Source organism: Microchirus variegatus, assembly GCF_963457635.1.
Source record: "Microchirus variegatus genome assembly, chromosome: 15".
Classification (NCBI taxonomy): Eukaryota; Metazoa; Chordata; class Actinopteri; order Pleuronectiformes; family Soleidae; genus Microchirus; species Microchirus variegatus.
The window spans coordinates 21,390,243-21,462,331 of NC_139816.1; the positions used below are offsets into that span (position 1 = coordinate 21,390,243).

The window sequence follows — 72,089 nt, forward strand, 5'->3', positions numbered from 1 at the left end:
TGATCTGTGATGTGAGTTGAATTAAACCATAAACTTGGATATGAACCTTATTATATTTTCCTTTTCGAGTCACTCGGTTTGCTCAATTTCTGGCACAGTGGTGTACCGTACCAGGTTTTTTATTGAAGTGCAGTTGTATGAGATCAGTGCCTGGTCAGTGCTGACCTGAGAACCAGCATAATATGAGCATTCTTGTTGTTACCCGCTTAGCAAAAGGCTTACCTAATGAACTACTCCTGCCTTAGGCTGTGATATTTTAAGTATATATCCACCTCTAACCTCTACGTTAGAAACCCTTTTTGCGACCAGAAACTGTAGTTTGTGACAAGTTCATCTTTAATCGGTCACTCCTTCTCACCGAGGTCCACAGATACAACTAGCAGTTTTACATTAAGAGACACAAAAGTTGTTGATCCACCACTGCCATGAGTAATTTTAGATATGTTGTTTTGTGACATTCATATTTGAAATCCTTCATTTGGATCCATGTTACTGACACAAACTTACTAAAAGATGCAGCAGTTGACCTTTGCTGTGTTGTTGGCTAAAAACTCTGGTAAAAGTAGAGTGAGCACATTAAAGGTTTCAGTTTACTTAAGTGGGAAAACGGCAGGATAAAGTAGCAGACATATTGTTATGATACTGAAATCTGAGGCTGGTGTAGATTTTATTCAGTGAGCCCATATTTTCAGTGAAAGTGGACATGCCTGTTTAATGCTTGTTCTTGGCCCAGGGGCCCAGCAGGGGGCGTCCACAGCTCAGGCAGCACTGCTTTATTGTGTCAGAACCTCATACAGCTACATTTTAATAGAACTGAATGATCACTTAAGGCTATTTTGAGTTGTATCCCTGTTCTTCAGACTACCTTCAGAGAGAGTTTTCACTGGGCCATACACTACTTCCAAGCTGAAGGTAAAATCTTCACAATCACAGCAAAAATGCTTGTATTTGACTTTGTTTTGCCAGAATATTTCACTAAAGGTGAGAATGGTGGCTCACAGTCGCCACCCTCCCTTTCCGAGTGTCGCAAACAACTAAGCCACAAATGTCTAGAATTGACTTTTGCTTGTTGATACAAATTGTATCTATACCTTGAATGTAAAAAAAAAAAATGTAATGTAAAATATGAAAATAGTTTTATTTATATGAAGGGGAAAACAATCAATGGCATAATGTTTGTGACACTGTGTGTCACTGGGAATAGCCCATTGGTATGTACTAATTCTTACCGGGTACAGTAGTTAAATAATAGGGACACTTGGCTGCTTGCTGGAAACACAGATACCCTGTGTACAGCAGCAAGCATCATGTCCTCCCTGTACATAGTCATGAAAGTGTGTGTGTGGGTGTTGGTGTGTGTGTGTGTATACATATTTAGGAGAAATGTAATTTCTGTATTGTAACCTGTGCACCTTGTTAAAGTGCATCTATTTTCTCTCAGCTGGTGCATTTCCTTAATGCTATTTTAATCAAAATGTCAATATTTTTGGATATATTTTGCCTAACAAAACATGCCAAAGGTTTTTCTTGGGTGGCTTTTGTCATCTTTGATATCAACATGTGGGTTTGTTGTGCTATGAATTCTATATTTGGGAGGATTTCTTTGAAGAGTAAGAGAAGAGGAAATAAACACCAAACACAAATCTGTCTTGTCTGTTGGGCTGCGACTGACGATTATATTCATAATCGATTAATCTGTAATTATCTGATCCAAAAAAATGTTGATCAGTGTGTGTAGAAACCTCAAAACGATGTTCTTAAATGTCTTGTTTGGTCCACAAACCAAAACGATTCAGTATTAATGATTTCTTTGTTAATATGATGCAAAAAAATAACACCCAGAAAATATGAATATTTAAGAAGCTGAAGCATCTGAGAAGAAAACATTAAAACTGATTAATCAATTATAATGCAAGGAAACGTATACATACTTCAATCAGCAGGCTATGATGCTAAGTCCAGTGTCAGTTTTCACTCAGATTTGTGTTTGATGTCACACGTCCTTTTCAAACCGAGTTTGGCAGTTGATTTAATGGCTGACTCTGCGTGTTGACAAAGCATGTGTTAAATTGTGATTTTCTGAAATATTAAATTATTCAGTTGTAATTTAAAGTTGACTCTGGTGTATAATGAAGTGGTAGTTCATAATGTATGGAATTGTGGCTGTATTGCGGTGCCGACACAGTCGGTGCTAACAGTGGTGCGTTGACCCTGCACCGAGAACCAGCTTGAAAACATGGCTGTCGGAGGAAACAAGGAAAAACAGACTGTACCGACTTTATAAAAAGGCTAACCCTAGAATATCTTCATAATTTGCCACATTATCTAACTATTTGACATACTTTTCCAACCTGAAAGTGAAGTTTATAAAGTGCTCACTTTCCCATACCAAAGTCCATAGAAAAACTCACAATTTTTATTTAATTTTCTTGCGAGATTTCGAAATGAAGGATTTCACATGATTGAGAACTTTTTCCTCTGTCTCTCAAGCACCAAAATGATTTTTGATGTTATGGTAATTGGATTAAACACAGAATAAAACATGAGCAGTGCAGATTCAACTACAATAAAATCTAAAATTGACATTGTGTACTTTGACAACAGTCACAAACCCATTTGACACTGGCTGTATATATATATAGTACACACACACACACACTGTACTTCTCAGGTTAAGCCACACCCATTTAAATTCACATACTGGGTTTGTTTTCTACAGAGAGGTCACATTTCAGAGACGGTTTAAATAGACCCTCGTGTTTGCAATGTAAAAGAAGGGAAATGTTTTAAAAACATATATATATATATATATTCATTTGTTTGTTTATATTGTGTTGTGATCTGCAGTATTGTAATCCACACTAACTGAAATAAGTTCCTTTTATAGGCCAAAATGTATAAAAGTAGAATATTTGGGTCTGTGGGCTCAAACAAAATGTAAGTCTTAATGACGAAATGTGTTTCTCTTGATTAATAAAGAACATTTCTGTTTGTACTGTATGTGTGTGTGTGTCTGTATTCATTAATATTTTTTAATGCATACATTGGTTTAATATAAGAGAACACTAACATGTTTTCTTTGTATTGTTAATTGTTTTGTATGTTGACAAAGACTGAAGTGAAGAAAGGTAAACAAATAAACATGCATAACAAAGTCAATGTTTTCTCAATTTTACAATGGTGAGTGCTAACCACTACACTAACCGTGTGGTCCGGTGTTATGTGTTTACTGTAATATTTACTTCTATATACTTATGTAACTTCAATAAATCAGGTTACAAATATGATGCATTATAGATGTACCCTGGTCCGCGATGGTGAATTCTTGACAAACTAACAGTTTTAAAAGTCTGTATCTGGTCAGGGCAGACCTGCTCACACACCTTCTGCATGCACTGCTTCAAAAACGCACCCTCAGAAAAAGACTCTGAAGCACGGGTGATTTCTTCAGCTACAATAAAGCTCGCTTTCACTGCCACATCGTTTTTGGTTGTGGCTTTTGTGAACACATTCTGCTGCGATCACAGTCTCAATCTCAATAAATGTAGTTTATGGTCAATGCACGCCTTAAAGCAGCATAGACCTATTTTAACACAGATTTTTAAGACCAATTAATCACTCACGGGTTACATGAAATGACGTGGCGGGCCACATCTGGGCCCTGGGCCTTGAGTTTGACACGTGGTTTAGGGGAAGGATACAGAAAGCTATCTCAGAGATTTAAGCTCTCAATTTCAACTGTGAGGAACATTGTGAGGAATTGGAAGACCACAGACACAGTTCTAGTTAAGGCCTGAAGTGGCAGACCAAGAAAAATCTCAGATAAGCAGAGGTGAAGGCTGGTGAGAACAGTCACAGTCAACCCACAGACCAGCTCCAAAGACCTACAACATCATCTTGCTGCAGATGGTGTCACTGTGCATCGTTCAACTATTCAGCACACTTCACACAAGAAGATGCTGTATGGAAGAGTAATGCAGAAAAAGCCTTTTCTCTGCACCCACCACAAACGGAGTCGCTTGAGGTATGCTAAAGCACATTTGGACAAGCCAGTTTCATTTTGGAATAAGGTGCTGTGGACAGATGAGTTATTCGGGCAAAACATAGCATTCCAAGAAAAACACTTGCTACCTACAGTAAAATTTGGTGGTGGTTCCATCATGCTGTGGGGCTGTGTGGCCAGTGCAGGGACTGAGAATCTTGTTAAAGTTGGGTTTGCATTGGATTCCACTCAATATCAGCTAATTCTGGAGAACAATGTCCAGGAATCAGTGACAAAGTTGAAGTTGTACCGGTCCTGGATCTTTCAACAAGACAACGACCCTAAACACTGCTCAAAATCTACTGTTATTTCTGCAAAAGGAGGATGCACAAAATGTTTCTTTTGTGGTGCCTAAACGTATGCACATGCCTAATTTTGTTTAAATAATACTTGCACTTTCTGTAAATCATATAAACTTTATTTCACTTCTCAAATATCACTGTGTTTGTCTCCTATATGATATATTTAACTGAAATGTCTTATTCAAACAACCAATGATTTATAAAGGAAAATCATGAACATTTACAGGGGTGCCCAAACTTTTGCATACCACTGTAGTTATGCCTTTGATGATCATGGAGTACATTTGAATCCATCTTGAAGTCTTTCTTCAGCCCACTGTCACTGCAGCACCACCTGCTGGTTAATAGTCAAAAGGACACAGGGGAAACACTAAAGGGTGTGGCAACAACAGACTAAGTTAAAAATATATTTTTTCTAGATAAGTGTCTGGAGTGGCTTTGACATCCATCCTCTGAGGTCTGCCTCTGTGAGTTTGAGTGTGGGTTTTTCCCAACAAGACGTCATTTTCAACCACTTACTCAATGTCCACGTCGTTATCCTCCACATGAGGGCCATAGGGTCACTGAAGCCAATCCCAGCTGACACAGATAGTGCTTTCAGACAGTCACAGTTTTGGTTCTGGCCCTGGTGCCGTTCTGGAGCCTCAGAACCTTGCTGTTTTCTGTTGAACCACCTCATGTTCACACCAGTTTAAGAGGAACCAAAGTGGGAGGACCCTAAAACACAACACCGACATAATCTCAATACGTTCCTCTACTTTCCGCTCATCTTGACAATCCAGGATATATGCCCACTGGTCATGTCATGGTTCGCAGGGCAGAATTAGGCATTTCTGTCCCGAACATGTTATTTCTTTGGTCTGAATGCACCAGCTGGTTCCAATTGGGTTCGGGAACTGGAACCGACATGGAGCCCTGAAGGTGTTAAAGCCCTAATGGTGAAAGTCGGGGGTCAAACCCTGCAAGCAGCCAGTTTGTCACAGGGTAAATGTGGCGACATGGACAACCATTTCATATTCATCTTCACATTCAACTATGGTCAATTTAGAGAGTCCAATTAACCTCTGCATGATTTTGGTTCCACAGTTGGACTGTGGGATGCAGTGAGATCCAACGCTAAACCTGGATTCAGTAACCTTGCTTGAAGCAACAATGCTAGCCACAGTGTCACCTTAATCAATATTCAACTAAAGTGGGGGGAAAAGATCTCCATCACATCTTAAACTGACGGATGAAGACAGGGTCACAAATATTATTGCAAGGCTTTCACAACTCCATAGACTGAAAAGATCTTTTAAAACCTGTGTTGTTTGAGCCACAGTTGCGAGAAAATTAATTTGCTCAAACGAATTTGCTGAATTTTCCGAACCTTTTATTTGACGTGTATGTGTATATATTTTCAATAATACAATCTTACTACAACCAGAACAAGTACGGCGGGAACAGCTCGAGCGCCTTTATGAAGTTTTTGATTTTTCACCCTACTTAGTAGGTTGTACATGGAGAAAGCAGTTACAGCTTAAAGAGATGAAAATAAGGTTAACCTATAACAAAAAGTGCTTTGATGACAAACTGCGCTTTGATGGCAACTGTGCTTTGTCTATGAACTGCGCATCATGCCTCATACACAGACTGGAGGTCAACCTAATCATAACATCTATCACATATAATAATATACAGATTAATAGTTTCTGGAACTGCTGGAAAGTTCTACAGCCATGCATAAAATAAAGAAAGGAGTAACATCTCTTGGGAATGATATCAGATATTACACATCAGAGGGGGCCGGTCTATAAAAACTGGGGGTAAAACAACTTCAGTAGGTGGTGGGCATCATGACCTTAAAATGTTAACGATATTCCATCATGATATTATATATTATAATATTGAATATTGAATTTACATATAGTTGGCAACAAAAAGAAAACCTAACCTGTTTCAGTATTTTATACAAATACAATGACAATGTTTTGTTTTTCGCATGACTAGAAACAAAAACGAATCCAAAAAAAAGACAAAAGAAAGACATAGCTTGCATATTCACTGCAGCTTATATAATATATTTCTTATTATGTATTTCTTATTAGTATTTTTAGTTATTTTTGTGGCATCGACCTGAAACCAGAAGTTCCATATAGAGCCGATACAGGTGATGCAGATTGTGTGTATTCATGACTGAGCCACCCTCATATTTGTGTATCTACTTTGAAAATACTGTATTTATGACTGCAAAAAATGCTGCTTTTGAATTGAGTTTACAGCCCACAGTTGAAAATGTAACCAGTGAATAAAATGGCTGCACCATCTTTCATTCTTTTTTTCCCCAATACATTTCTTACATACTGTGCATTTAATTTCAAGAAAAGGTAAAAATGATGAGTAGCGTTTTCAGTGAAGCAGCGGCCATGATGATGAGGCGACAGAAGGGGCGGAGCCTGTGTTCTCCTCCTCCTCTCCTCCCCCTCCTCTCCTCTCTCTTCTCCCTCTCTCTCTCAGTCTCTCTCTGTCTTCCTGCTGCTGTCCTGTCATCGGCCTGGGTGTGGTTTTGGTTTTCAGTCTGGTACCGTTAGCAGGAAACCGAGCTCCAGTCATTTTCTTTTTTACTGCGAAACAAAGCGGGGGGAGAAAAGCCATTTTGAAGAGTATAAACGCTCACAGATAGCCCTCCGTGCTTCAGCGAACTGCAGCTTTCGCTTCCTCGAGACAGGAAGTGGTTTGTTTGGCGCCGTTGTGCTGATGGGAAAAAGTTTTTTTTGTTGCTCTTGTTTAGCAGTCGTTTGATTTAATAACTTGCTTACAACAACATTGTTCATACAAAAAAACAATCAAATTCGAACGTAAACGCGACGGAGAAGAACGTAAAGATGCCGAAAACGGTAAGACTGAACATTATTTTAACATTTTCATTTATCAACTGTGTCGTATACATAACTCTGTATGAATGTATAACCCTGTCACTTAATGTTGACTTTGTAGTTACACAAATGACATGCTTCGTTGCTACATACACTCGTATAACGGTGTTGTAAAATGAGTACATCCTTTCAACTCTCACACTGGGGTACTTTCCGTTAGTTGGGTGTGCGCGTGCGCGCTCCCGCCAGTGTGTCCATTAAAATGAGGGCCTTAAATCAGGCCATTCACTCACGTAGGCCTTACAGGGTGTGAGTGTGTTACACTGCGAATTCAACAGCTGCTGAACACCCCGAGCTCACATTTATTTTGTGAGGTGGGGCTGTGTACGCGTGCATGTGTGTGTGTGTGTGTGAGGCCTATGCTAGTCTTCCAGGTCTTAACAGGGAGGGATTTGAGCTGTCACCCAGTGCTAGCTGTGCTGCTAGCTTGTGGAGGCCAATTTAAAAGAGGGAGTCGACAAACCAGGATGCACTTATTTCTACTGATAGTAGTTAGATTTGGGAGAAAAAAAAAAACGTCATCACTATTTACACCCTTTTTTTTTATTTTTTTTTTTACATTATATATATCTGGATATGTTTAGTCTATATCCCAATATAGGAGATATATATGGATATAAAGCTGCACACAGGTTGTTTCTCTGGATGCATGGAAAGTTTTCTTTTGAGATGTGCTCTGTGCTCCTCAAATGAGAGTGACAATACACTGTAAATACACTCTCAAATAAAATATCTACTGTGTATGATCTGTATTACATGATCTTAAAATACACTTGTTATTATTCTTCTATATCATAGAGTCAAGCAGGCACACAATGTATTAGGTCAACCTTTTATTAAGTGGCTTAAGTCCTTTTTTCCTTGTGTCTACTGGCAGCCATGTTTCAGTGAGAGTAAGCATGTTTCAACAGCTGATCTGTGCTGGTCAAGTTCTGAACAAATTAGACAAGCGGGCATAGCAGCACACAGATTTACTCACTGATTTATTCCAATGAAATTAGCAAACAGCAGTGAACGTTTTTTTAGACTAATCTCTCCCGTTCTTCCCTGAAGACTGAGGCTGTGACTGAGTGTGAGGGTTTTTGAAATAAAAGGGTAATATCCAAAGTGTTGAGGAGCATGAGTATTCAATATTTCGCTTGATTAAAAGAAAGTTGCTTGGTCACTGAGACATCAAAAATATACAAAACAAATGTTTTATCAATAATTGTATTTATTAAAACAAATCTTTGTATTGTTGTGGTGCATCTATTACCAGAAGGTGGCAGCAAGCTGAAGCTTCTCCTTTAAGCTCATGCTGTAGATCCCACAGAAATTATAAAATTTCCCAGGGTCTTCGAATGCATCTCGTTAACTACCCTTCTTAGCTCAACATGCTATGAACCCTGCATTACTTTCACTGCCTCTCATGCACTGGCAATTAACACCACAGTGTGTTCAATATTTAATAATTAATATACATTTTAACACTAAACACTGCATATAAATTTGGGGTATATTCAGTTACTGCTGTGTATCATGGTTTGACTTTGTATCTGCTTCTTGCATCTGTGTGACTGAATGAAAACACTTCACAAACAGAAAAATAAATTGTATTCGGGGTTGTACCTGGTCTCTTCCTGTAGTATTGTTTCTGCTCGTACTCTACTTCCCCCACATTTTTTCCAGCCGTCAGCCAGACTAATCTTAGAGCATCCTGGCATTTAAAGACTTAATACACTCATCCTCCCTGAAAGGAATTCCTCTAATCATATCAGCATCCTCAAATATAGTATTACAATACTGACTTTATATTAAAGGTCCCCTATTGTGCAAAATCAACTTTTTAATCTTTTAGTTCTTATATTTGGGACTCAGTGGGCCATACCAGTCCCCAAAATGTGAAAAAACAAGACTCAGTCATGTTTTAGTGGTTCCACTTTGTGTAAGTATAGGCGATAAAACGTGCGATGTTTACACCTCCCGACCAAGTGACGACAGTGCGTACATTTCACCGTGAATATTGGCACCCTGCCAGGCAGAGTACTTCACAGCTCCACCATAGCTCCCCCTTGTCCCTGTGAAATACGAGAGTGCAGGCGAGGGAGGAAGAGTGGCTGCACAGCGGAGCACAGTGTTTTACACAAACTTCTAGCCTCAGAGGACTTGTGTGTCCAGTGGATATATTTTATTTATAAAAAAAAATTTCACAAGCCTCACAAGCCCTTTGTTGTTGATCGTGTGTGTAAATTCCTATGCTGGAGGGACACCTTGAACGCACCAGTTACGTCCCTGCAGTTAGCGAGTGACGTGTGGATCGGTGATATGAGGAGCACGCGTTTGAAAGCACTGCAGAAAGATGTAGATGTTGTCCTACATTTCTTCTCAACCAAAGGCTTCCTTTCTGTCGTGTTTGCACGTTCTCTCCTCGTGTTGTTGATCCACACACGTCACTTTCAGTCGCAGTTACACTGGTGCGTTCAGGGTCTTTTTCTAGCATGGGAATTTACATACACGCCGCACGGCGCATTAATCGTTTTTCTTCGATTTTAATGTTTTTATGATCGCGAGAAGCCAAAATCGTGGTCACTCACTATGCATTAAGCCCAATTTATACTCCTGCGTAAAGTGCTCTGCGTAGCTACGCAGAGTCCTCTGCGTCGACGCAGAACCTGTCGAAGAGCCTCTGCGTCGTCTCCGGGTGCACGGAATATTTTTTAAGTGTCCGTCACTCCGTCAAGGGACTACGGAGACGGCAAGAGCTGCGATTGGTCCTCAGGACAGGCCGAGCTAAGCTGCTCTGTGCCGGCTCTCAGTGCGCTCCGGGCGTCCTGACAGAGGCGGAGCTGATCCCCGCCGATAACGCCGCTGCCGAACTATAAATACGTCATATCTTAACACACACAGCACATGTTTAGACTCTAAATGGCCAATTTCTCGCCTCAAATTATCTTAAAACTGCGTTCCGTGACACAGAAAAGTGAGAAACGGCCACTTTTTCAACAACAACAGTCTTTCTCTCTCTTTCTTTCTCGGACGCCATTGCTCACTGTAGCCAGAAGCACAACAACCTTGCGCAGCGACCCCTACTGATCGGGCGGGAAATTGCAGCGAGTGTCCGTCACCACGACGCAGAAGTATAAATGCTCGAGGCGTCTCCGTGGTGACGCAGACGGATAACGCATACGCAGTCGGAGAAGTATAATGTGGCCTTTACGGTGAAACGCAGTAACAACGGGTAAACGGACATTACTATGGGGTATATGGAGCGGGGGTTGTGACGACGTGCATGACAATAGGTGATAAGTGGCGACACTCCCTTGGAAGCAGTGGATGTGTGTTTACCTGGGTCTCATTCACATGTAAATGCCCAGGCACAAAACCGAGCGTTTTGAAAAAGGCTGTTTTGGCAGAGTTATTGAACTGCTATTGTGCTTCATCCTTATGATATTTTGACTAAAGCATGACACAGACATGTTCATTATGGCACCAGGACCTAGTTTAACTTGGGTTAATAGGGTATAATATGGGACCTTTAACATGATCTGCTAAGCACTAAATGTTTCCATATTGAGGTAGTTAATTAAATATTAATATGTATGTATTACATTAAATGTTGCTCAGAATTTTTAATACAATCTTTAGAACAAGGCAATGAAAATACCATAGTACTTAAACTAGATTTGAACAGTGATACATTATTGATCAGAGTATGTGTTCTGAACTGCACTGATGTTGTTACACATACTGTGATACTGATAAGTATATTTAGTCCTCCACTTAGTGTCAGCCTTTGCACCGAATCTCAGACACTGTTAGCCTCAACAAGAGCAGGGTAGAAGGCAGTAGTACTTAAAGGTACAATGTTTAAAATGTACTCTTTTTTGTTGTAATGTTCTATCTGAATATCCCTCACCTCACCCTTCCAAGCATGTTGGAGAACCTATGCAGTTGGCATTCAAACTCAATTGTCCATTTTGCTATTGTAAAAACATGGTAGTCTATTGTTAAATTGTTATAGCGGCTTCTATATAGCAGACCCTGCTCCTGATATAAAAGCCTCATAATGGGTTAATGGAAAAATGAACCCATTATGGTTAATTTGGGTTAAGTTTACACACATAATCTTATGTGTGTAAACTTACACATAAGTTTACACACTGGGGAGAGTTCAGTTCTTTTGGCATGTGGTCGTATGAGGCACTGAGTCAGTGCTCTGTTGGCTTGTGAGACAAGAATGCTTGCTCACTGAGACCATGGCTGTCAGTGGGGAGTCTGGAGACCCTAGAAAAAAACAGATAATAGCCGCTCATGATGCTAACTTCAGAGTATCTTTTCTATTATGCAATTTACTCAACATTTTTCATAATTTGCCAATTCATCTCATGTTTATGCAGCCTTTTTTTTCCGATTGGAAAGTGAGGTTTGTGTTGCTTTCATTCTCCTGTACCAAAGTCAAGTCAAGTCCATTTTATTTATATAGTCCAACATCACAAACACAATTTGCCTCGTAGGGTTTACAGTCAGTATAGCAAGTGACACCCTCCTTAGACACCGAGTTAGAAAAAACAAAAAAACCCTATAAAGGCTATAGAGAAAATCAGCTTCTTCTCATAGGAGTTATTTAGCCATCAATAACTGCCTCCATCAATAAGTATCTGTTAATTATTTGACTTCGGTGTTTGAAATCGTTTGTTTGCATTTATCTAAGTAACACAAACTTACCAAAGGAGGTGCAGTAAACCAGCCGTTCCTGTGTCGCTGTGAGCTTGAATGCTGATTTATCTATGGACCTTTGCAGTTTGCAGCTGGGTTTGAAAAGGATATCATAGATTTAAGCAGATAATGATTCTATAAAGTAAGCCTTTTGTGAAGTGACAATCAGTTTCTCTTTGTGTCTGTGCTGGAAGCCATATTTTTAGTGACAGCACAGTCAAACTGTCAGTATCTCATAAAACTACTGAACTATACACCACTCTTGCCTTTGCAGCAAGAAGGCCTGAGTTCCTGGGTTCAAACCCCGGTTGGAACAACTTCGAGCCCCAGTTGGAACAAGAGCCTTTCTGCAAGGAGTTTGCAGTCTACCCGTGTATGTGTGGGTTTTCTCCGGGTTCTCCGGCTTCCTCCCACAGTTCAAAAAAACATGTAGCTTACCACCACCAGTGAGAATGTGTTAATTAATAATGGCCAATTTGTAAAGCGCTTTGGGTGTCTAGAAAAGTGCTCTAGAAATGTAATGAATAATAACAACTATACATTTAATGAGCTGCAGCTGCAGCTACTGCAGTGACCTCAAAGTAAGTGGTTTCACAGTTATGATCAGTTCACAAGCTCAGGTGCTCTGCACTGTAAGTACAGTTCTTTTACAGAGACTTGATTACAGTACAGCACAGAACAGAAGAATAAGGAAGCAGGAAGCAGTAAAATGTTATCTAAATATAAAAAGAGTTTATGAATGATGACAAAATAGGATTGTGCGATATGTAAGATTCAGTAAGGATTATATTTAATGTGATGTGCTACTAGTGGTAAACCAGATGGTGATGAGATGCAGTTTTTTGTTCACTGTTTGTAGGTGCATTGAATCAAAAACACATGAGCCTAAAATAGGTTTTCTTCCAAAAATCTATACACCCGGTGGAGCTAGAATTGCAACACTCAGTGGTTTGTTTCCTTTAGTAAAGCTTGCTGCACCATGTGACAGTATGCAGTAAATTATACAAGGCATATGGAGGAAGCTCATCAAACATATTCAGCAAATAATCCAAAACTATTGGAATTGTTCCCTGGTTTATTTGTTCTGTGTTTCAGTTAAATATAAAAGCATTGACATTTTACAAAAGCAGCAATTATTGAGAAGCTCTGCCTTTGCTAGACTCCCTCTTGGCAGTGCTTTGGATTTCTCAGTGACTCAAGGTTTCTGCTCTTACATCAGTTCCTCTCTATGGTCATTTCCTCGCCTGCTGCCTTATATGGAATTCAACATCACGGTCTTGCTGTTCTCCTCCCTGTTCGCCTCAGCGTGGTCTTCAGCTGCCATGCTCCACTTTAGATAACATTACTGTTCTGCAACACATTCATGAGCTGCTGTATGCCTGTGCTTATCAGTGTCTGAGGAGTAATTTTATATCCCAGTGGAGCTACAGTTTAGATTGTTTAATCTGGAATAATTTTTTGTTGCTGGTTATTATTTGTTTTAGGGCTGCAAAAACGAATCCATTCTCAATCGATTACTAAATTATCTGCCAACTATTTAGGTTGGATTGTGTTCTATATATGATTAAATTTAGCTTTCTGATTTCTAAGATTAAGCAACTATTTTCTGGTTTATCTGTAATTATTAAAACTAAATAATTTTGGTTTGTGGACAAAGAAATCTTATGGGCCAAATTTGCTTTATGGATGAAGCTTACTAAATCATGAAACAAACACAAAACAATAGTCTTGTTGACCCCACCCATGTTACAAAAAAATATAATTTCAACAAACTATTTGTTCACTTATTTCCTAATTAGTGTTGGACTGATGGAGGCAGCAGTGGATGAACAACTTCTGTGTGCCGTGATTCAAAATTACTATTTTCTCTATGGACTTTGGTGCAAGGAGTGAGTGGTTTACAAAATGACACAAGCTTCGTTGTTCAGTCAGAAAAAAAACTTTTCTTGTTGGGAACATAATCTTTAAATAAAACACATGAGCTGGCATTGATTTGGTAGCTATGTTTTAAATGAAAGCAAATGTCCATGTAGGGCTGGGCGATATGGCCTAAAAATAAAATACCTAAAAAAGATTTTTGATTTAAATCGGTTTTCGGAGTTACGTAAACATGACGTCACGTGCGTCTTTTTCCGGTCAGTTGCCCTGGAAACACGTCATGCGCTAACGCCGTATAGTGCCCAGCACTATCTATCATAAATCATTCTTTATGATTTTTTTAGGTAACCAGTAGGGCTGCAGCGATGAATGAATCGATTTTAGAGAGGTTTTGTGTGTGTTGTTTTTTAACAATTAATACAAGCTTTGTGATTTTTCAGCTTCTTAAATGTGAATATTGTCTGGTTTCTTTGCTCCATTTGACAAAAAAATCATTTAAACTAGGTTCCAGGTTTGATAAACACTGATCAACATTTGAACTATATTTTATGGCCAAAAAAATATTAGATTAATCGAGAAAATAATTCTAAAACTAAACAGTATATTTCATTAAACACTGAAAAGACATCTCTAGCAGTGTTTCTTTGACAACCACTTTCACTTCAAGATGGAAATTGTGGCACTGAGGCCATCTCTGCCAAGATGAAAGTCTCTGTGAGTAGTGAAAGAGCATTTACATTTTTTTAAAACATGGTTTAACTCTCTTCCATCCTACTGCACTTTATTTACATTTTTGAAACAATACAATGCTGTTGCATCATGGTAGGTGCACCGGATATTTTCCTCTCTTTTTGTTCTTTGCCAATCACACACCTGATCCATACAGAATATCGCCCAGGCCTGTCCATGTCTTCAGCTGGTTCTTGACACAGGGGCACACGCAGTCACAGTGTTGACTGTATCACTAATATACAAATACAAAAGCAGATTATTTATATATATATATATGTTTTAAATATATAAATTAACATAACTTACCATTTTAGCCCATTATGTACATATGTACATGTAGTTTTCTACTTCTATTTATCATTTTGGCAGCGTCTCTATGGAGAAATGGTCAGAGGAAAGAACTGAGGCAGCGGTATGCCAGCAGAGGATTAAATCAGTCTGCCCAGTACATAGCAGAGGAGATTAACAGTGTACAGTTAGAAGTGGTGGACAAACTACAGGCAAAACTTCTGAGGAGTTTTATGTACAACACAAATTTTTATCTTTGAAGTTGTGAGAAAATCAAACTTTTGAAAGTAAGTAATTTGTTGTTATTGATTCATTAATCCATTGCTATTTGCTCATTCTGATTATGTTTATCTTAATGGCAGCAGGGGGTTAGATTGAAAGCAAATGTTTTAAAGTCTAAATCTAATTTGTATAAAGCATAACCTTCTAACCTTATGTGGTCAACAATGTTTCCTGTTCTGGATCTGACTATGATGCAGGCTCACTTCGCACAGACCATCGAGATCTGCCGCTGTACTCTGGAGTGTTTTAATTTTCAATTGTTCTGCTGATTATTTTCTCAATTAGTTGATAGGTTTTTTTTCAGTTTCAGTTCTGTAAATCAGTGTTTTCCCATACTTCTAAATGACAACATCGTCAAACCAAAGATACACATTTTAGCAGTTATAGCAATAGTTAAGCTATTCATTTTTGCAGCCCTACTTTTAATCTACTAGAAGGAGTACAAATCATACACGTCAAACAAACTTTTATTTGTTATTTGGTTGTTTTTTTTGGTTGCCTTACTACACTGTTAAGTGTATGTTGCTGGCCATACTTAACTGCACATTTATCACATAACTTCTGAACTTTAACTAATTAGATTATATATTTTTTTTGTGTTGTAATGTTTTTTTTATTTTGGCTTTCAGATAAGCTAGAGCTGTACTGTGTGTGTGTCTGTGTATTACCTGTCAGGGCTCCGGAGTGAGTGGGGGCGTGATAATCGAGTAACAACAAGCGCAAATTGCAGCAGTATTTCCAGTGGCAGCTTAGACTTGCATTCTGCGCGAGACGCATGCATTTCAAAAAGTTCACACACTCACTGACCGATTGGGCAATCTGAAAATAGTATTCACTGTTGCGAACTGTTGTGAACAGTGCTCTGGTTCACAGCTCCACAGCCTGCTTTCACACGGCTGCACAGCTGGAGTTGCGAGACAATGTTCTTTGGGGGTTCTTCTTGCACAGAAATACTCTGTAAATGTTGTAAACACAACAAACGGAGCAGTTTTTCTACCGACCGAATAAACACAAGCACTCTCTCGAGCACTCTTTCTGTGATGAAGTAAAGTGAAATACGACGTGGCGTCAACAAGGGAGCTTTTATTCTGAAAAGTAAACCGGAAGTTTATTTTCCTACTTCCTCTCCTGCTCATGATCAATTCCGTTGAATGTATGCAGCTCTGCAGCGGCATTTTTAACACAAAATACGTTTGAAAACTTTACACAAAATAACAAAAGTTGGACCTGGATCAGTGTATAATATTACTAGATAACCACACTAGTTTTAACCTGAAAAAAGTGGTTTAAGGGTTTAGTTACTCTTTAAACACAAACAACATAGCAAAACCAATAAACAAACACAAAACTCCTCACAGTTAAGCAGCACTGGTACAGCAGCTGTCAGTGTCTATCTTAACTCAAACTGTTGTTAGCGGTAGTGTGACTGTGATACTGTTAATGCTTCCCCACAGCAGTGCTGTGTCATTACTGCCACCCTGTCCTCCACTGGTCTGCATTTTTAAACCAATTTTTATTTGAGTTTGAACAGTTTCACTTCCTCTTCCTGGCAAGGAAACCAGAGGTGTGTGCTACGGATCACTTCTCCATCCTATAATATATTCCCATTGAATAGCCATGTTATTTTAAAACAAACTTGACCACTTCCTACAATTCTAGTCAGTGCTTTTAAGTGTCTCTCTCCATGGGGTTATTGGGGTCACACAGCTCTTACTGTATGTCTTCTGGTATTGTTTTCTTCTCTGCATCTTTATCACATCTTTTTGATGTTCATTTTTGGAAGACAGTAAATATTTATATGGTACGTTTCTAGACCACTTAAAGCTGCTTTAAACAACATGCTTCCAGGCTCATTTACAGCCAGTCCCTCACACATGCATACAGTGCTTCTTCAATCACACATACGCTACCCATTCATATGGCACAGAAATAAGGAGAATTGTCTTGCTTGTTGGCATGTAGACTGTAGACTAGATGTAGACTGGAAAATTGAACCCCCAACCTTCCTGTTGAAAGATGATCTGCCCTACCGTTCAGTCACCACTGTAGTGTAGGTCAGTCGGTTTGTTAAGTTCCTCCCTTTGGTCTAAGCTAAAATATTCTATTCACTGTAGTATTGGTTGGATTAAGTAAAAGTTTAATTCAATTTGGTCTGGTGTTTTGGTTTCAGGACTTATACTTAGTGTCAGGCTCCTTCTTCCTGGTAAAAACAAGTACAGAATTGTTTGAATGTCTGATTTTGTAATGTATGTATTTTAAGTACATTTATTTGTATATTTTAATATTTTTTACATATTTGTATTGCGTATGCTGTTTGTCTGTCTTGACCAGGACACTCTTGCAAAAGAGATTTCTGATCAACTCAATTTGTTTTATTTATGGTTATAGAAATGTTCAATTAAATGAGAAATTAAAAAAAAAAAGTGCAACTAGTAGCTGTTAAAACCCTCCAGAACTATTACTTTCCACAGTTTAACAGTCACAAAGCTGGTCTTTGGAGATGATGCAATATGAGGAAATTACATTTAGCATTGGTGTGAAAGTCATGGAAACAGACACCCTGTAATGAACATTTTGCTAATAACAGTTTTTTTTCTTAATTCTGTTATAAGGGAGACACCCTAACTAAGCAGAAAATGTATGAGGATAGTTCCTTTTTTAATGCAAGATTAACCGGTCTGATTCAGGAACTGAAACTGCTGAAACATTAGCAGGGTGGTGGCGACTGAACTCTTATCTACATAAATGGAAAAAGTTAATCCAAGGTTGGACCTGTTTTAAGGAAGAGTTGTTTGTCTAGACAACACTAGACATCTGCGTTCTTCAGTGTAGGCCTTGATTATGGGATTCACTCCAACTTAACCTGCTGGTGATGACAGGAAGTAACAGAGGGGCAAGTGTCATAAACAGTAAATTGGGTCCTGCTGACATGAATGGCAAAGAACATAACTCTAATCAGGCTCGCAACTGGAAGATAATGCATACCATTGTTGTTCAGCTCAGGCGTGGGCCTCAGCCTGTGCAGTTATTTCCCATCAGACATGCATGCTGCTGTTCTGTATGCTGAGAAAATGAGAAATGCTACACACTCAGTTCACTAACTACATAATCTGTCTATTCTCCTTATCAAAGGGAATGCTGAGGGTAAATAAATTGATTCAACCTTTTAACAGATCCATGAACAGTTCAATTTTCTTAAATAAGTAGTGCCTCACTGGCTGTAAAAACAGCTGTAGCAAAGAGTGTTAACCCGCTGACAAGGAAGCAACTTGTCTTCAACCTTTTCTGGTTAAATTCTGTCACCATAGATAGCTTAGCAGAAAGTTCACAGGTTGCTCTGTGCATGACAGGATGTAGGCGACTCTCAAGAGAGGTCTGTGTTTAGCAGCGGTGCCTCTCAAGCCCCAGCCACCAGAGGATGTGGTTACTTCCTGCTGATTATGTTCTATACTGAGACAAAGACATATTGACATGTATCACAAATGTGGAACCAAGCAACGCAATCCCTCTCCAAGTCTACTGATATAAAAATATACATTTTCATCAGACAATTATTCTTGTATTTGAACTGTGAAGTTACTGTGTTCTTCAACAGACATGCTCTATTGAGGGTAGTCTGGTCTGCCCTGTTTTTATTTAAAGTCATTTGATGTATAAAAAGCTACTGTACATTACAGCATTTTTTATTTCATGTTTATTACAGGGCTTGAAATGGGCTTGGTACCATCCAGTACACAGTACTGACATTACTTAATTTCACTATTTTGAGTCCCGTCACTTTTATATGTGAGATACCGGTTCTCTGTTTAGGTTATCGGTCCAATTTATTTATATGGCCAGAATAATTATTTCCAGGGGTGTACTACCTGAAATTCACCATTTTTATTTGTTATTTTAAAATATAATAAATGTTTTAAATAAATCAATGTTGTGAACACCACTGACATCTTCTAGTATCTTTTATTTACTTAAACTTTAAACTTTTTACTTAAAATGTTTAATTTAAGTAGTGTAGTGGCACCCTTTTCCCTCTTTACACACTGTCAATTACGAACAGTGATGAACCAGTTTAAATAAGACAAATGCCTTGTTACAGGAGCAAAGAGCGTTCAGAAAATTGCTGAAGACAAAAAATACAATTTATAACTGAATAAGTAAAATGAACCAGTTTTGTTGAGATGGAAGTGTCATTAGGAGTCAAATTAATATGCAAGATTTATTTTACTTCCATTATCTGAAAATGTCTCATTATTTGTTCTCTTTCAGATTAGTGTAAGAGTCACCACAATGGATGCTGAACTGGAGTTTGCCATTCAGCCCAATACTACAGGGAAGCAGCTCTTTGATCAGGTATGAGAAACTAACACGACGGAACCAGTCTTGGCTTTCAAACTACGCGAAGCAATGCACAGTGTAATTGTAATTGTGACATATGATGATTTTTTTTTTATATTTTTGTTACCCACAATAAGTTGATTCCATTATCTGGATAGCCATGTGTGGGAATTATCTTTAACATGCAATGTTAAGTGACTTGAACATGTTGTCTGCTTTGCCAGTAGTCCTAGTGATATATTTTAAAGTAATTTAAGTACCTCATGAATTCGAATGATCTGAAAATGTTTTATCGTTCCACTCTGCAATTTTAAAACCTTTTTTTCCATAAGACTGTGAAGTACAAGGTGTTTTATAGACATTTTAATATAAAATTGCTTTGTAGGTTTTCTATAGTACCTTTGAGTTGTCATCAAGACAAGAAAAGCACTGTATAAATACAGACCATTTACTCACTTGGGGGTCACGTATAGATTTCTTTTTGTAGTAGAATTACTTTTTATTTTAAGTAAAGTAATTACTAAAATATTAAAGTAAACTTTAAACTTTACTTTAATTATCTGTATTGAAATTGTACTATATACCACACAAGGCACCTATCTCACTCCTTTCAGTAACTGTCATCAGGCAGACACTATACAGTCCCACTGGCCCGTAAAAACATTTACAAAAGGTCCTTTATTCCCTCTGCAATATCCACCCTGAACAAAATCAAACAGCCATCACAGTGTACATGATGTTATCTGCTGTTGTTGTTCTTTTAACCGTGTTTCCTATTTTAATGTTTTGAAAGTTTGAAAGTGTCTTTAGATACTTCAATGTGTTGCATTTTATTATTTTGTTTTGAGAGTATTGAATGTGTTGTATTTTATAGTTGCAGTCGTGTCAAAGGACAATCATACTATATTATCCAACTATCTAACAAAAATGTTTCCGTTCAACATTGTATGTCAGTTTTGTGTCCCACATTCTTAGGAGACAAGAGTACTGATGTTGAAGAGAAAAGATATGTTATTTTTTAGTTCTGCTTTCATATTTTAGGTCGTGAAGACCATCGGGCTGCGGGAGGTTTGGTACTTTGGACTCCAATATCAGGACACAAAGGGGTTTTCTACATGGCTCAAGCTCAATAAGAAGGTGAGCTCTTCAGTATTTTCACTAACAGCTCTATACTTTTCACATTCCCCCCATTTGTCAAGACTGAATGATTATGTGTATGTGTATTTTTGAGATTTAAAGGCGCCATATGTAAGAACGTGGCCAAAAACTGTTACTTCACTCAAATTCAAAATACCGAGGTCTCTAAGTTTCGTTTTTTCGGCCATTGTAATAACTGGCAACCCGTGGTTGCTCGGCAGCTGAGACTGACTGCAATGATTGGTAGACGTTGGTAGGTGGCGCCACATGCCAAAACATGATTTCAAAACATAAACATGATTTGCAGTCTGCAAAATAATTTTTTTAATGCGAATATTTTGTCTGTACAGTTGTTGTTGGTGAGTTCATTATGTTATATGAATATTATTCCTGAGACTCTGTGACATTTTAGGAGGATTTTATGGCCAGTTGCCTTAGATTTATTACATAATGCACCTTTAACCTTAACCCCTCACGTTTTATTCTGACAGGTGACAGCCCAGGATGTGAGGAAGGAAAGCCCGCTGCTGTTTAAGTTCCGTGCCAAATTTTTCCCTGAGGATGTGTCTGAGGAGTTAATCCAGGATGCTACACAGCGGCTGTTCTTCCTGCAGGTGAAGGAGGGAATCTTAAATGATGACATTTACTGCCCTCCAGAGACGGCAGTCCTCCTGGCCTCCTATGCTGTCCAGGCCAAGTACGCTGACTACAATAAGGAAGTCCACGTACCAGGCTATCTGTCCAATGAACAACTACTCCCTCAAAGGTATAACATCTCCGCCTGACACAGATGTGACCTTTCTGTGACAGTGTTTGTGTGACATCATGTTTCTCTGCATGACTTTTGATGTTTGGATGTCTTGTGTTCTCAGAGTCTTGGACCAGCACAAACTCAACAAGGATCAGTGGGAGGAGAGGATTCAAGTGTGGCACGAGGAGCACAAGGGCATGATGAGGTACAAACACGCATGTGTACACTTGTGCCAGAAATAAGCAATTCACCTCAACTGCAGGGGTGTCTCCCCGCAGGTTGAACGTAAGCTCAAAATTAGGAATATAGAGTTTTTTTTATTTAAAACCTCATCATATCAGTAGATTACACTACTAGTGCTGGGCGGTATGGCCAAAAATTCATATCACTGTGTTAGGGTTATCAATATTTACGACGATAATCACCGTAATTTTGCCCATGTCTATATATTCGATAATAAAAAAAAAAGAAAAAAAAAGAGGAAATAAAAGTCGGTTTTGGCTGTGTGTGTAATAGGCAGGCTACCGGTATGTTCATGTCACTTTAAGATACTCGGACGTGTACAGTGTGTGTAGTCACATGACTCCATGCTCTGTAACAAGGGAAAAGAGACGGTGAGGAAAGCAGCTGCTGCGAACTTGCTGACTTTGTCGCTAAATCTGGCGCCTTTCCGACTCATCCTAGCAACTTTTTTTGGCAAAAGTGACTAGTGACAAATCCCCCCACTTTTTCTGGTGTTATTGGAGACTTTGGTGGTGTTTGGAAACTCTCACGTGAAAGCATGTATCCCTCTGAAGTTAATGTGCTCAACAAGCATCCCCACCTCCTCCCAAAGCACTCACAGGCAGTCAGTCAGAGCAATGAGGAGACCTCTGGTTTACAGAGCGCGATGTAAATGTAAATGTTTCGTCACTCAGTCTCACACAAAATAAATCACTGGTATCCTGACCTAGTATGATCTTTCATACTATTAGCGCAAATTACAGACTAAAATATGTGAATTTGAGACTGGGATATGTTTGTACGTCTGCCTTACTCTTTTTGTTCAGTGTTGGAGCTTTCAGCAATTTGTAGTTCACAATTTAACTCTACTACCTTAAGAATGTAAAACTTGAACTTTTATTGTATTGTTCTTGCCAAGGCAATTTTTATTTCAGCTCTACATTTCAGTGCTACCTGAAGCTCATTAGACTTGTAGTTATCAGGGTCAGCCAGCCTCAGTTGAAGACATTTAATTTCTATCCACAGAGAGGAATCCATGATGGAGTATCTGAAGATTGCTCAAGACCTCGAGATGTATGGAGTCAACTACTTCAACATCAAGAATAAAAAAGGCACAGAGCTGTGGTTGGGAGTGGATGCACTGGGTCTTAACATCTACGAACAGAATGACAAGTGAGTGATTCACAGTGTTGGTGTACGTTATGATCAGCAGTTCCTGTCTAGTATAAAGCAACTGACACACAGTTTTTTTGTTTTTGCTCTTCAACAGAATGACACCGAAAATTGGTTTTCCTTGGAGTGAAATAAGGAACATTTCCTTCAATGACAAGAAGTTTGTTATTAAACCAATTGACAAGAAAGCCCCAGTATGTTAAACCTTAATACAGTTGCAGTTACATAAATCTGTATTTAAAGTGAGTGCTATGACTTCTGATTTAAAAAATATATATAATGTTGCTGTTTTAGGACTTTGTATTTTATGCTCCAAGACTGCGCATCAACAAGCGAATTCTGGCTCTGTGCATGGGCAACCATGAGCTGTACATGCGTCGCCGCAAACCTGACACCATCGAAGTGCAGCAGATGAAGGCTCAGGCTCGGGAGGAGAAGAATCACAAGAAGATGGAGAGGTGAGAGTCACAAGTACAGATGTTCACTTTTTAAATGCAGGAAGTAACTTATAACTTGTAACTGGCAAGGCAAAATGACACCACTCACTGTCTTTTTAAATATGCAACAACTATAGAAAGTTAAAGGGATAGTTCAGGTTTTTGAAATGTGGTTGAATGAGGTACTAACTAGCGCGTGTAACATGGATGCTCACACTCACTGAAAACATTGCTGCTAGGAGTAACACAATAAAAAAATATTTATCCACTTAACCTCTTCTTCACGGTTGCCCCTGGTACCGGGGTCGTGTCACACGCAGTGACAAAATCGTCATAAAACCATATCTAACTTAAACAAACACAGACATGCTGCATACCCACAGAAAGGTTAGAAACTCAGCTAAAGTCTCATATAAACCATTCTTATGTTCACGAAACACAGTTAAAACACAGATGGATCAAACCAGCAGGAGCGAAAAAAAACGTTGAAAAGCGGCACCGGAGCGCCAGCGTGATTATGTAAACAAAAAACACGTGTGTGCTGGAAAACGGAGAATCCACAGATTCCAGCGGTACCATTTTTATCACTCTATGACCAAGATTCACGGATCCAGCCCCGAAATAAGAGCAAAACAACAACTGACTTTCAAGAAATACAAGCAGAAATGTTGTCTTACCTTTGCTGTTTATCAAAACAAATTATTTCCATCAGAACAAAACCGCTTCTAATGAAGAACTACACTTTCCAGCATGCTTTTGGGTCTAATCCCGGTCTGATTGAGCATTACAGAGCGACATTAAATCGTTCTGATGAGAGAAGGGCGAATGTCCGCACAAATGAGTCATATGCATTTATGTCCTTTTGACTCGCTAATGAAGTGATTCACATGCATTTGGAGACCGGGGTCTGATTCTACCTGTTTAGAGGTTTAAAACGAGCTGTCAATCACCCTAATTGACCAAGGTAAGCCAGAGCTATGGCGCTGCGTAACTGAAGACGCTGCAGAGTCAAAGACCTCCATGTGTTTTTAAGCTCCTACTGCATATTTTAAAGGTGATATTTGCTTTATAATGCAATATTTTTTAGGCGAGAGAAAAAAATCCTTCATTTATGCTGTGTTCCATGTGCGTTTACTCTGACACAGTGGCATCTACAGTGAAACTTACACCTCTGGTGGAATCTCACAAGTGTTATCTTTATTTTGATACCAAGATAATTCACATAGAGCTTGTAACTGCAGAGATTTACTCTATTTAGTTTGGGCATGTCATTTTTGAGCAGGGACTCCAAAAAGAGGGTCAGGGAAGATGAGGTTAACAAAGAGCTCACCTTATAAAACCTATGCCTACCTAAATCTATGATATTTTATGAATATTTTAGTCACTGCCTCTTGCTGTTAGACGGCCTTTTCTGACTGAGGTTTGTAAGCTGCTGCTCTCCTGCCCCATAGAGAACATCATTACAATTTTATTTCACTGCTGTCTCCATCACAGAGGTCTTAGTTTATAATAATGATGATAAAAATCCTTCTTTTAGGTTTAACTAACTGACACAAACTTACCAAATGGTAAGCAATAAACCTGCAGTTCCTATGTCCCAGGGAGATACTAACGCTTCATAAATTTGTGTTTCCACTCAGAAAGACTGTAGGTAAAGCAATAAAAACTAATTCTTAAGATATTGTTGACTTGAGCAGATACAAGATTTATAAAGTAAGCTTTTCTTTCCAGTCAGTTTTTTGTCCCTGCTGGCAGCTAGTGAGAGTGTGCATCCATGTCTTATCCTACTTCCCAGCACAGGGGGCATGCCCAGTTGATCTGTCACTACCTCATACAATCACTTTAAATTCTAGGACTAAACTTACTGTGTGAGATGGTTGTATGCGACAGCTGTACGGTGAGGGAGAGAGCCTCCTGATAACTGTGTGATGCATACTGTATTCTGTCTTCATCTCCATTAGAGCTCTGCTGGAGAATGAGAAGAGGAAAAGAGAAGTTGCAGAAAAAGAAAAGGAAAAGATTGAGAAGGAAAAGGAGGAGTTAATGGAGAGATTAAAGCAGATTGAAGAGCAGACCAGAAGAGCCCAACAAGGTGGGTGGCTCATCAGTTATTCTTGAAAAAGCTTGTCATACAATTATGAATGGTAGAAACGTGTTTTACTCATGACACTAACCTTCATTGCTTCTGTGGATGTATGTGTGTGTGTGTGTGTGTGAATGTCTCCACAGAGTTGGAGGAGCAAACACAAAAGGCTCTGGAGTTGGAGCAAGAGAGGAAGAGAGCGCATGAAGAAGCTGAACGCCTCGAGGGTGACCTGAAGAGTGCTGAGGATGCCAAGATGGCACTGCTGCAGCAGTCAGAGAACCAACTGAAGAACCAAGAACACCTGGTCAGTTATCAAAACACATTTTCATATTCCTTCTCTGATGCTTCAGACATCGATTTGAAGGCACTCATCCATTTGTTGTCTTCTTAGGCCACAGAGCTGGCTGATCTGACTTCAAAGATTTCCCTCCTGGAGGATGCCAAAAAGAAGAAGGAAGAGGAGGCGATGCAGTGGCAAAACAAGGTTTGGTTTGAATTGCTACCATCAGTACCCACTAGCATACCCACTAGGTACTTTTTTAGTACCTGCTCTGGCAAGTTTCTGAGTAGGTATTAGACTAGACTGCCGGCAACTGATTGGTCACAGGAAGAGACCTCCGACACAAAAATCAAGCCAAACGATGCCGAACTGTAGATCAGTTAAAAATACTTGTCCTAAAAACGTTGGTTAATCTCCAACAATTACTAGAGAAATGTCTCAAATCTTAATATTTAACAGAGGAGTCTCTCTCCAAGTACTGATTTGCATTATTAATTATTATTGAGCACCTCGACAAAATATAAGATAAAAAAAAGTCGAGTGTCACAAACACGTCAAGTTAACAACCAACGAGGTTAAAGAAGCTGTGCAAGAAAAGGTGACCAGGCTCCCTGCGCTCTCACATGATGGTGCGCACATTGTGGAGGACGAGTCACCGGCCCGTTTTTGTGAATGGAATAATAGGTGAGGGCGGGTCGGTAAGGTAACTATGGAGCTTCAGCCGCTGTCCGTGGTGCTCAAAGGCTGCTTTGTAGGATGAGTGTGTGGCAAGTCACCTGTAACGTTAGCCTACTTGATGATAACAGCTGTTCTCTCCAGTGGCTGCATTTCCATGCGTGTGTGCAGTGCAAACGAGCTTGCGCTGTTTAAGACGGGGGTGGGGGTCACAACAACAAGACGTCTTCAATCGTGTAGACATCTCACCCAGTCAAGATCCTGCCCTCTGGTGGACGCAACAAGCGTAGGTTCAAAAACCTGAGCCATCTGGCGACACACCAGTGCCAGCGGAGAGAAAACTCTCCGCTCCGCTTTTTTTTCTCTTCTTTTTTTTGACCCTCATTTTTATTATCGCTGCTTTGATGGTCAATAATGGACATTACAGCCATGTTTTTGAGCCGAAAACGAAGTGGTACTCTGTAGAATAGTTTCCACCCCCACATTGCAGCTGTTGTTGCTGTAAAAAAATATTAATAAATAACTAAATAAATCGACAAAAAATCGACACGTGGACCTCGACAATCGACTCTGAAAATGTCTGAAATTCCCATCCCTAGTTATGAACTGGAAAGAAAGTTTGTTTTTTTGCTTGTTTTTGAAAAAGCATTAAATGTGAAAACATAATGATATTATATATATATGTGATTTTCTGCTGATCTCAGAGCCCCTCCCTTGTGACACAATGAGGACAGACATTCCTGCAGTCCTGTTAAGTGTTTTTTTGGGGGAGGGGTGAACATTTGTAGCTCATGTCTTTTTTGGAAAAAAGACTGTGTGCCAGTTCACCCCTTCATGGTTTTAGGCAGTGTGACTCATACTGTTTGTGGTGTTGACTGCTCTCTTTGTGTGGAGGAAATCCTGTTCAACTCTTTTGGCCCATTATGAGGATGTGGATGAGTGTTGGTTTCAATCTTGGCAAATATCCAGTCTTGTTAAACTGGCTGTGTTTTTCTACCACCTTCTACAATCCTGACCCTGTATCTGTAAATGTATTTTATTTGGTTAATCTTTTAATTCCATTTTATTCTACCCTAATTGATGTTTATTTTTTTTGTAATTTAGTATGTCAATGCTGAGATATACACCAGAGGTAGTACTGGGCAGTATAGCCAAAAATGTATATCACAGTATTAAAAAAAAAAAAAAAAAAAAATCAATGGTTTCATGGCATACAACAGTATTTTTTCATGCATGAGCATGAATGAGTGCTCGGACGAAAGAGATGTGCAGCTGAATGTGTGAAGTAGCGAGGTAGTGGTTTTTCAAACCACATTAAATTAGTTTTGTTTAAATTTAAGGACAATTTATTTATGTAAAACCACACCTCCAAAAGCTGCTGCAATTCCACACCAGAACAGAAAATATTGGTGTCATCTGCAAATAACACACATTTTGATATATCTGATACTACTACGAATAATAATAATGATATACATAAATAAATACTTTTGTTCTGAAAACTGACCCTTGAGGTACCCCACGTGTTGTATTCATAGTGATTTATTTGTACAAATTGTTCCCAGTCAATAATGTAGCTCTTCAACCAGTCCAAAATAATACCTCGGTGTCAAAGGCTGTCTTAAGATCTAAAAACACTCCAAGTGCATACCTCTTTGTATCGATAAATTACATTATTTCCTCTACCAAAACAATCAGTGCCATGGCTGTTGATCTATTGTTTCTAATTCCATACTGGCTATTTGTCAGCAACTCATGTTTCTCAACAAACTGTTGCATGCATTATAGCAAAAACATCCGGTCTGAACGAGGGCCTTTTCGTGTCGAGTGAAAGTGAAAGTGAGAGTGTATGGTTGTTGATCTCTGTGTGTTGATCCTGTGGTGGACTTGCGACATTGCCTTTTGTGCTTTGTCAGCTCTAATTGGCTCCAGCGACCCCCATGACCCTGTGGAGGATTATGTGGTAGACAAAGTATTAATGAACTGTACACTAGTTCTATTATTCATACTGCTCAAAAGCAGTAGTATGAAAACAGGTGATACAATGACCATTCAGTATGCTGGATGAAGCAAAGGAGAGCTTGTTGTTGTCAGTTTTGTCTTTATACCTAACAATATGATCAGTGTTACAATATATATCTATAGTCAATAGTCTTTTTTTTTTTGTCCTTCAGGCTGTTTTGGTGCAGGAGGACCTGGAGAAGACCAAAGATGAGCTTAAGAATAAAGTGATGGCGTCTCACGTTCAGGAGCCCATCAACGCTGAGAACGAGCACGACGAGAATGACGAGAGCAGCGCCGAAGCCAGCGCCGAGTTCACGTCTGCCGTCACATACAAGGACCGCAGTGAAGAGGAGCGCATGACAGAGGCGGAGAAGAATGAACGTCTGCAGAAACATTTACTTGTAAGTTGCTCATATGCACACAGTATACGATGTCACATTCAGTCTGCCACAGCTTCACAACATACACTGAGCTGACACACAGAAAAACTTTGGTCACATCACTTTTCTGTTTGCTGATGAGCCTTATGCTTTGTAGTTGCATCGCTCCAACGGATCAGAACCACATGTATGGTTTTATCAAAATGAGCAACCTCTACTTTGTGTGTTGCGGATGCGTTTTCAATTTCAATGTTACTCTGTAAAGGTGAGATGTTCGTCTATTTTTGAGCTCAGGCATTTCGCCTATTTTTCATGCGTGAAGCATGCAGTTCCCAGCAAAAAATACCACTATGATTACATCAAACTCCTCACACTGTACTTCTACCAGTAGGGATGCACCGGTTGCCATTTTTGAGGCCGATTCCGATTTCTGATTTTTCAAGAAGTTTGACCTGCCGATACCGATTTTAGCCGATTCCGATTTCAATTTTTTTAAACCACTTTACAGCATACAGACAGATATATATTTTTGCATATTTTCTTTAATAGAACATTTTAACATAGAAATACAATCAGTTCAAATCCAACATCCAACTAAAAATACAAAAACGAATCACTACCAGTTTAAACATATTTCACAACATATTACCTACACACAAATAAGTAAATTAACTAATGACCAAGAGCGCAGATCTCTCTCTCTCGCACTCGCTCTGTCTCTCTCTCTCTCTCTCTCTCACGCCCTGTGCCTCGCGCTCTCGGCTCTCGCACAGGTTTAAATGACAAACAAACAAATGCTGATCAAAATTTTTGTGCAAGTGATTTAAGGTCCTGACTCTTGTCTTAATTATGACAGGCTTCGTTCAGTGATTGAAACAAATATATAAACATTAATGAAACATTTACATGCAGAGCGCTCATTCGCTAAGCAGACAACAGCGCCGCAGCTGCGCGGATGTTGTGTAATCAAATACACCGGTATGGTGGTATATTAAAAATTCATATCATGATGGAAAAAAAACGGTATTCGGAGTGAACCGGTATACCGCCCAGCCTACACTCTACTACATGTGCGTGTAGCCGCGTGCACGTGTGTTGCTGATGCTGCACGATGCGGGTGCATTTGACCAGCTTATTAAAATCGGAATATTTTGTCTGACTCCGATTGTGGCCGATCACGTGAAAATCGTCCGGTTCCGGTCACTGGCCGATTAATCGGTGCATCCCTATTTACCAGTATAACATAAATATTGTATCTATTGTATCTGTAACGATTTTAACTGCCGTGCAGATTCTTTTAAACCAAATCGTTTAGAGAGTGATGTTGTTCTGTCCGAGATAAATCTGAAAATGAAGTCATAAATATATTGGGGGTGTAGGGAGACGAAGTGCGAGTGAAACAGCAGACTTGCAGCCGGTGTAAACGCATACACGAGAGCGTGATGCAGCAAAGCCCCAATGCACTCACGATGCATCCAGTGTGAGCTGAGCAACTAAGCACAACATACACATTTATATTTACATACATACAATATATACGTATATAATTTACCACCACTGCAAGGTGCTAGAAAACCATTAAAATCACATTAAAATTGCTTGAATTCAACCTTGGAAAAGGTGAATGGACCATGTTGCAAAGATACTCACGTGTTGGAAAAGGTTTGAAATGCATTAACAGCGTGGTGTCTGTATTTGTAGGCTTTAAGCTCAGAGCTGGCAAACGCTCGGGATGAGAACAAGAAGACAGTGAATGACATCATCCACGCAGAGAACATGCGAGCTGGACGAGACAAGTACAAGACCCTCAGACAGATCCGGTCAGGAAACACCAAACAGCGCATCGATGAGTTTGAATGCATGTGATGTTTGCACTGGCCGATGCAAAAGCCCACACAGCTGCTGGGCCTTTCTGCCTGGACTGCAGTCCTGCCTCACCCAAGCTGTTTTCTCTGTGTGCAAATAAATCAGATCCATGACATGACGCGGCGACACAGGCATAGCACAATGTACCAAACATGGATCTGGAAAATTCCTTTTGTTATTATTTCTAACGTTTCATTTAGGCAAGTCACTGTTTGAAAAGGGACATACTGTACTTTATAGTTAATTCCTCACAAAGGGGGCTATGTAGCATTTTCGTAATATGGTTACACCATTTTTCTATCACAATTTTAGATTGAAGACTTTAGAGACAGATCCAAATTTCAGTTTGATGTTTCTGCTGTACATCTGACTTTTTCACACAGTAATATTCCCCCATGATGATGCTGCTGCCCTTAGTTTTATATGCATAACAAATTCACTGTTATCTACATTAGCCAACACATATGATATGTCTGGTTGGAGCATTCATAAAGCAGTATTATATTCTTACTTTCACTGTATTCACAACCTGCCAGCTGTTAACAGTATTACAATAGTTACACTCCAGTCACAGTGTAATATTTAAGATAAGTATTTGTCAGTTTGTTTTTTTCTGTTTCTACGTTTCTGAACAACTTCCAGTCAGTTCTGCTTTCAGTGTTAATTTTTACTGTTGAGGCTCAAAAAAAACGGAATTCCTTATTATATTTAAATTTGCTTAGAAGAAAAAATTAAAGCATTTTTTAGAGCGGGACAAAAAAATAGAAACCAACGCTTTTACACCTTGTGTATTTGCAATGTACAATTTTTTGAAACAATGCTGTATTTTGTAATGAACTTTGTACTAGCTACAATTTAAGTCCCTAAAATTATAACCGAAAGTTGCATTTCTGTTACAATGTACGTTATACAAATCTGACATCTGTAAAGCATTTGATATTTTAGCCTGAAGAACAGAGGTTTAAATTTTACCTGCAAAAAACACAATCTACTTTCTGTCTACAGATATGATTCAACTAGACCGATTTTATTGACACCACCAGCTCTGCATAGGGAATTACACTGTAACTGTCACGTGTCAAGATGGCTTCGCTGAGTTAACATATGCCATTTAAGTTTAAAGTAGAATTTGTAGCTGAACTGCTCTCTCTCAAGTAAATCCAGAGTCATCTTCGGTGAAGGTCTAATTGGCATCAGAACACGCTAATATTTTCTGTGTGATCCTTACTTTTAAAAATTGTAACAGTGCTCAATATTATAGTTCATTCATTGGAACATTGATTTCAAGAGAGACCGAAGTAAAAGATGCATCTCAGTGACAATGAAAACATTCTTTTTTGTTTGTTTTTCTAAATTCACACACAGGTTATACAGGGTTAAACACCACAAACAATGCCAATGGTGTTAATCACCTTTTTTAATAGCTCCACATGGGTCAAAAATATCCCAGGTGATGATTTTCATGAATGGCTGGAGCAACGGCGAAGCAGCGAAGCCTCACACCACATACTGTCCTCGAAGGGTAGTCATTTCCAATGTTTGTTTTGATATACTGTATTCAGTAACATATGTGTATTTTGTAATTGGGATTTCTTTTGGGAGATGATAAAATTATACAAGGTGCAAAAAGGACACTGATGATGATATTTTTGTATCATAAAAGTCTAGAAGAGTAGAGTATTTTGTTGTTAGATAAATGAATAGTGGTTGTAATGGTTGTAAGCCAATGTAACACCCAAAAGCCTGTGACAAAAAGAATGAAGGCCCAGATGTTTATGGTGTGTTTGTATGAAGAGGAACCAAAACATTCTGCAATTACATGTGCCATTAACATTGGTATTCAGCCATGTAACCAGTTTACTTGTTCACACAAGTGTTTAGATGTGTTTGAAAGATTTTCTTTTTGGACTATTTTGCAGGTTTAAAATAATGTATTTGAATGATACATATTTCTTTTTGTTTGATTTTGATCTTTTAATTGAAGTAACATTTGTCATTTGTAAAAGATGCAGTGTTTTAGTCCATTGTGACGTGTTAGTTCTTATTTCTGCAGCAAAAACAGAAAGATTGCAGCTTTGACAGTGTGTATGCTGCACTGAATGTTCTACAGGTGTTGACAGCCTACCTGTACGGATCCAGTGTCATTTCAACTGAAGTCAGTGTGTGAAAAAGAAACGTATTAAAGGCTGTTACTCAATAACTGGTCTCTAAACAAAAGGACTGAAACATGATCAATACTGTAAAATGATAAACAGTGCCTTGCCCTGGTTATTCTTCAGATCTTGCTGCTTAAACTCTTTCTCTCATTAATAAATAAAAGTCAAATTCAAATGCATATGGTCAGTTTCTGGCATTATCATTCACAAGGATACTTTATTTTGATTGATTATTTTTATTTTTTATTTTATTGTGTCATGCAATCTGCCAAATTCAAGTGAGTGTGGAAGGATTCCTCTTATTTTTTTTTTTTCAATACAAAAAAATGGTAGGTCAGTGATAGAGTGAGTCATTTCAACTCAAAGGCTGGAGGTTTGATTCACACACATTGGAGCTCCGCTACACGCTGGCTTGTCTTTGGGCAATGGCTGTGCCATTAATATTAATTTTCTCTAAAAATGCATATGCTTAAAGTAAAACTGCACAGCCTTGGCTGAGGCCTGCACAAATGCTGTGTACCATTTACATAAGAACAGGGAGTGATATCGCCCCCAAATTCACCATGATCCAGTTGAGTTGGGGAAAAAAACGTGGACGCCAATACAGTTAGGTCCATAAATATTTGGACATCGACACCGTTCTCTTTATTTTGGCTCTATACACCACTACAATGGATTTGAAATGAAACAAATAAGATGTGCTTTAACTGCACACTTTCAGCTTTAATTTGAGGGCATTTACATCCAAATCAAGTGAACGGTGTAGGAATTACAACACTTTCTATATGTGCCTCCCACTTTTTAGGGGACCATAAGTAATTGGACAATTGACTGAAAAGCTATTTCATGGACAATTGTGGGCTATTCCATCATTATTTCATCTTCAATGACACAGGTAAAAGTTCTGGAGTTGATTCCAGGAGTGACATTTGCATTTGGAATCTGTTGCTGTTAACTTTCTATATGAGATCCAAGGAGCTGTCACTGTCAGTGAAGAAGCCATCATTAGGCTGAAAAATCAAAACAAACCCATCAGAGAAATAGCAAAAACATTAGGTGTGGCCAAATCAACTGTTTGGAACATTCTTAAAAAGAAAGAACGCACCAGTGAGCTCAGCAACACCAAAGGACCTGGAAGACCACAGAAAACCACTGTGGTGGACGACAGAAGAATTCTTTCCCTGGTGAAGAAAAACCCCTTCACAACAGTTGGCCAGATCAAAAACACTCTCCAGGAGGTAGGTGTTTGTGTTTCAAAGTCAACATTCAAAAGAAGACTTCACCAGAGTGAATACAGAGGGTTCACCACAAAATGGAAACCATTGGTGAGCCTCAAAAACAGGAAGACGAGATTAGAATTTGCCAAACAACACCTAAAAAAGCTGTTATAATTCTGGAAGAACATCCTCTGGACAGATGAGACCAAGATCAACTTGTACCACAGTGATGGGAAGAGAAGAGTGTGGAGAAGGAAAGGAACTGCTCATGATCCACAACATACCACCTCATCAGTGAAGCATGATGGTGCTAGTGTCATGGTGTGGACATGTATAGCTGCTAATGGAACTGGTTCCCTTGTGTTTATTGATGATGTAACTGCTGACAAAAGCAGCAGGATGAATTCTGAAGTGTTTCGAGCAATATTATCTGCTCATATTCAGCCAAATGCTTCAGAGCTCATTGGCCGGAGCTTCACAGTGCAGATGGACAATGACCCAAAGCAAACTGCAAAAGCAACCAAAGAGTTTTTTAAGGCAAATATGGAATGTTATCAGTCAAACACCTGACCTGAATCTGATTGATAATGCATTTCACTTGCTGAAGACCAAACTGAAGGGAAAATGCCCCAAGAACAAGCAGGAAGTGAAGACCGTGTCAGTAGAGGCCTGACAGAGCATCACCAGGGATGAAACCCAGTGTCTGGTGATGTCTATGCCTTCAGACTTCAGGCTTGAATTGACTGCAAAGGATTTGTAACCAAGTATTAAACAATGAAAGTTTGATTTATGATTGTTTAGTTTGTCCAATTACTTTTGGTCCCTTAAAAAGTGGGAGGCACATATAGAAAGTGTTGTAATTCCTACACCGTTCACTTGATTTGAATGTAAATGCCCTCAAATTAAAGCTGAACGTGTGCAGTTAAAGCACATCTTGTTGGTTTCATTTCAAATCCATTGTAGTGGTGTATAGAGCCAAAATAAAGAGAACTGTGCCGATGTCCAAATATTTATGTGCCTAACTGTATATCTTGTGCTAGCCATCATTAGCAATACCAGTCAACATCACTTGACGTGGTGAACAGTGTATCAACCTGTCAATGGTTATAAATGAAACAGTACTACTGTATGTGTGCGACTGATTTACAAGACTTAGGTTATATTAATTAATGGTAAACGTAGAAGTGTTTGTGTGGTGGCAGGCATCTTGGAATCCTAACTCAGGGTTTATGAGTTTGTCCCAAGTTTCCGAGTTGAAAGTCTGAGTTTGGGGGGGGTTGGACATTCCTCATAAATTCCGGGTTCTGACTACAAATGGAATGCTGCACGATCTGCCACCGATCAAAGGCTGTCAAAATTCCTCCCATATTACCATGGTAACCCGGAACAAAGGCAGAGAGGGGAGGTGTATGTGTGCATTCATTTCCAATGGATACAGTTAGGTATTTAAAAAAAGATTAAATAACAAAATTTCAAAGTAGTGAACAAAAAATATTCAGATTTCTGAATAAGTGCAGTGCGACAGCCCAGTCAACACTGATTGCAGCTTAATTTTATTTTGCGTTAGCAGTGCAAAATCCACAACATGTAACACAATGGTACAGTTGGTGGACAGATTTAACAACAAAATGAACAGATACAATGCAGGCTGAATAAAATAAGCTACCATAGTAGCTCTGCAGCTGTAGAAAACTGAGCGACTGTAGTATAGAAAGCCCTCTTCTTACTTCTTCAGTTCTGAAAATCTGGTGCGGCAAAAACAGGCATTTTACCTGTGAGGCTGATACCTGTCTAGAGAGTCATTAAAGCCCAATTTATACTCCTGCGTAGGTTATGCAGAGCCTGTCGTAGAGCCTCTGCGTCGTCTCCGACTGCACAAAATATATTTTTTAATATTATTCAAGTGTCTGTCACTCCGTCAAGGGACAACGGAGACAGCAAGAGTTGCGATTGGTCCTCAGGACAGGCTGAGCTAAGCTGCTCTGTGCCGGCTCACAGTGCGCACAGAGCGTCCACAGAGGCGGAGCTGATCACCGCTGACAACGTCGCTGCCAAACTATAAATACGTCATATCTTAACACACACAGTACATGTTTAGACTCTAAATGGCCAATTTCTCGTCTCAAATTATCTTAAAACTGCGTTCCGTGACACAGAAAAGTGAGAAACGGCCACTGTTTCAACAACAACAGTCTTTTTCTTTCTCTCTCGGACGCCATTGCTCACTGTAGCCAGAAGCACAACAACCTTGCGCATCGACCCCTACTGATCGGGCGGGAAATTGCAGTGCGTATCCGTCACCACGACGCAGAAGTATGAAGGCTCAAGGGGTCTCCGTGGTGACGTAGTCAGATAACGCATTACGCAGTCGGAGAAGTACAATGTGGCCTTAAGTTGAATAACGCAGATCGATCACCCCTCCCATTTTCAGGTTGTTGGTTTCACCTGAGACAAGGTGTGAGCGGGTCGTTAGGTCACCTGAGAGACAGAGTCTGCTATTGTGTGGTTTTGGACTTCACTGTTGTGTTTGCTTGTTCATCCTTTTTGGAAGAGAGCTCAGTCAGCATTGTAGATGGCTGATAGTTGGTGTTTTAGTCCACCTCTTCTGTTGAGTGACGGTTTCTCCAGGTCAACATAGATGGCTTCCTTCACTCCTCTTTCAAACCATCTGTCCAGGGTCCCCTGTCCTTCAGATCTAGGTAGACAGCCGAGTCCTGTCCGATGAGCTGGGTCTTCTGTAATGTGACGTGTATATGCAGAGACTGTTTGGGTCCACCAATGTAGAGGTCAGGACACTCCTCACTACATTGCACTGCATAAACCACATTGCTCTCTTTGTGTCCATTGGACGAACCAGTTTCTGTCTTAAAGTGTTGCAGGGATTGAAATGTAGCGGGATGTGGTGTTAGTTGAAGATCCTCCTGAATTTCCTAGAGACTCCAGCAATATATGGACCAACAATGTCTTTCCCTCCTTGCCCGGTGGTGCAAGGTTCTGATGAAGCCAGGTTTGTGCTCCAGTGGGTGGTGGGAAACTAACAGCAAGTATTGGACTGTGTGGGTGGGTTTCCTGTATATTTTGATGTTGAGGTTTATGTTTAGGTCTTCTCCAAAGTGCACAAACAATCCAAGAAGGCCCGGGTGTTGTCTTTGACATCCACACATATCAGAACCAGTGGCTAGTTGCAGTCCCAGTGTACAAGGCCAAAGCTCTGCCGTCTACCTGTTCCATGTAGAGGTTGGCCACTAAGGGAGATACAGGTGACCTGGCTTCTGTGGTGGGAATGCATGTGAAGAGGGATCCAGGTCCAGTTTAACCCCCTTGGCTTTGGTTGCAAAGTCCTGGGAATTCTTGATGTGTTGTCAACCAGACGTGTTAAAGTTGTAGCTCGATGTTTTGCAATGTTACTGAGCTTATGCTGCTGAGTGTGTCATACCACTGTCATTGTCATAGCAAGTGGTGCTCCATCTTTGTGCACTTTGGGAGGTTCGTAGATGTAAGGAATGGAATCCCCAGGGCACAGCCAGTAGTAGAGCTGGCGGTCCATAGCTTCAAGTCCTTCCAACTGTTGTAGGCATTTCCCAACTTTTGTCTCGTGTCTGCTGGTGGGATCCAGCTTCAGCGTCTCATGGGTGGCTGTGTCACTGAGAAGACTAGTCACCTCGGCATGGTAGTCTGCAGTGTTGAGCACCACTGTGTATCTCCCCTTGTCGGCTGGTAAGATGTTATTTCCTGGTCTCTCTGTAGAGATCTGAGTTCTTCCTCTCTCCTGGAGTGAGCTTTGAGGGAGGTGCCTTGGTACTGGATAAGGTTGAATACTGAGTCTTAGTTGTATGTTGGTCAAGCAGAAAGTTCAGTTCTTTGGGAAAAATGTCCTTTTCAGGAAATTTTTACGAGTTGGGACACTGGAATTCAGACTGCCCAATGCTTAAAGCTAGGACGCCACATGATGGGCGGGTGAAACCCATTGCTCTTGCTACTCATGTATCTGATTGTAGGGAGTTGCATGGCAGCTGTCTGAAATCTGATGTAGTTAGCAGCATTGATTCTTTTCTTTTCTTCTTTTTGTCAGACATGGCTTTGTTTTCCCAGTTGTGATGTTCGTATATTGAGGGACACTGCTGCCTGTGATTCCTATAATCTGGGGTCAGTTTGGCCATTCTTTGAGAGTGATACTGGTGGTAAATTCCCATGCGTGGAATGGGGATGGATGTTGGCTGTTGGATGGATGTTGGCAGTGCATAAGATAAACTTAGAATCTGAGTTGGTTGAGGTGTGTATTGGTGTTCACCCAGCATTACCAGTTGATGGTATAGATATGATTTTAGGCAACAACTTATAGCTCCAGTGGTCACTGACCATCAGGCTGTCTTAGACCAGCCTGGTGAAGGTGTTGTCTGTTTACCTGATGTTTTTGTATTTGCACTTACTCTAGCAATTTGGGACTTGGAGGGACTGCCGTGATTGCTCTTGGCTGTGAGGGAAATTGTGCAGGAGATTACGGGATTTAGCCCAAATGTCTCGGTGTTTAAATATTTAGATTTTGAGCAAAGGAAAATATCAGCTTTAGTCACTCCATCTGGGCTGTTTTCCTATAAAGTGATGCCATTTGGGCTAAGGAATGTACCAGCCACATTCCAACGTCTGATGAATCATGTGATGGCTGTTTATTTAGATGATTTGGTGGTCTACAGTAACTAATGGTATTCTCAGATGCAGTGGGTCAGAGCGCTTCATTGACCCCTTAATTGATCTGGGCCCTGCAATATTTTGCCATCTATGTTGAGTCTGGAATGACCCCATTGGTGGTATATACGGACCACAACCCAAATCTGAAAATGAAGTCATAAATATATTGGGGGTGTAGGGAGACGAAGTGCGAGTGAAACAGCAGACTTGCAGCCGGTGTAAACGCATACACGAGAGCGTGATGCAGCAAAGCCCCAATGCACTCACGATGCATCCAGTGTGAGCTGAGCAACTAAGCACAACATACACATTTATATTTACATACATACAATATATACGTATATAATTTACCACCACTGCAAGGTGCTAGAAAACCATTAGAATCACATTAAAATTGCTTGAATTCAACCTTGGAAAAGGTGAATGGACCATGTTGCAATGATACTCACGTGTTGGAAAAGGTTTGAAATGCATTAACAGCGTGGTGTCTGTATTTGTAGGCTTTAAGCTCAGAGCTGGCAAACGCTCGGGATGAGAACAAGAAGACAGTGAATGACATCATCCACGCAGAGAACATGCGAGCTGGACGAGACAAGTACAAGACCCTCAGACAGATCCGGTCAGGAAACACCAAACAGCGCATCGATGAGTTTGAATGCATGTGATGTTTGCACTGGCCGATGCAAAAGCCCACACAGCTGCTGGGCCTTTCTGCCTGGACTGCAGTCCTGCCTCACCCAAGCTGTTTTCTCTGTGTGCAAATAAATCAGATCCATGACATGACGCGGCGACACAGGCATAGCACAATGTACCAAACATGGATCTGGAAAATTCCTTTTGTTATTATTTCTAACGTTTCATTTAGGCAAGTCACTGTTTGAAAAGGGACATACTGTACTTTATAGTTAATTCCTCACAAAGGGGGCTATGTAGCATTTTCGTAATATGGTTACACCATTTTTCTATCACAATTTTAGATTGAAGACTTTAGAGACAGATCCAAATTTCAGTTTGATGTTTCTGCTGTACATCTGACTTTTTCACACAGTAATATTCCCCCATGATGATGCTGCTGCCCTTAGTTTTATATGCATAACAAATTCACTGTTATCTACATTAGCCAACACATATGATATGTCTGGTTGGAGCATTCATAAAGCAGTATTATATTCTTACTTTCACTGTATTCACAACCTGCCAGCTGTTAACAGTATTACAATAGTTACACTCCAGTCACAGTGTAATATTTAAGATAAGTATTTGTCAGTTTGTTTTTTTCTGTTTCTACGTTTCTGAACAACTTCCAGTCAGTTCTGCTTTCAGTGTTAATTTTTACTGTTGAGGCTCAAAAAAACGGAATTCCTTATTATATTTAAATTTGCTTAGAAGAAAAAATTAAAGCATTTTTTAGAGCGGGACAAAAAAATAGAAACCAAAGCTTTTACACCTTGTGTATTTGCAATGTACAATTTTTTGAAACAATGCTGTATTTTGTAATGAACTTTGTACTAGCTACAATTTAAGTCCCTAAAATTATAACCGAAAGTTGCATTTCTGTTACAATGTACGTTATACAAATCTGACATCTGTAAAGCATTTGATATTTTAGCCTGAAGAACAGAGGTTTAAATTTTACCTGCAAAAAACACAATCTACTTTCTGTCTACAGATATGATTCAACTAGACCGATTTTATTGACACCACCAGCTCTGCATAGGGAATTACACTGTAACTGTCACGTGTCAAGATGGCTTCGCTGAGTTAACATATGCCATTTAAGTTTAAAGTAGAATTTGTAGCTGAACTGCTCTCTCTCAAGTAAATCCAGAGTCATCTTCGGTGAAGGTCTAATTGGCATCAGAACACGCTAATATTTTCTGTGTGATCCTTACTTTTAAAAATTGTAACAGTGCTCAATATTATAGTTCATTCATTGGAACATTGATTTCAAGAGAGACCGAAGCAAAAGATGCATCTCAGTGACAATGAAAACATTCTTTTTTGTTTGTTTTTCTTTTGTTTCTTGTCCTTGATGTCTAAATTCACACACAGGTTATACAGGGTTAAACACCACAAACAATGCCAATGGTGTTAATCACCTTTTTTAATAGCTCCACATGGGTCAAAAATATCCCAGGTGATGATTTTCATGAATGGCTGGAGCAACGGAGAAGCAGCGAAGCCTCACACCACATACTGTCCTCGAAGGATAGTAATTTCCAATGTTTGTTTTGTTATACTGTATTCAGTAACATATGTGTATTTTGTAATTGGGATTTCTTTTGGGAGATGATAAAATTATACAAGGTGCAAAAAGGACACTGATGATGATATTTTTGTATCATAAAAGTCTAGAAGAGTAGAGTATTTTGTTGTTAGATAAATGAATAGTGGTTGTAATGGTTGTAAGCCAATGTAACACCCAAAAGCCTGTGACAAAAAGAATGAAGGCCCAGATGTTTATGGTGTGTTTGTATGAAGAGGAACCAAAACATTCTGCAATTACATGTGCCATTAACATTGGTATTCAGCCATGTAACCAGTTCACTTGTTCACACAAGTGTTTAGATGTGTTTGAAAGATTTTCTTTTTGGACTATTTTGCAGGTTTAAAATAATGTATTTGAATGATACATATTTCTTTTTGTTTGATTTTGATCTTTTAATTGAAGTAACATTTGTCATTTGTAAAAGATGCAGTGTTTTAGTCCATTGTGACGTGTTAGTTCTTATTTCTGCAGCAAAAACAGAAAGATTGCAGCTTTGACAGTGTGTATGCTGCACTGAATGTTCTACAGGTGTTGACAGCCTACCTGTACGGATCCAGTGTCATTTCAACTGAAGTCAGTGTGTGAAAAAGAAACGTATTAAAGGCTGTTACTCAATAACTGGTCTCTAAACAAAAGGACTGAAACATGATCAATACTGTAAAATGATAAACAGTGCCTTGCCCTGGTTATTCTTCAGATCTTGCTGCTTAAACTCTTTCTCTCATTAATAAATAAAAGTCAAATTCAAATGCATATGGTCAGTTTCTGGCATTATCATTCACAAGGATACTTTATTTTGATTGATTATTTTTATTTTATTGTGTCATGCAATCTGCCAACTTCAAGTGAGTGGCGAAGGATTCCTCTTATTTTTTTTTTTTTCAATACAAAAAATGGTAGGTCAGTGATGGAGTGAGTCATTTCAACTCAAAGGCTGGAGGTTTGATTCACACGCAATGGCTGTGCCATTAATATTAATTTTCTCTAAAAATGCATACACTTAAAGTAAAACTGCACAAATGCTGTGTACCATTTACATAAGAACAGGGAGTGATATCGCCCCCAAATTCACCATGATCCAGTTGAGGAGTTGGGATCCATAAATATTTGGACATCGACACAGTTCTCTTTATTTTGGCTCTATACACCACTACAATGGATTTGAAATGAAACGAACAAGATGTGCTTTAACTGCACACGTTCAGCTTTAATTTGAGGGCATTTACATCCAAATCAAGTGAACAGTGTAGGAATTACAACACTTTCTATATGTGCCTCCCACTTTTTAGGGGACCATAAGTAATTGGACAATTGACTGAAAAGCTATTTCATGGACAATTGTGGGCTATTCCCTCATTATTTCATCTTCAATGACACAGGTAAAAGTTCTGGAGTTGATTCCAGGAGTGACATTTGCATTTGGAATCTGTTGCTGTTAACTTTCTATATGAGATCCAAGGAGCTGTCACTGTCAGTGAAGCAAGCCATCATTAGGCTGAAAAATCAAAACAAACCCATCAGAGAAATAGCAAAAACATTAGGTGTGGCCAAATCAACTGTTTGGAACATTCTTAAAACGAAAGAACGCACCAGTGAGCTCAGCAACACCAAAAGACCTGGAAGACCACAGAAAACCACTGTGGTGGACGACAGAAGAATTCTTTCCCTGGTGAAGAAAAACCCCTTCACAACAGTTGGCCAGATCAAAAACACTCTCCAGGAGGTAGATGTGTGTGTTTCAAAGTCAACATTCAAAAGAAGACTTCACCAGAGTGAATACAGAGGGTTCACCACAAAATGGAAACCATTGGTGAGCCTCAAAAACAGGAAGACGAGATTAGAATTTGCCAAACAACACCTAAAAAAGCTGTTATAATTCTGGAAGAACATCCTCTGGACAGATGAGACCAAGATCAACTTGTACCACAGTGATGGGAAGAGAAGAGTGTGGAGAAGGAAAGGAACTGCTCATGATCCACAACATACCACCTCATCAGTGAAGCATGATGGTGCTAGTGTCATGGTGTGGACATGTATGGCTGCTAATGGAACTGGTTCCCTTGTGTTTATTGATGATGTAACTGCTGACAAAAGCAGCAGGATGAATTCTGAAGTGTTTCGAGCAATATTATCTGCTCATATTCAGCCAAATGCTTCAGAGCTCATTGGCCGGAGCTTCACAGTGCAGATGGACAATGACCCAAAGCAAACTGCAAAAGCAACCAAAGAGTTTTTTAAGGCAAATATGGAATGTTATCAGTCAAACACCTGACCTGAATCTGATTGATAATGCATTTCACTTGCTGAAGACCAAACTGAAGGGAAAATGCCCCAAGAACAAGCAGGAAGTGAAGACCGTGTCAGTAGAGGCCTGACAGAGCATCACCAGGGATGAAACCCAGTGTCTGGTGATGTCTATGCCTTCAGACTTCAGGCTTGAATTGACTGCAAAGGATTTGTAACCAAGTATTAAACAATGAAAGTTTGATTTATGATTGTTTAGTTTGTCCAATTACTTTTGGTCCCCTAAAAAGTGGGAGGCACATATAGAAAGTGTTGTAATTCCTACACCGTTCACTTGATTTGAATGTAAATGCCCTCAAATTAAAGCTGAACGTGTGCAGTTAAAGCACATCTTGTTCGTTTAATTTCAAATCCATTGTAGTGGTGCATAGAGCCAAAATAAAGAGAACTGTGCCGATGTCCAAATATTTATGGGCCTAACTGTATATCTTGTGCTAGCCATCATTAGCAATACCAGTCAACATCACTTGACGTGGTGAACAGTGTATCAACCTGTCAATGGTTATAAATGAAACAGTACTACTGTATGTGTGCGACTGATTTACAAGACTTAGGTTATATTAATGGTAAACGTAGAAGTGTTTGTGTGGTGGCAGGCATCTTGGAATCCTAACTCAGGTTTCATGAGTTTGTCCCAAGTTTCTGAGTTGAAAGTCTGAGTTTGGGGGGGGGGACATTCCTCATAAATTCCGGGTTCTGACTACAAATGGAATGCTGCACGATCTGCCACCGATCAAAGGCTGTCAAAATTCCTCCCATATTACCATGGTAACCCGGAACAAAGGCAGAGAGGGGAGGTGTATGTGTGCATTCATTTCCAATGGATACAGTTAGGTATTTAAAAAAAGATTAAATAACAAAATTTCAAAGTAGTGAACAAAAAATATTCAGATTTCTGAATAAGTGCAGTGCGACAGCCCAGTCAACACTGATTGCAGCTTAATTTTATTTTGCGTTAGCAGTGCAAAATCCACAACATGTAACACAATGGTACAGTTGGTGGACAGATTTAACAACAAAATGAACAGATACAATGCAGGCTGAATAAAATAAGCTACCATAGTAGCTCTGCAGCTGTAGAAAACTGAGCGACTGTAGTATAGAAAGCCCTCTTCTTACTTCTTCAGTTCTGAAAATCTGGTGCGGCAAAAACAGGCATTTTACCTGTGAGGCTGATACCTGTCTAGAGAGTCATTAAAGCCCAATTTATACTCCTGCGTAGGTTATGCAGAGCCTGTCGTAGAGCCTCTGCGTCGTCTCCGACTGCACAAAATATATTTTTTAATATTATTCAAGTGTCTGTCACTCCGTCAAGGGACAACGGAGACAGCAAGAGTTGCGATTGGTCCTCAGGACAGGCTGAGCTAAGCTGCTCTGTGCCGGCTCACAGTGCGCACAGAGCGTCCACAGAGGCGGAGCTGATCACCGCTGACAACGTCGCTGCCAAACTATAAATACGTCATATCTTAACACACACAGTACATGTTTAGACTCTAAATGGCCAATTTCTCGTCTCAAATTATCTTAAAACTGCGTTCCGTCACACAGAAAAGTGAGAAACGGCCACTGTTTCAACAACAACAGTCTTTCTCTCTCGGACGCCATTGCTCACTGTAGCCAGAAGCACAACAACCTTGCGCATCGACCCCTACTGATCGGGCGGGAAATTGCAGTGCGTATCCGTCACCACGACGCAGAAGTATGAAGGCTCAAGGGGTCTCCGTGGTGACGCAGTCTGATAGCGCATTATGCAGTCGGAGAAGTACAATGTGGCCTTAAGTTGAATAACGCAGATCGTTCACCCCTCCCATTTTCAGGTTGTTGGTTTCACCTGAGACAAGGTGTGAGCAGGTCGTTAGGTCACCTGAGAGACAGAGTCTGCTATTGTGTGGTTTTGGACTTCACTGTTGTGTTTGCTTGTTCATCCTTTTTGGAAGAGAGCTCAGTCAGCATTGTAGATGGCTGAAAGATGGTGTTTTAGTCCACCTCTTCTGTTGAGTGATGGCTTCTCCAGGTTAACATAGATGGCTTCCTTCACTCCTCTTTCAAACCATCTGTCCAGGGTCCCCTGTCCTTCAGATCTAGGTAGACAGCTGAGTCCTGTCCGATGAGCTGGGTCTTCTGTACTGTGACGTGTATATGCAGAGGCTGTTTGGGTCCACCAATGTAGAGGTCAGGACACTCCTCACTACATTGCACTGCATAAACCACATTGCTCTCTTTGTGTCCATTGGACGAACCAGTTTCTGTCTTAAAGTGTTGCAGGGATTGAAATGTAGCGGGATGTGGTGTTAGTTGAAGATCCTCCTGAATTTCCTAGAGACTCCAGCAATATATGGACCAACAATGTCTTTCCCTCCTTGCCCGGTGGTGCAAGGTTCTGATGAAGCCAGGTTTGTGCTCCAGTGGGTGGTGGGAAACTAACAGCAAGTATTGGTCTGTGTGGGTGGGTTTCCTGTATATTTTGATGTTGAGGTTTATGTTTAGGTCTTCTACAAAGTGCACAAATAATCCAAGAAGGCCCGGGTGTTGTCTTTGACATCCACACAAGTGAATTTGATGTTCTTGTCCAAGTTGTTGTCAAGTATTCCAGCTTCTGTGTTCTGATCTTGACACAGGTGCCGTCCACATATCAGAACCAGTGGCTAGTTGCAGTCCCAGTGTACAAGGCCAAAGCTCTGCCGTCTACCTGTTCCATGTAGAGGTTGGCCACTATGGGAGATACAGGTGACCTGGCTTCTGTGGTGGGAATGCATGTGAAGAGGGATCCAGGTCCAGTTTAACCCCCTTGGCTTTGGTTGCAAAGTCCTGGGAATTCTTGATGCGTTGTCAACCAGAGGTGTTAAAATTGTAGCTCGATGTTTTGCAATGTTACTGAGCTGATGCTGCTGAGTGTGTCATACCACTGTCATTGTCATAGCAAGTGGTGCTCCATCTTTGTGCACTTTGGGAGGTTCGTAGATGTAAGGAATGGAATCCCCAGGGCACAGCCAGTAGTAGAGCTGGCGGTCCATAGCTTCAAGTCCTTCCAACTGTTGTAGGCATTTCCCAACTTTTGTCTCGTGTCTGCTGGTGGGATCCAGCTTCAGCGTCTCATGGGTGGCTGTGTCACTGAGAAGACTAGTCACCTCGGCATGGTAGTCTGCAGTGTTGAGCACCACTGTGTATCTCCCCTTGTCGGCTGGTAAGATGTTATTTCCTGGTCTCTCTGTAGAGATCTGAGTTCTTCCTCTCTCCTGGAGTGAGCTTTGAGGGAGGTGCCTTGGTACTGGATAAGGTTGAATACTGAGTCTTAGTTGTTTTGTTGGTCAAGCAGAAAGTTCAGTTCTTTGGGAAAAATGTCCTTTTCAGGAAATTTTTACGAGTTGGGACACTGGAATTCAGACTGCCCAATGCTTAAAGCTAGGACGCCACATGATGGGCGGGTGAAACCCATTGCTCTTGCTACTCATGTATCTGATTGTAGGGAGTTGCATGGCAGCTGTCTGAAATCTGATGGAGTTAGCAGCATTGATTCTTTTCTGCATTTTGTCAGACATGGCTTTGTTTTCCCAGTTAGATGTTCGTATATTGAGGGACACTGCTGCCTGTGATTCCTATAATCTGGGGTCAGTTTGGCCATTCTTTGAGAGTGATACTGGTGGTAAATTCCCATGCGTGGAATGGGGATGGATGTTGGCTGTTGGATGGATGTTGGCAGTGCATAAGATAAACTTAGAATCTGAGTTGGTTGAGGTGTGTATTGGTGTTCGCCCAGCATTACCAGTTGATGGTATAGATATGATTTTAGGCAACAACTTATAGCTCCAGTGGTCACTGACCATCAGGCTGTCTTAGACTAGCCTGGTGAAGGTGTTGTCTGTTTACCTGATGTTTTTGTATTTGCACTTACTCTAGCAATTTGGGACTTGGAGGGACTGCCGTGATTGCTCTTGGCTGTGAGGGAAATTGTGCAGGAGATTACGGGATTTAGCCCAAATGTCTCGGTGTTTAAATATTTAGATGTTGAGCAAAGGAAAATATCAGCTTTAGTCACTCCATCTGGGCTGTTTTCCTATAAAGTGATGCCATTCGGGCTAAGGAATGTACCAGCCACATTCCAACGTCTGATGAATCATGTGATGGCTGTTTATTTAGATGATTTGGTGGTCTACAGTAACTAATGGTATTCTCAGATGCAGTGGGTCAGAGCGCTTCATTGACCCCTTAATTGATCTGGGCCCTGCAATATTTTGCCATCTATGTTGAGTCTGGAATGACCCCATTGGTGGTATATACAGACCACAACCCACTGACTTTCCTCCACACCCTGCAGTGCCCAAACCAGATAGTGACCAGTGGTCTTATAATTTGACACATTGTTGCGTGCTCCAGTTATGGACTGAGGGGTATAAGACATGTCCAACCTGACCCAAAACTTCACGTTTCATTAGAGATTTAGTGGTATGTAACTTTTTCTTTTGGCCTCTTTCTTTAGGGGTTGGTCACCACAGCGGGTCATCTGCCTCCATCTTGTCCTCTCCTTTGTGTCCTCTTCTGTCCTCATGTCCTCCTTCACAACATCCATGATCCTTTCTGTTGTCAGCAGAGTGGTTGTAGATGACAGTCTGAAGATGAGCGATGGAAGCTTCGTCCAGAACTCTAGAACATTCTTGATGCTTGGTTGCTGTGCTCTGACATGAACAGGGGTGCAAGGGTACATTCAATGTTGCTTGCAGCTTAAATTGAGATATGTGAGGTTGAATGAGCTTTAGTCATTTTGAAGTAGTTTCTTTTGTAAAGCAACATTCTTTTTCCCCAGAGGTGTCTTTGCGTACCACTTTTTCAGGGCCTCTTCCTTTTTCTTATATACTGGATCAATCTTTTTCAAGTGCCTAACAAACTCAGCAGTAATCAGTGGTCTGAATCCTTGCCACCGGATGCGCTGCTTGGTGACAACATTCTTGATCACCTGAATCATGTCACCTGGAGTGTAGCCATCAGAAAATTTAGCGAGAGAGCTGATATCCAAGGCCTTAGTTATCTCACCTCCCTCCTTTTTGATCAGTTGCTTCCACAAAATAAATCTTGAACCATAGTCAGGTCTTGGGATGAGAATGATTTTGCCGTACATTTTACACAATGTCTTATTATTAGCACATATAGGGTCTACAGTTGTTCCTATTATTAGAACACGATCTTCCCCTTTCAGCAACTTAAGCTGCTTGGGCAGAGCTGTTGCCAACCGTTTAGGGAGGAGCTCTTCTTCTTCCTTGGGAACCTTCTTGTAGAACATTTTCTCTGTATCTCCGATCCATATTACTGAAGGCTGCAGCAGTCTTGCAACCTTAAAGACGATGTGAAGCATCATGTTGAGGCCATCATCTCCTGGGTACTTTCCTGCTGTGTTCATGGGTGACAGATCAAACATGGTGGCTCCTGTCCTGCAACATATTGCTTGGACCAACATCTTTTTTCCTATTCCAGCTGGCCCTACTAGTAAAATGGAATTTATCAGAGGAGCTTTTTCATGAACCACCTGAGAGCCCAATGGTAAAACTGCATATAGAGTTAAAACATGTCGTACATCTGACAATGATGGTGTGGGTTCAATGTCATATTTCTTCAGAATTGTGCCGAGGTAGCTATAATTGCCAAATAAATCCTGAAGGCTAACGTTATACGTCATTTTCAACAAGTCCTGTTCCACCAGCTCTTCACACAGAGACTCAAGAGTCCTATCAGCTGTTGGATCATTCACTGTTTTCCCCTTCTTTCCCGTCTCCCCTTTTTTTTTGCCTTTTCCTTTGGTCTTATCCTTGATGTTATCCACATTTAATTTCAGTTGAGCCAGCTCTTCTCTCATTTCCTCATCAACGTGTACTTGAATCTCTGCATCTATAACTTTACTCTTTTCTTCCCTGATCAGCTGCACCACATGTTTCTGGCAGAAGTTTTTGGATTCATCACAGGTCTGCCAAATATCTTCAAAGATTTTGTTTCCCATTTGCAAGTCCGACAGAAAAGCTGAGGGTTGCATCTCCAACTCGTCCTCTGACTTCCCCTTTGCCTTCTTTTCCTTCCCGTCCCCCTTTTTGTCTCCTTTCCCTTTTGATTTGTCATTTTTTTTTGCCTCCTTAACTGCAGCTATTTCATTCATTAACTGCACAGGGTCCTTCTCTGCTAAAAGGAGAGCTCCTCCTCCATCCTCTTCATCAGGATAATCTGGAAATGAGCCGGTAGCGTAGCGGCAGTTTAAGAACCACTGGCGGATTTGGTCTTTCATTGAGTTGCTCATGTCAGGACCTTTATTTTGTAGTTCTTTTGTGATGGCTGCTATGGCCTTTTGGTAATCTTCTGCATGCTCCTGCTGTTTAATCCGTGTGCAAGCTACATTGGCTTGGGCAATTATTTCATGCAAATGCATTTTTGCATCCTGAACAGTTGCAGTTGATTCCTTGGCAGTCTTGAAAATCCTCCACTGTATGTAGCCCCTCCACACCTTCTGAATGCAGACTGCTGCAGAAACGTCTTTTTCTGGATATGTTTCCTCATCACTCATAACAGCTCTGCTCACTTTCAACTTCGCCTTCAGGCGTCCTTGACGGGCCCTCTCTGCTGCTTGAATGATCGTAATGGCCTTGGACATTGCAATATCTTTAAGGATATCAGTTCGTTCCTGGCTGTGCTCAGTGATAAAATAGTGAGGGACAGGAATCTCCAGGTCTCCAGGTCTGAGCTTTAAATTGTGTAGAATCTCATCCATGTTGTGGAATTCGGAAAATTGCGTGTCCACCATTTCCCTCTTCAGCTCCAACACTCTCCCCATTACACCATCCAGAACTGCACGAACAACTTCTCTTTTCTGAGGGTGAACCAACTGGTCATAGACCATCTCCAACTGTCTGAAGATTTGGATGTAGCGCACGTAAAGAGTGGCAACATGTTCGAAGAAGGCCTCCCGGTCTGATACTGGACCGGGGGGGTTTTCAGGGAGCTCCTCGGCTAACAGGAGACTCAGTTCATTTTGGGCATTTGCCCATATCTTACTGTATGTCTTCTGTGACATGTCTGTGTCATAGCTAATAATTCACACAACTTATTGAGTGTTAAACCTCACTAATGTTCTTCCTCTGTTCCCACATAGTACTTTGATCTTACCTGCAATGTTGATGACATCATCACTTAAAGGGACTCTGTGTAGTATTTATGGGTTTATATGACCCAAAATCCACTTTTTATACATATTATGTGCTCCTGCATTGTCTAGTCGCTGTATAATATTTTTTGTTTCATTTTCGTAGTGTTTCAAAAAGTCATGTAAAATAACATGGTCGCTGTCACGATTCCACCTGCACCTTCTCCTCAATTTTATTATTAGTGTTGTTTTTTGTGGCTGCTGCTCTTTCCCTCTCCTCTGACTCTGCAGGGGGCGTGGCTGACCCAGTTCCCAGACACCGGTGATCACTTGCACCTGCGCGGCTCCTCCTCACCTGCACCAGATGTGTAATCAGCGGGGCTTAAAGGCGGAGCCATTTCTCCTCACCGGTGTCAGATCGTTTTCCAACTTACATGGGTAAAGACATGCTGCTAGCTCTCTCGCTGTACTTACCTAGCAAAGATACTTACCCGTTCATCTCTGCTCCAGGTCGTCACGTCTCCTGCTGGTCTTCAACTCCTTGGCTGTTCCGGTCTCCCTATTCTCCTGGGATCTCCTGTGCCACGTTCGTGAGTTGTTTCCGCTCTGGATTTCCGCCGACCTGCCGAGTCACCCCCGCAGTAGCTGCAAGGACAATTTTCCTCCCATCTCTCCATCTATCCCCTATCGCTTCCCCCTTTTGGGAAGTCGTTTTATGTTACTCGTTTTTGTAAATAAATTTATATTGTTTTGAAATAGCCACCTCCGTCTCCGTCTGCTTTCGGGTCCACGCCACTAATCATTACATCACGATCTGACCAACATGGACCCGGCGGACTTTGACGCGTGTAAGCAGGCTATTTCCGCCCAGGGCGTACTCATCGGGCGCCATAGTCAGATGCTTTCGAAGGTCTCTCTTTCACTCCGCGAACTCATGGCTAATGCTGCTAGGTCAGCTAACCCTCCCGTAGCCTCCGCCACTTCCGTTTCCGCTAGCGCGGAGCGGGTAGTTGCGGCTAGTAGCGCTAGCTTAGCCACTTCCATTAGTTCGCCGCGGGAACCTTTTGTCCCCATCCCCGAACGATTCTCCGGGGAGATTGGTAAATGCACAAGCTTCCTTTTTCAATGTTCGCTAGTTTTTAGCTTACAACCACGCACCTACCCCGATGACAACGCCAGAATTGCCTTCGTGGTGAACTTATTGTCGGGGCGAGCCGCTCAGTGGGCAACTGCCACGCTATCCAACGCAGCCTCCGCTTCAGTTAGCTACTCGTCATTCACCAGCCAGTTGTGCAAAGTTTTTGATTACTCTCCTCAGGAGTCCGACATTTCCTCCAAATTAATCAGCACCGAACAGGGTAATTCGTCGGTGGCTGATTTTTCCATTCAGTTCCGCATTCACGCTGCGGAGAGTACGTGGAACGACGCGGCGCTGCGCGCTATGTTCGTTAGGAATCTGAAGAGAGAAATACGCGATGAACTAGCGACACGGAACGACGCCCATGATTTAGATTCTCTCATTGCCTTATGTATCATGCTTGATAATCGAATCCAGGAGAGAGATCGAGAAAGAACGGCAAGTAGCCGGCGTATCACTAGCCACTCACGTCCTCTCAATCCGGCTCCCATTTCTCTGCCTCCTTTTCCTACCTTTCCTGGTTCACCTGAACCGATGCAGCTGGGGCGTACTCGACTCACCTCCGCGGAGCGGATGGTGAGGGTGAGAAGCGGGACCTGTCTCTACTGCGGCGAACTGGGCCATCAACGGGAAAACTGTCCAGTACGCCCAAAAAGACTAAGCCCTCCAACACACGCAGGAGTGTTGGCAGGCGGTGCCGTTTCCCGTGCCACAAAGAAACGTGTGATCCTCCCAGGTCAACTCCGGTGGGACCAGAAGTCGATCACGCTTCCCTGTCTGGTCGATTCAGGCGCGGACGACTGTTTCCTGGACTTAGACACTGCCCTCCAGGCCGGGATCCCCACGATCCCGCTCGAGACTCCGAAGGAGATCCACGACCTCGACGGCAAGATCCTGGCCACAGTCACTCATCGCACCAGACCCATCGCCCTGGTCCTGTCCGGCAACCACCACGAGCTGCTTCAATTGTTCCTGATTCCGTCGTCTTCCTCCCCGATCGTGCTGGGCCTGCCCTGGTTGGCGCTCCACAATCCCCGGTTCGACTGGTCGTCTGGGCAACTCTCCAGCTGGAGCGTTCCATGTCACTCCCGCTGCCTCCGCTCAGCACTGCCCGCTCCTTCGACCTCTCCGGTTCCGGTTCCCAAGCCACCAGATCTTTCCACGATTCCGGCGGCGTACCACGACCTCGGGGAGGTGTTCTCCAAGGACTTGGCTCTCTCACTTCCTCCCCATCGACCATACGACTGCGGCATTGACCTGCTTCCGGGGTCCACATTACCTTCCCGACGGCTGTATAACCTCTCCCAGACCGAACGCTCATGCATGGAGGAATACGTCAACCAGTCTCTGGCCGCTGGTCTCATTCGTCCCTCTTCATCCCCTGTCGGAGCCGGTTTCTTCTTTGTTCAGAAGAAAGATGGTACCCTGCGCCCGTGTATCGACTATCGTGGTCTCAATGAGATCACGGTCCACAACAAATACGCGCTGCCGCTTATGGACGCTGCCTTCAGCCCTCTGTGCAAGGCTAAAGTATTCTCCAAACTCGACCTTCGCAACGCGTACCATCTGGTTCGCATCAGAGAGGGCGATGAATGGAAGACCGCCTTCAACACGCCAATGGGTCATTTTGAATACCTTGTCATGCCTTTTGGATTAACAAACGCTCCAGCAGTCTTTCAGCACCTAGTCAACGACATTCTGCGTGACATGCTGGACAAATTCCTGTTCGTGTATTTGGATGACATCCTCATCTTCTCGGAGTCCGAGCAGGAACACGTCCAGCATGTCCGCATGGTGCTGCAAAGACTGCTGGAGAACAAACTGTATGCCAAGGCAGAGAAGTGCGTCTTCCACGCTCTATCAGTTCCTTTCCTTGGCTTCATTATCGACCAGGGTAAGCTGTCTCCAGATCCGGCCAAGATCAGCGCGGTGAGGGACTGGCCGACCCCCTCCAACCGGAAGCAGCTGCAGCGATTCCTGGGTTTCGCGAACTTCTACCGGCGATTCATCCGGGACTACAGCAAGGTGGCTGGACCCCTCACTCGACTCACCTCTCCGCTGCAACCATTCTGCTGGTCCGATGACGCCGAGAACTCCTTCCAGAGACTCAAGGTACTGTTCACATCTGCACCTATCCTCTCCCACCCTGACTCTTCCCTACAGTTTGTTGTCGAGGTCGACGCCTCCGACACTGGAGTTGGAGCCGTTCTCTCACAACGCTCGCCTGCCGACCAAAAGCTGCACCCATGCGCTTTCTTCAGCCGACGCCTTTCTCCGGCCGAGGCGAACTATGACGTGGGGAACAGGGAGCTGTTGGCGGTCGTGCTGGCACTCCAAGAGTGGCGGCACTGGTTGGAAGGTGCGTCTTTTCCTTTTATCGTTTGGACAGACCATAAAAACTAATCTTATTTACGAGACGCTAAACGTCTCAACTCCAGGCAGGCACGTTGGGCCCTGTTCCTGGGGAGATTTGTTTTTACCCTTACCTTCCGACCTGGGTCAAGGAACGTTAAACCGGACGCACTATCTCGACTATTCTCACCTGATCCACCTTCTCTGTCTCCCGAGCCGATCATTCCCCCAGCTTGCATCGTGGGAGCCGCTTCCTGGCCGGTGGAGGAGAGGGTTCGTCTGGCCCAAGGAGAGGAACCAGACCCAGGGGACGGCCCTCCCAATCGGCTCTTCGTCCCGGGCGCGGCTCGATCGGAGGTGTTACAGTGGGCACATGGCTCTAAGCTCACATGTCATCCCGGCCTCAATCGCACTCTCCGGTTCCTCCGCCAGCGATTTTGGTGGTCCTCCATGCCTCAGGACACTGCCGAGTTCGTCCGAGCCTGTCCCGTCTGTGCCCGAGGGAAGACCTCGAACCGCCCTCCAGCTGGTCTCCTGCAGCCGCTCTCCATCCCACGTCGTCCCTGGTCCCACATTGCGGTGGACTTCGTTACCGGTCTACCACCGTCTCGCCTAAACACCACGGTTCTGACGGTGGTGGACCGGTTTTCGAAGTCCGTCCACTATATACCGCTCACCAAGCTCCCAACTGCCATCGAGACGGGGGATCTCCTAGTCGAACACGTCTTCAGACTCCACGGGTTCCCGCAGGACATCGTCTCGGACAGAGGGCCTCAGTTCACCTCCCAGGTCTGGAAGGCGTTCTGCTCGGCGTTGGGGGCGTCCACCAGCCTCACGTCGGGCTATCACCCCCAGTCTAACGGCCAAACAGAACGGGCCAACCAGAGCATGGAGAGTGCCCTCCGTTGTGTCGCCGCCCGCCACCCCGCCTCCTGGAGTTCCATGCTTCCATGGGTGGAATACGCGCACAATTCCCTGGTCTCCGCATCTACCGGCATCTCTCCATTCATGGCGACCCTGGGCTACCAACCACCCCTCTTCGACTTCCAGGAGGAGGAGGTCGCCGTTCCTTCTGTCCAGACCTACCTTCGCCGGTGCCACGCGGTGTGGAGACAGGTCCGGTCATCCCTTCAACGATCTTCCATCCAGAGCCAGAGGCAGGCCAATCGCCACCGCATCCCGGCTCCAGACTATCGCCCGGGACAAAAGGTATGGCTGTCCTCTAAAGACCTTCCCCTACAGGTCGAGTCCCGGAAGTTGGCGCCTCGGTTCATTGGGCCGTTCGTCATCGAGCGGATGGTCAACAAGTCCGCCGCCCGCCTGAAGCTTCCTAGAGCTCTGCGAGTCCACCCGACCTTCCACGTTTCACTCCTTAAACCAGTGGAGGAGTCGGACCTGGTCCCACCCTCCAACCCTCCTCCTCCACCCAGGTTTATCGACGGGGGGGAGGCCTACACAGCCAGGCGTATCCTGGACAGCCGACGCAGGGGCCGGGGTCACCAGTACCTCGTCGACTGGAAGGGGTACGGTCCGGAGGAGAGATCTTGGGTTCCACGCCATTTCATCCTGGACAAAGACTTGCTGAGGGACTTCCATCGGACCCACCCGGATAAGCCTGGCCTAGCGCCAGGAGGCGCTCTTTGAGGGGGAGGTACTGTCACGATTCCACCTGCACCTTCTCCTCAATTTTATTATTAGTGTTGTTTTTTGTGGCTGCTGCTCTTTCCCTCTCCTCTGACTCTGCAGGGGGCGTGGCTGACCCAGTTCCCAGACACCAGTGATCACTTGCACCTTCGCGGCTCCTCCTCACCTGCACCAGATGTGTAATCAGCGGGGCTTAAAGGCGGAGCCATTTCTCCTCACCGGTGTCAGATCGTTTTCCAACTTACATGGGTAAAGACATGCTGCTAGCTCTCTCGCTGTACTTACCTAGCAAAGATACTTACCCGTTCATCTCCGCTCCAGGTCGTCACGTCTCCTGCTGGTCTTCAACTCCTTGGCTGTTCCGGTCTCCCTATTCTCCTGGGATCTCCTGTGCCACGTTCGTGAGTTGTTTCCGCTCTGGATTTCCGCCGACCTGCCGAGTCACCCCCGCAGTAGCTGCAAGGACAATTTTCCTCCCATCTCTCCATCTATCCCCTATCGCTTCCCCCTTTTGGGAAGTCGTTTTATGTTACTCGTTTTTGTAAATAAATTTATATTGTTTTGAAATAGCCACCTCCGTCTCCGTCTGCTTTCGGGTCCACGCCACTAATCATTACAGTCGCGGGCCGCGGTTGCATTGCCACGACGCCATGTTTCTACCGGAGCCTGTAAGGACAAACGCGAGAGAACAAATCAAGCGTCTCTTTACTTATAGCACAAGTCCCGCCTCCACTCTCTCCGCTTCGTCTGCTACGGCCGCGGTAGCTCGCCCTCTCCCTCGCCTCACGAACCTCATCTGCTGACACGGAGAAAGACGACGAGGACGACATTTGACCTGCTGATGACACTGTAGCGCTCAGGGAAGGGAGGGGGTGAGCAGTGAGCAGTTCTTTGTTGTAAATTTCAGCCTCTCCTCTAGATGGCACTATAAACTACTTACTTCACCTTTAAGTATAATGGCGTTGAGGAGATTGTTCTACTTTTGGCTTCTATCTTCCATCCCTCCTTCCTCTCCTCTCTCCATGTTCGTACACTGAGTCTGGTTCTGTCAGAGATTGGGTCAGAGCCTTTGTGTTAAAAGGGAGTTTTTTCTCCACTTTTGTCGATTCCTTTTGGGTTTCTCTATAATTGTAATAATTGTAAACAGTGTTGGGCAGTAACATTGCTACACATAGCGTTACTAGTGTAACAGATTTGTTCTCTCATCATACACAAGCACTTCCGTATGACGGTGACATCCCGGCGGACCAATCCTTGGGCTGATGCCTGCAACAGAGATTAGATTGAGTTACGTGGCTTGAAGGAAAGATGGCAGAGGGTGAGGAGGGAGTCGCCATGGCTGTACCTCGAGAAATACATGTTTTAATGAAAAAAACAGATACAATTCATGTGTTCAGGTGCTTAACCCTAAAACACAGGTGTTTGCACGCACACAGACACACACATGCACATACACAAACAAACATAGAAGAACATACACATACTCTCAACACCTGCTTTTTGTTACCACATGGAGTACGTGTTTGTGCAAACATTTTGTTTGGTGTTTGTGTTCTGGTTTTGGAGCAGTGAGAGCATAGCATATTGTTTAATGCTGTGACAGCTGAACACTGAATGAAAACACTGCTGAAAATCCAGTCAGCTGCAGAAGAGAGAGCCTGTACAGAGCCGGCTCTGTAGGAGCAGCATCGGGTGAGTTGACTACTCAACCTTTCTTTGTCTTAGCAGTAGTGACTGGAGCAGAAGTCGAGCTGCACACTATAGTGGTGTCTCAATAGTTAAGGCTGTATCCTCCTGCACACTTGAAGGAGAAGTCCTGTGGCAGGTTGTACACAGAGAGATTAAATGCTGCCCTCCACAGTTTGAAGTCCTGAATCACAGTTCTTCCTGCCCCTCAAACTGTGACTGGCTGGTTTAACACTTAATCAACCAAAATATCCTAATAGATATATTTAAACATATCTGATAAAAATATCTAAAATATATTTAATATTTTTTATATATATATTCTCCAGGCTCCACCCAGCCTGTTGTCATGGTGGATTACTTCTGCCCTTATTGCTCTGACACAAACTAACCAAAACTAAAACACAAGTGTGAAGGAGCCAATGATTTGTGTGATAACAGCATTTTGATGATCTGGATTCTGGGAGAATGCAGCCTTGACTATTGAGACACAGCTAATGAGTGCAGTGTGGAAGAGGAGCTGAACATTTAAGTTGCAATTTGTGTTTCAGTTGAAATTAAAAAAAAATAACCAACTATACCTGGCAGCTGTGGTATCCACTGGAAAACCTCATCTGTAGCAGTAATGTTGCTACAATGACACAAGCTGAATTAAAGCTCCAATAGCTGAAGGGCATCAAGTGCACTGCTGAAAAAACAGGAAGCTGAAAAACTGTCAGAATCAAAAGCTGAAATCTAGATGTATGTAGTATAAGTGAATAGAATAGAAAGTGAATGAAGTCTCTTCAATTCAAGCACATTTTATAGAATTTCAAGATTTACCCCATTCATTTGAGTGGAACTCAAAAAGCTAAAAAGATTAAAATGCATCAGCATTGGCACTAGTTATGTTACATACTTAAATATTTAAGTTAGGTTATCTTGCATTACAATGAATGAAAACCATTGTGTTTGTAACTGCTTGAACTGTTAAATTTGTGTGATGACAGTTTTCTTGAGCAAAGTATGTGATGAACAGATTGAGTTTCTATAAAACTATCATAATAAAATTGTTATTGTTGGCTGTACCATGTCCTGTTTTATTTTGATATCTAAAAGAACTGTTTACTTCCTGTCATGATCCCACACCCACCATGTGCATTATATGTCCCGTCCACATTACTTTCACCTATGTTTAAATAACCGTACCTGCAGTATATAATCTCTCCTCATCAGTCATTCTCGGCCCGATTGCCTAATTGTTCTTCTGATTTTCAAGCATGTTTCCCTGTTTAGTCTCTAATCTCAAACACAGTGTCAGGGCTGATGTGTGACAGAAAGAGAAGACAAAGGGAAGGTCTACAACAGACATGAGACCTGCTATGATGACATGGAGACAGCTCTGGTTGAAGGGTTTGGAGATAAAGGAAGAGAGTCAATGCTGAGATAATTTGTTCGTGTGCAGAGGAGGTTACAGGGAATATATTGGACAAAGGATGTTGAAGACGGAGCCGATGGGCAGGAGGAAAAGGGGAAGACGACAGAAAAGGTTCATGAATGATGTGAAGGAGGACATGAGGACAGTTGGTGTAACAGAGGACAAGATGGAGGCAGATGATCGGCACAGGGAGAAGCTGAAAGAAGAGGAGGAAGTCTCCAGTGTGTGTCCTGCTTCTGCGTCCACTTCCTGCTCGAGTTGTTACAGTCAAGTGTTTTTCTGTACTTTTCCTCATGTCATCGGAATTTTATGGATAATCTTATGGAAAGTAGGGAACTGTGTCATCTACTCCTGTGACATCGACTTACTACGACAGTCATCTCTACAATTTATTTCTCATCTCTACAATTTATTTGCAAAAACAAATTGCACGAGTATAATTTCTGCCAAAAAAACTGAGTTGATACATATGAATGCCCATTTTTAAGTGGTTATAGCGAAATCCTGGCCTTTTTGTGTAGTTGGTATATACCCCGTATACTTGCATATCACACAGACTACACCACTGCTTGTTACCCAACACAAGTTGCAGTGATACAACCACAGCAGAGACAGTTACGAAAAAACTAGAGCTGCAACTAACGATTATTTTCGTAATCGATTAATCTGTCAATTATTTTCTTGATTAATCGATGAATCGGTTGGTCCATAAAATGTCAGAAAATGTTAAAATAACATTGATCAGTGTTTGTCAAACCTGGAAATGACGATGTTCTTGAATGTCTTGTTTTGTTTACAAACCAAAATGATTCAGTTTTAATGATTTATTCGTTATGTGGAGCAAATACGAAGAAAATATTCACATTTAAGAAGCTAAAACAATCAGAAATCTTGTTTTAATCATGAAAAAAGCTTCAAACCGATAAATCGATTATCTAAATAGTTGGCGATTAATTTAGTAATCGATTAATAATCGATTCATCGTTTCAGCTCTAGAAAAAACACAAATGGATCAAATTCCTGGTGTATTTTCTTTTCTTGTAGCAAAAAAGTACAGGAATAAATATTTAAAATAATTAAAGTAACATATTGCATTTTTAAACTAGACCTGCAAACACAAGCAGCACTGAATGGGCCCTCGTTCCCTCCCCATGCATGTCAGGGTGTGGAGCAACCGCAGTGGCCATTGCGTGACACCAGAGAGAGTATAGCAAATGTAGACCACATCCTCATACAAACTGAGGGTGTACTTCCTGTTGCCAGTAGGTGGCACAATGACTGGCTTTGCAGGCTATCATTGTAGACCAATGAAAAAGAATAGAAACACAGCTGCTGTGTTCTATTCTTGGGGAGGTGAAGGATGCGTCCGTTTGGTCGGAAGCCTGGTTTACAATTATCCAGACTCCACCGAACCCGTTCTGTTGTTCTGTGTTGTTTTATTTATGTATTTATTTACAATAAATTCATAAATAAAGACTTCTTGGATAGCCTCACCAGTGAAGGGTTCACAAATGCATCCTTCAAAAATGGGCAAACATTAGCTACATGAGAAGTAGCTGATGTGACAGTGACATGACAGTCATGATAATATCATGATAATGTTGAATCATGAAAATATTCCACGCTTCATATATATATATAAATAAATAAAGTTCAAACTGAACTGCTTTTTTCCCCCACTTTTCTTTGAATTTATAGATTGTATTAATATCTTTACATGTTTGCTTAACCTTGTCTTTGTGACTGTGACCCTGCTGTTGTAGTGTTGCAATGAGCCACATGGTGGCAGTTTACCCTCAGCTTCCAAGTCATTTTATTTACATGAGGTATATTTAAATACTTCATAAAATTTTAAATTTAAAAATAAATATAAAACAATTGTCATTATCCTGATAAAACACATGACAACAATCACAATTGAAACTAGTTTATTAAAAGTTAATTATTTTTTCCATCTCTTGAAATCATATGTAGAAAAAATTGACTTTTCCTGCTTTTGAAAAAAAACTGATGCAGTTTTACTGACAAATATTGTCAAATAAAATTGTGTTTAATCACGCGCAGAGAATTTGTGTAAGTTTTATCAGGATCTGGGTCAGTTCTACATAGGCCACTATTTGGAACTGGATTAGCCCACAATGGACAAACTTCATATATTTTGATGCCAACTCAAGGCTACATAGTTTCTCCACCACACTTTGAAGGGAAGAGTGAGGTGAGGGAGATTTAGCTGCAACATGCAACCTCACCATAGAGTATTGCTTTACTCACTGTACCTTTAAAGACTCAAAACTCAAGTAGTGGTAAATAAAAAAATCCAGTGACTGGCAGTCAAAAAAGAAGAAGAAAAGAAATAAAGCCTCAGATTTTAAATGAAAAAGTGTGAACACAGAGCACCTGTGCACACACATAACATCATAATAAACAATTAAAATTTGACATTTCTCAGAGCATGTTTGTGGAACTTCCCTTTATGAGTTTTTTTTTCTGATATTGCAACAGGAAATTCAGGTTAATTCTTGTTTAACTACTTGATTTAAAAAAAAAAAAAAAAAAAAACCTTTTCAACACCAAAGGAAGGCCACACTTTTTTTCATCTTTAACTTCCCGTGGCATAACTAGGGTGTTGAAATGGTTCATACACTAGGCTGCCATTATATACAGTGGTATGCAAAATTGGGCACCTCTATAAATTTCTACTTTCTTATTCTCCTTTATAAGTCATTGGTTGTTTGGATAAGAAATGTCAGTTAAATATATCATATAGGAGACAAACACAGTGATATTTGAGAAGTGAAATAAAGTTTATATGATTTACAGAACGTGTGCAAGAATTATTTAAACAAAGTTAGGCATGTGCATAAGTTTAGGCATCCTTGTCATTTTATTGATTTCAATACATTTAGCAATAATTATTGGAACTCAAAATTAACCTCAGTGACCCTTGACCTTCATACACAAGTGAACCCAATCATGAGAAGGTGTTTTTAAGGAGGCCAATTGTAAGTGTTTCTTCTCTTTGCATCTTCTCTGAAGAGTGTCAACATGGGAGTCTCAAAACAACTCTCAAATGACCTGAAAACAATGATTCTTCAGCATCATGGTTTAGGGGAAGGATACAGAAATCTATTTCAGAGATTTAAGCTCTCAGTTTCAACTGTAAGGAACATTGTGAGGAATTGGAAGATCACAGACCAGCTCCAAAGACCTACAACATCATCTTGCTGCAGATGGTGTCACTGTGCATCGTTCAACTATTCAGCACACTTTACACAAGGAGATGCTGTATGGAAGAGTAATGCAGAAAAAGCCTTTTCTCTGCACCCGCCACAAACAGAGTCACTTGAGCTATGCTAAAGCACATTTGGACAAACCAGCTTCATTTTGGAATAAGGTGCTGTGGACAGATGAAACTAAAATAGAGTTATTTAGGCAAAACAAGGGGCGTTATTCATGGTGGAAAAAGAACACAGCATTCCAAGGAAAACACTTACTACCTACAGTAAAATGTGGTGGCAGTTCCATCATGCTGTGTGGCCAGTGCAGGGACTGAGAATCTTGTTAAAGTTGGGGTCGCATGGATTCCACAGTTTACAAAACATAGTTTGTCTCACGGGACTTCACAGGGTTGGTAACATCCTCTGTCCTTAGACCTTCGACCAGGGTAAGGAAAAACTAAAAACTACCAGGGAAAAAAAATATTGTTTCCTTGTTTCAAATAGTATATAATATATACTATTTGAAACAAGGAAACAATATTTTTTATTTTATTTTCATTATTTCTACTTTATGTCGTGAGTCTGCATCTTGCACCAAACAGCACTAACATACATGTGTGCTGACTCCCATGTTTTCAGTGAGAATGAAGATGTATCACTGTATCAGGCTGGTTTGCAGCAATGGCACTGGGTGGTGCTGACGGTGTCAGTACCTCATACAGCTGCACTTCAAAAAAAAAACTTAATCTACCCCTGTAATGTGAAGAAGTGACACAGGTTGTCTTTGGAACCAATAAAAAATATTAAAGACATACAGGTTAATGGTAAAAGAAATGATAAATAATTTTGTTAAGTAGCTAAATAATGTTTTTCTTGTGTCACCACTGGCAGCCATGTTTTCAGTGAGAGCAAGCGTTTATGTCTCAAGATGGTTCCTGGATCAGGGGTCATGACTATGGCCCAATCCCCTCTTCCTGCGCACACCCCTTCCTTTTGTGCGTTTCCTCAGAACTCTGTCCAGAACAAATTACTGTGGAGTGTAAGTGAAGTGCCTGGCCTTAAATAGTGACAGGAAATGCACAAGGAACATGGAGGAAACCATTTCCAACTTACTACTATGTCAAGTATTTTCTATTATATATCCTAAAGCCTTTTCTTTGTGTATGTACAGTGTTGCAGTCTTGTTCTCTTGTCCGGTAAAGTATCACCAATATCATTGCCATGACAGCTGTGAGTGTAACAGTTGGTAATGGAGTGGTAGTGGTCAGAGTGTTTTGGGATTGCACTAGTTTCAACCACACTTCAAAAAACCCAAACTATTACTTTAAGATTTCTTTTTCAAAGAAATTGCAGCAGAAATTGCTGAGTGGAAGATCATGGGTGAGGGTTTGGGAACCTCTGCTCTGTCCTCTATCCTGTGGCCTTCATGTTGCTTCTTTCAAAGGACATCTGTGATTAGGCTGGTACACAGTGACACAGCTGCACCTCCACACTAAGAGCAGCCATGTACAGAGATCGTCTCATGGTAAAATTGCCGCTTAGGGAAGTCAAATGACTGATTCATGGCGCTGTGACATGAGGAAGTTGAACGGCACAGTGTGTGATACTCTCCGTTCAAATATTCAAAAATAAATTTTACTATGTTTTCATGAAGAAGTCCATGTAACGTGCTTAGATTAGGTGGGCTGGTTATGTCAGCTGACAGAAAATGGTTGGGTGCTCTGTGGCTGAAAAGTCAAACAAATTGTCCGACAGCACATGCAGGTCTTTGAACAAACAAAACAGTTGGGAGACATTTCCTTTGCCTGACTCCTTGTGGCTTTTTGGTAGTAACTTGACACATGCGAACCACTCAGTGGTGCAGACAAAACACTGACACTCGTCCTTGGAAGAGGAAAAGAAACATTACCAGAACATGAGGGGACACTAAAACTAAACTACAGTTAGAGAGAAATAATACTGACCTTATCCTTGACAGAAGTAGACGTAGAGGTTAAAGTCACATGTAAGAATACTGTGTACTAAAAGTATTTATTATACATGAGTAGGAAAAGTAATCTGTTATTTGCTATAATATGCTGACAATTAAATATGGACAGATGTCTGTTGCATTCAAACCATTGTCAAATGAGCAGCAGCAACATGTAAACATGTTGAATTATGAATGAAAACAGAAAGAATGTGGGTTTCAAGAGTGATTTATTTACTGCTCGAAAACCTGGTCATTCAGCTGTTTGACAAGATATACACTCCCTCCCCCTCTGCTCCGCTGCTGTATACATACAAATGCTCCTTCAGTCTGATAGTATTGCTTAAATTTATAAATATTAAAAATATTGTTATCAGATAACATTTTGTTTTAGTATCTCACCACCTCATTCTTGTTTCAGAGAAAAGGGGATATTTCCTTAACCTAAAGTTTGCTGCCATCTCATTTTACTAGCATAGATGTGTTGTGCTTTACCTCTTCTCCATCAGTTGTGATGTAAAATCACTCTGCGTCTCCACAGACACAAAAACAAAACACCTGTATGTTGAGGAACACAGAGAGAGTCATGTGGAGCTCAGCATTATGGGAACTTTTACAATGTTTTGAATGTAACAGACATGCGTTTGTATTGAAAAGTCACACATTACAGCTATGAACGTAAGGAGCATGAGGGTAAAATAAAAACAATAAAGGTTTCATCCATTTCCCCTCTTTTCCTTGCACTTATCTTCTGTCCTTATTATGGTTCATTCAAAGAAAAAAAAAAGGTTAATCCTCTTAAAGGGACACTGTGTAGTATTTATGGGTTTATATAACCCAAAATCCACTTTTTTATACTATGTGCTCCTGCATTGTCTAGTCGCTGTATAATAGTTTTTGTTTCATTTTCGCAGTGTTTCAAAAAGTCATGTAAAATAACATGGTCACGGGCCGCGGTCGCATAGCCACTGTTAGCAGAGAGACGCCATGTTTCTACCGGAGCCTGTAAGGACAAACACGAGAGAACAAATCAAGCGTCTCTTTACTTGTAGCGGAAGTCCCGCCTCCACTCTCTCCGCTTCGTCTGCTACGGCCGCGGTAGCTCGCCCTCTCCCTCTCCTCACGAACCTCATCTGCTGACACGGAGAAAGACGACGAGGACGACATTTGACCCTCTGAGGATACTGTAGCGCTCAGGGAAGGGAGGGGGTGAGCAGAGGAGCAGTTCTTTGTTGTAAATTTCAGCCTCTCCTCTAGATGGCACTATAAACTACTTACTTCACCTTTAAGTAGTTAAGGCAATTATGACAATTCAGTCTTATCAACACTGTAGGGTATTTCTACCAGAATGACTGAGCTGCCTGGGTTTGTGTGGCATTATATCCATGACGATGTCTGTTTGCAGTCACACATTGTCAATCAATGACTTGTAAAGATCCACAGTGTAAGAATTAGTGAGAATCAGCATCATCTAATGGTGAGACTGCAGAATGCAACATCCAGAGGATTCCGCTGCTCAAACACATCATGTAACTACGGTGGCCTTCATTCACCAGAAAGGATAAACACTCATTTTCTCCTTCTTCTGTTTTCCTTGTTGTAGAAACTGGAGGGACAACATGACAGACCCTTACCTTACGTAGTAAATAGGATTACAGGCTTACATTTCATACATCTACTGCCTTAGGATTCCAAAAGATGACACTGCTCTTAGAGGAGCTCGTTATAAAACTGAACCTCTGAACTCCTTGAATGTGTATTTATTAATGTACTTGTCTTCTTTTGTCTTTTTATTTCTGCAATGTCATTTTTATTTGTGCTGCTCCATGTCTTGGTCAGGTCTCCTTTTAAAAAAAGACTCTCAACCTCAATTGGACTTTTTGTCTGTTTAAAAGCAAGTTAAACAGCAGCTCAGTTGGTAGAGCTGGGGCAAAGGGCCCATTGCAGTGACCAGAGTACGATTCCACTCTCCATTAAAAGCAAAAGTAAATAATAATAAAAAAAATAGCTACAAATTCTCCCCAAATATACTAGTATTCTTATATTGCATCACTGGCACCAATGACATGTCACAGTTGCTGCTCCTTCACTTCACAAAGGTCTATAAACCTGACTGAACTTTACAGTGAGAAAACAAACAACGGACAAAATGTGTTTCATCGAACCATTATCTCTCAGAACTGTGAGCCACACGGTGCCTTCAACGGCATTTCACAACCATGACATGATGACACTTCATTTCCACATATTTCCTGAGAGCAAGCTTTGCACTTATCTTCCTTGTTTTGACTTCCTCTTTGCAGCGTTGAGGCTCGGTGGTCAAACGACTTGTCTTGTGCACAGGGTCATCACAGTGAACTCATGAGAGAGGAAAGAGGAGCTCTGCACTCATCTGCGCTCATCTGCTTCTACATCTGCAGGTAAAAGCCGAGCATGGAAACATCTCAACATCTCTGTGTGACAGACACATTTGTACAGTATTTTTTAACCTTTTTGTGTGTGATTTTACTGGAACCAGTGTCACATTCATTTACTCTGCAGGAGCCACATCCGATGTTGTGACGATCAGGCCCCCCACTTAGTGTATTTGGCAAGCTGAGTTGGACACTCTGTATCAGTGAGTGTCAGTTTGTCAAATACCCCAAGTGAGGTGTCACTTGTCTACAAACCAAGGTCGTCCTGGGTCACAGTCACCTCTGCAACCTGAAGATACTGACAACAGCACGGCAAGACGTTTCTTGTGCTTTCTCGCAAAACCAGGTATAATATATGATAGTTTATACGTGTACAGGAGTCAAAGTGCTCATTGTGTATGTGGGTATATATATATATATATATATATGAAACCCACATGTTAATACAGTGTATTTCTGTTAGGGCACTAATTTTTATTATTGTATTTATTCCAGTTATTTATATTCATTTTTGTAAAACAACCAGTAACTCTGGAAAAGTACTATACCAGAAAGATGTATAATAATAATGTTAATATGTAGTATTTCACTATCTTAAAACCTGAACTGTGCCTCCAAATGGTTTGATGAGCAAATGCTTGATGTTGCATAAGGTGCAAATAAAATGAAAAAAGCATGTCTGGACTGTTTTTGTGCAAGAGCAACTCCGTTTTCTTAAAACTGATAAATGATGATTATCAGGACAACTGTCTTCTCGTTTCTCAGCTTTGATTAAAGTTGCATTTCTCTGGAACCACATGTCTCCTCAAGTGAACATCAGACACTGAGCTGGTCAACATGCAGGGAACAAGAAAAAAAAAGAAGCAGCCTAATAAAAGATGATCTGTGAGCCTGGAGTCCTTGTGTACTTGTTCTTGTTGTTTCTGATCTACAAATGCATCACCCAAGAATAAAGAAGGTGGATCTGTGATCTTTAAAGTGTTTTATTTCTATCCTGCAACTTACTTTATCACTACTTGTCAAAGACAACACACGCCAGCCAGCCCTGCACTTCCTGTTCCTGTGTAAACCTGCTTGACATTCACAGTTGCATTATCACTCATTCACTCACTGACACCAAATAAGGCTTCACTCTCATGAAGGCTTTTGTTACTGGATAACTTCCACATGCTGCTATCTGTACATTATTATGGCATGAAATCGCTGGTGTGAGCAGGGATAGCGCTAGCAATTTTGATGCCTTTGGTAAGATTGGTATTTGGTGCCCTTACTACACAGGATCATCACTATGACATCTAGAAATATTATCAGTTCAAATTATTAAAGTAACACACTGAAAACAGCCAGTTTTCATTTATTCCAGTGTTCACAGTCAGAGCTGTTCAACTGCTTATGCACAGACTCTTGACAAGGGCCCCCCTCAGGGGGGGTATCCTGACTTTGCTTTGCCTTCTGTAGTTTACAAACTACCTGATGTCATTGCTGTGGGGCCGTTGCAGTCGTCTGTTGGGGACCTCCTCAAATTGTGCCCTAGGCAATTGCCCACTGTCAAATGTTTTAAATACTCGTACACATAAAACCTTCAAGTGTCATACATTTTGTTTATAACCCCTTAAATAATGAAACATTGTAGAGTGCCATCTACTGGTTAACACGTGTAACTGTAGCTATGTTCCACATGGGAACATGAGAAAGGATTGTGTGTGTAGAAAATCACCTCCAACTTAATTCAAAATCACAAAGATCAATAACCAATATATATATATATATATATATATGTATATATATATATATATATGTATATATATATATATATATATATATATATACATATATATATATATATATATATATACATATATATATATATAAGCTTTGTAGGAGGATTATTATATATATGTTATAATCATTCTCCTACAAATCTTCCTCGCACAAAACAGCATGACTCTTCAAATACACGTCTTACCATATTTTTCATGAATTATTCTTTCAAATGGCAAAAAAATTTGATTCAATATCAAAATCTAAAAATTGAAATTGAATTGAAATTAGGAGGTGCATTTGTGTTGTCCATATGAAAACAAGGTACATCGATAAGGAGAGGCCTTTGAATCCAATTCTATCTGTAATACTGATTTAGTGAGAGCCAAAACATCTTTTAACCAATCATAATACCAAAACAAAATGTTCCTTCTTTTGTTTTTCTTCTGGGGCAGTGGTGAATTATCTTTGGTCATTTTTGACTGGGAAACACACTCAAAATTCAATCAAACTAAATGGCTGATCATCAGGAATTTTCTTTGTTCAGCACAAATGGTCTTTTTGTGGGAATATGTATGCTTGAGGAAAGTTGAAAATGGGTCAACTAGACTGAACACATGAGGGGACGGTTAATGGTGTCAGAAACTGGTATAGAAATAAACTTTGTCATTGTGTAATGGTGAAAGAAAAAACATCTGTTTATACACCGATTGGCCCAAAGCCTCAGCTCTCTCTGTGTTATTCTCTTGATCACTGGGACAGGGTTTTCATTGAAAAACTGCAATGTGCTTCATTCAAAACACTGCAGAGAGCACTAAGTGAGTATGTCAGTGCGTAAGATAGTAAGCAAGCAAGGGTAGGTAAGTAAAGTAAGTCAGTCAAGTCAGTGTCACTACGTAAGTTAGTCAGTCAGTATATAAAGTATGGAAGTCACTACACACAAGAGAAAATAAATGAATTAAGTCAGTAAGTAAAGGGTAGGTAGGGAAGTAAGTCAGTCAGTCAGTCGGTGTAAGTACATAAGTCAGTCAGTAAATACTTTTTTCTTGTGAGGTGTCCGACAACTATTGTGTTATTGGCCAGAACATTTAAGTAGGTCTGGTTGCAGAAATGTTGTCATTCCTTATGATGACTAGTCAGCAAGGGTAGGTTGGTAAGTAAAGTAAGTATACCAGTCACTCAGTCAGGAATTAAATAAAGTCAGTCAGTAAGTTTTTAAGCAAGTAAGTAAGGGTAGATAGGTTAGTAATTAAAGTAAATAAGTAGTTAATAAGTTAATTAATTAATTAATAAGTCAGCAGAGAATACATTTCAAAAGTCAATCTATGTAAGTAAGGGGAGGTAGGCAAGTAAATAAAGTAAGGTTAGGAAGTCTGTCAGCCAGTAAGTAAGTAAAAAAAGTAAGTCAGTAAGTCTGAAATAAAGTGAGTAAGTCAGTAAGTACATGTACGTCAGTATTTAAGTCAGTCAGTCAGTCACTAAATAAATGAGTAAGTCTAGGTAGGTAAGTAAGTAAATAATGTGAGTAAGTTAGTGTGTCAAGTCAAGTTTATTTATATGGCCCAACACTTACAGTCTTTACAGCAAGTGACACCCTCTGTCCTTAGACCCTCACATCAAGTGAGGAAAACTCCACAAAAACCCTTGTACAGGGAAAAACTGTGCGAGCCACAGCGGAGGGATCCATCTGCCAGGACAGACGATGCAGTAGGTGTGACATGTACAGAATTAAGTTCAGCAGATGACAAACAAGACATCACATTTACAGAGAGAAGAAAGACAAGAAGATAGAAACTAGGAGCATTTTAAAAATGAAATGTATCACTTTAATGACAATCATCATCACTATTATATTCATCATCTTCAGGTAAATTACTGCCTTCGTGCCCAACATCTTTTTATACATCAATAGATGTGTGATTTTTTATTTTTTTTCATTGTTAAATGCTGCAGCCCAAAGTGTATGAAATGGCTGTTATTGATCTCCTGATAATGTTTAGTGAAGTTTGTCCAAATGTCAAGTTGAACTGTGCACTGTGAACGAGGCTTGTCCGTCATCCAAGGTTTCTGGAAATGTTCTTAAATTAACATTGGTTCGGCCCAGAGATTCACCACATGTTTGAAGCCATATGAATAATTTAGAGAAGTAAAATTATCTCTTTAATTATCTCATCTGCCTGGACATCTGCCACTGCTTTTTATTCTCAACTAATTCACTTTCCCAGACGAGATGGTCCTCACCACAGCACTTATTTGAAAAACTGCCCACAAATTAAAGTGAGAGACTCGTGATAAATAAGTGAATAGAAGTCATTGTGTTGTACTATCTATTACCACACTCCTCTCTCTTCAAACTTTCCATGTCTTATTTATTTATGACATTTTTTTGATTGCTATCATCGCTGCAAACTGTAGTCACACTGTCACACTCGAAACAACAGAAACAGAATCTGTCCATCATATTTTATTGCTGTCAAACCGTGGAGCTGTTTTCAAAATGGTTGGAAATACTTTCCAAACAGAATCTTGGTACAGTTCATTCTTTCCACCACTACAACCATACTGGAAAATATGGAAATAAATATATTTTAAATATTTGAATATTCCAAACAGAAAGCCTAAACCTATGTCAGAATGATTTTGTTTGGAAGACATCAATAATACAAATATTCTGTAACTGAATCACAAATACCACCTGCTCCCTCTGGTCATTGTTACTCCATGGACTCCTTTTATTGTGTTTTTATCATAGCCTCAGCCTGCTCTTAGCATAACCCTGTTTTAATAAATATCCTCTGTTGCAACTTCCTGCTTGTGCTTGTTTGTGGCCAGTGGCTCCCCAGAAGAGACTTCATTCATTCAGTTTGTATTCTTATTCTTTATTCGCTATTTCAATCCACACCCGTTACAATTTGGCCCTGTCAGCAGGATCTCTTCTGGGTTGAGTTGCTGGCCCGTCCAGCATGCAGGGTGAAGCACAGGCCGCAGGGCCTCATATGATGATGCCATTTTTTATGGGGAGCCCTTGGATACAAAAGTTTAATGGTGAAGGCTCAGAAGTTAAATTAGGAGAATGGAGACAACAAATAGAGACTATATTAAATTTGCAGCCCATCAGTGACTCACAGAAAGCAGATTTTAAACTGGGCTTGTTAGATGGAAAAGCAAAAAGAGACATTTTGACTCTAGAGAGCATGTAGACACACCAAGGAAAATACAGTATTTAGAGTATTGACTGTGTTGTATGGTGATAACACCCACGTCTCACAGTTTTTTAACTGTAGACAAGAACCTCAACAGACCCTGAGATCATTCTCCCTACGTTTGAGAGAACTTTTCTCCAGACTGAGACAGAGGGAGGATGTCAGCCTTGGTGAAGGAGATGTCCTGTTGAGGGATCACTTTATCATGGGGTTGCGAGAAGGCCCCATTCAACGAGAGCTACGCCTTCAAGTGCGGAAGAAGCCGAGACTCTCCTTTGGTTACCGACCACCTGCTTAGCAGTACACAAACAGGTACCCCACGCCTCATTCATGGACTGGAAGCAAGAGCTGCAGAACGAGATCCTTCAAGAGGTAAAAGAACACACATCAGAGATGACAAAGACAAACTTGGCAGAACTCAAAGACAATGTCAAACCGACCATACACACACCACCACTTCCACACTCTGACACACACACACCTAACTGGAATGGATACAAAGCTAGAGCTGTAGCTGGCCCTTCAAAATATAGATGGGACTCCCAAGGGCGTCCGATTTGTAACTAGTGCAATGAACCGGGGAATTTCAGCCACAATTGCTTATCTAGACCTCCTTCTCTGGGTTATTGGCTTAGCTTGTCCGGCTGCCGTGGGTCACGTATCCGGATCCCCCAAAACTGACCCTCCCAATTATGATGTTAAAATCTCGGGAATCTGTCCACAAGTGACTGTTAAAGTAGATGATGGAGACGTTCAATGTTTAGTTGATATGGGGTCCCAAGTCACTCTCTTCAGTGGACGCTTGTGTGATAAACTAAATAAAGTCCCAGCCCGCGGTGTAGTCGTAGTTCAAGATGCCTTCATGGGTGACAAAAAGGCCATTTTAGTCATGAATGTGATTAATGACTGTTGGGAAGAACTTTTTAATAGACAACACACAAACTCACATCAAACTAATTACACTTCTTTAGAGAAAAGTTGGAATGAGGTTTTTGTTGATTGTCAACGTGTCCAAGCTGCCTCGATCAGAGAAAATTGGCCATCCCATCCCTACA

At 41.1% G+C, this 72,089-nt stretch overlaps 2 protein-coding genes across 2 annotated transcripts; one reads left to right on the forward strand and one right to left on the reverse strand.

Moving 5' to 3' along the window:
* Positions 1-6,884: 6,884 nt before the first annotated feature.
* Positions 6,885-32,815, forward strand: LOC310937397 (moesin-like). Its single transcript, XM_083901652.1, has 13 exons — positions 6,885-7,220; positions 19,401-19,484; positions 20,511-20,606; positions 21,098-21,372; positions 21,479-21,562; positions 22,606-22,752; positions 22,850-22,946; positions 23,047-23,210; positions 25,151-25,281; positions 25,419-25,579; positions 25,667-25,759; positions 28,405-28,635; positions 30,316-32,815. Exons 1-13 carry the CDS (start codon positions 7,209-7,211, stop codon positions 30,478-30,480), a joined length of 1,740 nt encoding a protein of 579 aa, XP_083757778.1. The 5' UTR covers positions 6,885-7,208; the 3' UTR covers positions 30,481-32,815.
* Positions 32,816-47,865: 15,050 nt separating this feature from the next.
* Positions 47,866-50,163, reverse strand: LOC310937519 (dynein regulatory complex protein 11-like; the record flags this gene model as incomplete). The annotated part of the gene is made up of 1 exon (XM_083901802.1): positions 47,866-50,163. One exon carries the CDS (start codon positions 50,161-50,163, stop codon positions 47,866-47,868), a length of 2,298 nt encoding a protein of 765 aa, XP_083757928.1.
* Positions 50,164-72,089: the final 21,926 nt, after the last annotated feature.

What these genes read in the sequence shown, in the direction of transcription:
- LOC310937397 (XM_083901652.1), top strand. An exon ending in GGCTCAAGCTCAATAAGAAG is followed by an intron (nt 20,607 to 21,097) that starts GTGAGCTCTTCA and finishes TTATTCTGACAG; the next exon opens with GTGACAGCCCAGGATGTGAG. An exon ending in TGAAGAACCAAGAACACCTG is followed by an intron (nt 25,580 to 25,666) that starts GTCAGTTATCAA and finishes TTGTCTTCTTAG; the next exon opens with GCCACAGAGCTGGCTGATCT.